Source organism: Lactuca sativa, chromosome 5 (genome assembly GCF_002870075.4).
Source record: "Lactuca sativa cultivar Salinas chromosome 5, Lsat_Salinas_v11, whole genome shotgun sequence".
NCBI lineage: Eukaryota > Viridiplantae > Streptophyta > Magnoliopsida > Asterales > Asteraceae > Lactuca > Lactuca sativa.
In genome coordinates, this window is record NC_056627.2 from 241182316 (window position 1) to 241254404 (window position 72089).

The 72089-nt window shown below is 35.5% G+C and overlaps 4 protein-coding genes across 13 annotated transcripts; all 4 read right to left on the minus strand.

Annotated features, from left to right (window-relative positions):
- Window positions 1-11693: 11693 nt before the first annotated feature.
- LOC111897959 (syntaxin-32) lies at window positions 11694-13988 on the minus strand. Its single transcript, XM_023893909.2, has 5 exons — window positions 13452-13988; window positions 12721-12971; window positions 12339-12511; window positions 11990-12190; window positions 11694-11906 (listed from the first exon to the last, which is right to left on the minus strand). Exons 1-5 carry the CDS (start codon window positions 13705-13707, stop codon window positions 11747-11749), a joined length of 1041 nt encoding a protein of 346 aa, XP_023749677.1. The 5' UTR covers window positions 13708-13988; the 3' UTR covers window positions 11694-11746.
- Window positions 13989-19135: 5147 nt separating this feature from the next.
- Window positions 19136-21209, minus strand: LOC111897896 (glucan endo-1,3-beta-glucosidase 8). The gene is made up of 2 exons (XM_023893844.2): window positions 20628-21209; window positions 19136-20417 (listed from the first exon to the last, which is right to left on the minus strand). The coding sequence occupies exons 1-2, from the start codon at window positions 21002-21004 to the stop codon at window positions 19298-19300; spliced, it is 1497 nt and encodes a 498-aa protein (XP_023749612.1). The 5' UTR covers window positions 21005-21209; the 3' UTR covers window positions 19136-19297.
- Window positions 21210-40198: 18989 nt separating this feature from the next.
- Window positions 40199-45023, minus strand: LOC111897920 (tRNA (guanine(37)-N1)-methyltransferase 2). Of its 5 annotated transcripts, XM_052771535.1 has the most exons (13): window positions 44709-45016; window positions 43785-44346; window positions 43134-43237; window positions 42623-42720; window positions 42285-42389; window positions 42133-42195; window positions 41909-41982; window positions 41325-41799; window positions 41187-41243; window positions 40958-41089; window positions 40764-40870; window positions 40592-40666; window positions 40199-40379 (listed from the first exon to the last, which is right to left on the minus strand). In XM_052771535.1, exons 2-13 carry the CDS (start codon window positions 43785-43787, stop codon window positions 40320-40322), a joined length of 1353 nt encoding a protein of 450 aa, XP_052627495.1. In that variant the 5' UTR covers window positions 43788-44346; window positions 44709-45016; the 3' UTR covers window positions 40199-40319. The 5 variants fall into 5 exon arrangements, with proteins under 5 accessions (XP_052627495.1, XP_023749645.1, XP_023749644.1 ...); XM_023893877.3 differs by lacking the exon at window positions 43785-44346 and having other exon boundaries at window positions 40958-41080; window positions 43134-43303; window positions 44709-45023; XM_023893876.3 differs by lacking the exon at window positions 43785-44346 and having other exon boundaries at window positions 43134-43303.
- Window positions 45024-46816: 1793 nt separating this feature from the next.
- LOC111897906 (GDP-mannose transporter GONST3) lies at window positions 46817-49100 on the minus strand. Of its 6 annotated transcripts, none has more exons than XM_042902776.2 (3): window positions 48992-49053; window positions 48502-48673; window positions 46817-48414 (listed from the first exon to the last, which is right to left on the minus strand). In XM_042902776.2, the coding sequence occupies exon 3, from the start codon at window positions 48220-48222 to the stop codon at window positions 47122-47124; it is 1101 nt and encodes a 366-aa protein (XP_042758710.1). In that variant the 5' UTR covers window positions 48223-48414; window positions 48502-48673; window positions 48992-49053; the 3' UTR covers window positions 46817-47121. The 6 variants fall into 6 exon arrangements, with proteins under 6 accessions (XP_042758710.1, XP_042758715.1, XP_042758714.1 ...); XM_042902781.2 differs by lacking the exon at window positions 48502-48673 and having other exon boundaries at window positions 46817-48050; window positions 48152-48228; window positions 48992-49019; XM_042902780.2 differs by lacking the exon at window positions 48992-49053 and having other exon boundaries at window positions 46817-48050; window positions 48152-48228; window positions 48502-48985.
- Window positions 49101-72089: the final 22989 nt, after the last annotated feature.

Below are 72089 nucleotides of genomic sequence, written 5' to 3' on the forward strand. Positions count from 1 at the left end.
TCCCCTAGTCCTTCACTTAACTCACCTTTGTATGCGAACAAGGAATTAATCCTAATTTCCCAAAGATGAAGGTCCTCATTCATCATACAATACAAGTTTTATGATCCCAAGTTTCTGTCCAATTGAAACTTGGGTGATAAGAATCTTTCTTTATTTGGTAAATTTAGACACTACCATAAACGAAAGAATCAAATCCATATTGCTAAAAATACAAACATCAATTTTCACATATGTCATTGCAAAGAAGTATAAAATAAGATAATTTTTTTTATTTATTTATATAATTGCGGAAAAACTTTTCCTTACAATGCAATTACAAATGAAAACTATGTTATTACAAATTTCTAAGCGATCTATCATAACTCCTAAGCAGCAGCTCAAAAATCCGATCATCAAACCATGCGATTGAAATCCATCTCTTCGCAATCAGACAAACTCTGCATGCATTTCCTTTAAGTTTCCTTTGATCCTACAAAACATCAAAATGTAATCTTATCACATCATGTATTAAGAATCTACAGATATGAACATAATAGAGTTAGATATTGGACTTACCTGAAGCAGAGTCAAACTTTTTGACCTTACCATCCTTATGAACCTTCAGGTAGATACGACAGATTTGCAACCAATGTCCATTCTCTTGGCAATAGAAACATATGGACTATTTGGGAATGGTACACGGGACAATCTCAGACTTATTCTTTCCCTTTCCCTTGGAAAGAGAAATCTTTTCTGGACTTCCAATGCTTCCATTTTCAATGTACATGGAAGTTTGGGTTGTATATCTTCTAATCAAATTTGCCTTTCCACTGCGTCAAATCATTGCAGACTCAGCAACAATAAGCAAATAGGTAAGATCAATAAGGCTCACATCGCGATCTGTCATATAGTAGTCTTTAACAAACTGACTATACGACTCGGGAAGTAACTGAAGAACTAAGTCAACAGCCAACTTCCTTGAGACATCGACTCCTAACATTCCTAGCCTGTCAATGTGTAACTTCATCTCCAAGACATGTGCACACACAGATCTTCCATCCTCATGTTGGCTAGCCAATAGGGCTTGAGTGACCTTGAACGTTTCAAGTATTTGAACTTGTGGGTCAGGGAGAATAATTGGAGGAGGCGGAGGAAGTGAAGTATGATATTGTGGAATATCATCTTCATGTGGAAAGCCTTTTCCAACAGATTCGGGAAGACCATAGTTTTGTTACCTAGACATCTATAAAGTGAGAAATTCAAGTTAGTTGATTTAAGTCCTTAATATAACACCCAAAACGAAATATTAAGGCTGGAACCCAACACAATATTTTACAATTGCGAAGAGGGATGTCGTAATCAAATTGTAAAATATTTGAAGGTAGGTAAATGACGATTTACCAATTTCCACCATGAAAAACGAAATAAATTATTAAGTTTTAATTGGATTGAAATTCCTAGATACTTTGAGATTCATTGAACTTTTAAATGACATGTTTAATTCTCGATTGTACCCTTCAAGTTTGTGACTGGGATGCCGAGGATCACAAACAAGGTGTAAATAACCATGCAAATTAGTTTGGTACACCCAATGTTACAAATCACCTAATCAATGTGCAGATTAACCACACACGCACCATTGATCTATAATTAACATCAAGTTACCCTTTGCCACACATTGTCAGTCCCAAATTAATGTGCCGATTAACCACACACGCTTCATTAACGGCTTAACAAGGCGCAAAGTGTAACTTCATGGAATAGCACCATTTTCACATTTTTCCTGACGTAACTAAGATTGAGAATTTAATAAAAGTTTGGTTACTTTATATCTGTCATTATACTTTTAATGAGGGAGAATTAATGTCCTATCCTATCCGTTCGGCTAACGACCATCCATCAGTCAAGGAAGCGGTGGGTGAGAGTGGACACCCATTAAACCGTCATTTTATAGGCAGTAACCTTATACCCCCCTTATAGATCGGCTTCGTGAATGAGACATACTAATGGTAAGATTGAATTGTCTTATATATATATATATATATATGTATATATATATATATATATATATATATATATATATATATATATATAGGGAAATGATCAAATGAGAACACCTAAAAGGTTGAGAACGCGAGAACAGTTCTGGACCAATCAATATATAAGGTCATATTAGTAATTGTATATTTTAATTAAATTAAAATAAAATAAAATCAATCAAATTCCCTTAAATTTAGGATCAGTTACCAAAAAAGAAGGATATATTATTTTTTATTTTTCTTATTAATAAATATAAAAAACATTTTTATAAAAAAAATTAACTAAAAACATTTAATTTTTTTTCTTAAAAAATAATTTTTTTCTCGTATTTCATGTTTTTTTTCGAAAAAATTAATAAAAATCCAACCCAAAATCAATACATTTGTATTCATAAACGATTTTTTTTCAAAAAAACTAATACTACTACAATCACAAATGAATACATATCAATTTACAAGTAATCCACCTTTCTTTTAATCAACCGACAATAGAAGAGGTGTAAAAATTATCATTTATTCATAAAACAATACATTTAATCATAAATAAATACACTTATTCACACAAATGAATACATTGTTATTAACAAATGAATACCTGGTATTCACAAATGAATCAAAGAATACATCTAATCATAAATAAATCCACTTATTCAAACATGATTACACTGCTATTTACAAATGAATACATTGTTATTAACAAATGAATACCCTGATATTCACAAATGAATACCTCTCTCACGCATTTCATAAAACAACCCAATCGTCGCAGATACAAAGCCAATGAACTCGATGTCAAATACGCCCTCCACAACCAAAGATAATCCTTATACAAAGCTGGAAGTAACACAAATCCAATGATGCCCCTCTTGCTCATTGGTAATTACTCTTTTCCCTTTTGACCCTTCCTTTTGTATGTGTAATGTAACATTGGCATAACACAAACTTTCCCATGCAACCTGTAGAATGGATCACTTGAAGATACAAAAACAATCAATGATGAACTCTAGAGTATCTGCCACAGTGAAGACCTGCAAACAAACCAATGATGCCCCTCTTGCTCATTGGTAATTACTCTTTTCCCTTTTGACCCTTCCTTTTGTATGTGTAATGTAACATTGGCATAACACAAACTTTCCCATGCAACCTGTAGAATGGATCACTTGAAGATACAAAAACAATCAATGATGAACTATAGAGTATCTGCCACAGTGAAGACCTGCAAACAAATCAATGATGTTTTGAGAAAATTGGCAATTCACAAAACTTTCCCAGCCACCCTGTCAAGAATGTGTTTTGTTTTTACTCTTCAAATTGCTTCTGCGATTCCGAAATCAAAACCCACCAAGAAAAAAGTATAATTAACTAACCTTAATATGCCATTTCTTGTTGAAAGGGAAAACCACTTCTTTTCCTTCTTTTCCTTCTTCGTGAACTATCAAAGACACCACCGGAGATGGAGTTTTCTTTCGGTGAATAATAGAGGCAACACCCTCCTAATTTCCTTCTTATTTTTCCTGTAAAAAAATCAAACAAACACCCTTTTGATCGATTTTTCTGCCTGTTTCATCATCCTTCGTGTTAGCTGCCAAATAACAAAGAAGAGGGTGCAAGGAGATTACCGGAGACCCTTTCCCTTCCTTCCAGTCGACCCTCGTTGCCAAACCACCCTCACCAAAGCTGTTATCGCTGATCGTTTCCCCCATCGCACCTCACACTTTCTACGGTCGAGCAATACCCACCAAAACCCCACCTGCGACCTTGCCACTGCTTATCAGACATCTTCTGGCCTCACCCCTCGCTCTTCCTTTTCTTCCTATTGACCAACGACCTAAGAAGATATTGTCTTCATCGTTGCTTCTTCCTATCTTCTTTCCCTTCGGCCTCGTCGACCCCCGTAGACGATCTCTTCTCGCGAATCAATCGACGAAAACTCGTTCCGCCTGCGAGCCTTCGTGCTTCCTTCTCACCGTCTTCGTTTGTCTTCCTTCGTTCATTTCCCTTTCCTTGATCGATTAGGGTTTAAAGGAAAAGAAGTGGTTTTCCCTTTTCTTTGACAGTTTACAAAGAAGTGGCTTCCATCGAGTTTAAAGGAAACAAGAGAGAGAGAGAGAGAGAGAGAGAGAGAGAGAGAGATTTTAGGAGTTGATAAAAATAAGATAAAACCTAATGACTATAGTACCCTTTTAGGCAATTAGGAAGTTGCAGTTTAATCCTATGACTTTTAGAATTTATATAAATGGTCCGTTAATATTAACCTTTGATTTTAAAATTTAGAAGGCTTAGATTTGTTCTCGCGTTCTCAACCTTTTAGTTGTTCTCATTTGATCCTACTCATATATATATATATATATATATATATATATATATATATATATATATATATATATATTAAACTTATAATATTATAAAGTATAAGAGTTGAATTTTAACTTTTAAAACTCTATGGTTTGGAATTAAAGTTTCATTAATGAGACTTTACAAATTCCAAAACTTGAGGGCAAATTTTTAAACTTGTTAAAACTCTTGGTTTCCATAAGTTATGAGTTAATGTTGGTTTTATGAAAAGACTCTTGATTTTCCATAACTTGAGGACAAGTTATGGAGTTTCTTAAAACATTTATGATAAGACTTTTCATGTTCCATAACTTGAGGACAAGTTATGAAACTCATTAAAGAACATTTAGATCAATTCTAACAAGGAAAATTATCATATATTTTTTAATCATTATCTAAACTAACTTATAAGGCAAAACAGTTTCAAATCAAATGGTACAAGTAATTGGCTTAACATATAAACTAACAGCTATCATAATAATTTTGACAACTATCTTTTGATGAATCTTGGAATTCATAACTTATGAGTTTAATGTTATTTTAATGGATGATACTTTTCATTTTCCATAAATTGGGGACAAGTTATTGAGGTCATTAAATTTCATTAAGATCAATTTCCAACAACTAAAATTGTCATATAATTCAAGACTGATCTAGCTAAACTCATAAACAAGATAATATAGTCAACAATTTGCAATCAACTTTGTTTATCATATAAAACAACAATTATCTTAAAACTTTGACAATTATCTTGTAATTAGATGAGGATAATCACTATCATATAAAAAACAGATTTAATGATGTAAAACAATTTGTAGTAATGATTCCAATCCAATCTAGGTCAAGAAAACTCGAAATTCTGCCAGCAAAGCCATGGACTCAACGAGTGCATGAACTGACTCGTCGAGTTGCCCTTGTTACTGAGTGGACTCGTAGAGTCAGCCAATGGACTTGGAGAGTTCATCAGTTAGAGGCCAAAAAATCGATTTTTTTCAACTTTGAAAATTAACAAGCATCAAGTGTAACAGAAAACAATCCTATGCTTTGATACCACTATTAGGTTTTGAGCACTATAACACTCCTATGGTGCACATGCAACCCTAAATGTTTTGGATCTATGTTTTCTCTAATTACACATGCATATTTTGAATTTTCCAAAGCATACATCCTAACTAGCATACAAATTGTCAAATGAACAATACAACTAGCTAGATGACTTACCTCTTAGAAGGACTTGTAGTTCTTGACCTTTGAAATCTTGAGCACCCCAAGTGTGATGCCTCTAATGGTTCACGAACACCAATATGCAAGAGGAGGCTTGAGAGAATAAGTTACTTAGCACAAAATCAATACACACTCTCCAAGAATGTTGTGGCAACCGATTTTGGCTCTAAAGGGGTTTATTTATAGTGTAGCAAATGCTAGGGTTACACCTTGTAAACCCTAATGACCTTTCATATTACTTAGGCTCCATGGGTTAACTAACCTTCATGGACTATCCATGGATTATTTTATTAGTTTAGCCCATCCTAAATAACCATGGATCATTAGCCCACACTATAAAAATCATTGATTTACACAATCAATCCCCATATATTTAATTACTCTCTTTTATTACAAAACTAATTCCAAATTAATTATTGATCAATACTAATTAAATAATATGATTTCATATTAATATATTATACTTGTAATATATTAGTAAATCATAAATAACCTTATTCTCAAAAGTCCATCCTATCAAATTACACTAGTGAAGGCAACCCAAAAAGACCATGCTACAATCGGGTCAAGTACATCCCAGTTATACTTATGGGCTTAAACACCAAATCCAACAACCTCTTCATCAGATCTACACCATCGTTGTCTCCGTCGCCATCGCCTTCATCTTTGTGACTGTTTCTTTTCTTGAAAACCTTCTTCGTCTCAGATCTACACCATCTCAAATCCACACATTCGTTGTCACTACCTGTTCGCCTGAAAACCTGTTCGTTGAAGCTTGCAAATCTCAAAAGTGGTGGTTCGATGGACTATCAAATCGGGAGACGAAGGTGGTAGTTCGTTAAAGATCACAAATCTGGAGGATGATGTGTACCATTTTTTTTCTTAGAGGTGAGTTGCTTCGAACCTTCATCGTCTCAGGGTTGAAACATCACTACCTTCACTGTATTTTGGATTCCAATTGAGGTTTCTTTAACACCATCGCATAAAGTTTCGAATGCCACCTAGGGTTTCAAGCTTGGTTTGGTTTGGTTAAGTGGTGGTAGATGGTCATTTCTAGTTGTAGTTGACTAGCGGTTGTTCATGAGGTGTTAGCGGTGATAGGTAGAGGCATTGGAGGTGGTTGGTGGCTAGAGGTGGATGGTAGTAGGAGATGGGAGAGAAATAGGAGTGACATATGGTGGTTTTTGGTGGTGGTTAATGGTGGTGACAAGTGGTGGTTTCTGGTGGTGATGGGCGGTGGTTAATGGTGGTGGTTTCTGGTGGTGATAAGTGGTGGTTGCCCAGAGTTGAGAGAGAAGAAGATAAGAAATATAATAATGGTGGTGGTAGTGTTTATATTTAATTAAATATTTTTAATAGATTACTAATTAATAATTAATAAACAAATCAAAAAATAAATAAACAAGGTCAAAATGGTTTTTTTTATGTGCGGAGGGACTACGCATGCAGGAAAAAACAACCCATGGGACGGTCCAAGTTAATTTTTGAAAATAGGGACTAAACTCGTTTTCTGACATGTGCACGATGATGACGATTGGTGTAATTTTTTTTTTGGAAAATATATATGTCGGTAATAAAATATTAGAATATTTTAACATATTTAACAATTCTAGTAAAATAATAGAATATTCTAACATTTTAAAAATTTAATTTGAATATTTACAGTGTAATATTCTATTAAAATATTATACGTATATTTAAAAAAAGGTAAATTATTTTATTTTATTTTAATTTTTTTTGGGTAAATAAAATGACGAAAATAATAACTAATTTTTTTGTTGGATTTTTCATTTTATTTTGCATTTTAGATTTATTTTTTGATTTTCAAGATAAGTGGCTAGGATTGCTTCCCCATATCTTATAAAATTAACATGGTCTCAAATATATATATATATATATATATATATATATATATATATATATATATATATATATATATATATATATATATATATATATATATATATATATATATATATATATATATATATATATATATTAGGGGTGAGCGCGGTGCGGTTATTAACCAAAACCTCACCACTAACCGCAAATACGGTTAATCCATTTCAAAACCGCTTGGTGTGGTTTTTTTTGCGGTGCGGTTAGGCGGTTATTTTTGCGGTGCGGTTTTGTTTTTTCTGTGTTGCGGTTATTAACCGCATGGATTTGGTGCGGTTATTTTGTATGGTTTTTAACCATAGTTTAGAGCTCAAATGGTTTTAAGAGTTCAAATATATTATTTGTAATAATAAAAAAACCATAATGTATAAGACAATTAACTTAAATCACAAACAATTAATATCTTAAAAATGTTAAATCGATAGAAATTAACAATAAATTTCTTAAAATTGTCTAATTTCACCATTTTTCAATGTTAAACATAATAAAAAACCATACTTTTGTCTTCTAGTATTTTGTTCATATTTCATTCATGAGACTTGTCTTATTTTTAATATTTAATATATTAATAATTAATAAAAAAAGTTGTATATAATATTTGCGGTGCAGTGCGGTTTTTGAAAACTAATAACCGCACCGCACCGCAAATTTGCGGTTTTTAAAAAGCAGAAAACATCACCATCGGTTTTTATTGCGGTTGCGGTTTATCGGTTGCAGTTTATGCGGATTTTGTGGTTAATTTTAGTTGCGGTGCGGTTTTTGCTCACCCCTAATATATATATATATATATATATATATATATATATATATATATATATATATATATATATATATATATATATATACACACACACACGGAGCTAACTGGGGCGTTGAAGGTACAGTTGTATCCCCAAAATAAAATTTATATATCATATTTTATATATTAATTTTCGATATGTAAATATGTTTAGAGGTATCTTGTACCCCTAGCTCGAAAACTTATACCTTGTTGCATGTATTTTTTTTTTTCTCAATAATCAAAGATGTTGCCTGACCAATTTATTGCACGGTGGAAAACCTACAAAAATAATAATCCAAATCCTGAAATAAATACTTAATAAATCTTATTCATTGTGACAAAAAAAGCTTTTCATTTTTTTGTCTCTTTGTTTTTTGAAATAGGAAATAAAACACGTCTTCTTCGTTTGATCATTAATTAATTTATTTTTAATAAATATTCATAATATTACAATTTTATTGACTTATTAATTTCTTTTATAGAATCAGTCTCGTGGATTGTTAATATTATACGTGTATTATGCTTTTAGACATAATTGTTTTAAAAAATTATTGATTTTGCTTTAGAAAAAGAATTCTGTCATTATCTTGAATATAGTATAATGAAAATTTAACAAAGAAACTCAAAAAGAATAATTCTAAGTTTTGATTTTCAATTTCGAGAGTTTAAAGACGAGAAAGAGATCAATATAGGTCTTCCACAACCAATTCTATAATTTTTGTTAAAAAATAAAGTTTCAAGTGGCTTTATCTTTTTCACCTAGATATTTTGATAGTTCGAATGTTATTCTTAATTTCGATTATGCTTGTACCCCATATTAAAATTCCTGGCTCCACTACTATATATATATATATATATATATATATATATATATATATATATATATATATATATATATATATATATATATATATATATATATAGAGAGAGAGAGAGAGAGAGAGAGAGAGAGAGATAGGTTCAAATGTTTTCACTATCTATTGTGTGCCCGTATGATTGATTCTGGACAAATCATTTTAGTTATTTTAAGAAAGTAATTAATGCATATTAAATGCTGTAGATCTAATTAATACCTATTATATCTTCAACATGTAATATGTATTAATTACTTTCTTAAGATAACTAAAATGATTGATCCAGAATCAGTCATACATGCACACAATAGATAGTGAAAACAAAATAACCTAACCATATATATATATATATATATATATATATATATATATATATATATATATATATATATATATATATAAATTTCATGTTAATATAATTTTAACATAGATATTTATTTCATGTTCACAATTCATTACGTTCCTCTCTGCAAGCTAATGAATTGAACTATATATGAACCCTAAACACTTTACAACTAAGTTATGCATTAAACTCACAACTTAATTTATTCACTTTTTAAATTAAATATACAAAGTGTGATGAAAACGTTTTCTGTACGATTACAAAATAAACTTATATAGTTATTTTTACGTAAGTTATAATTAATTTAAAACTATCTAACATACTATTTTAGTAATTATCTAAAAAAGAAATAATTATACGGTAAGAATCATAAAGTAGGAAAACTCAATTCATAATATTAAACAACGAATCAAACCGTACAAACCGCATCTAAACCGCACCGCATAATGCAATTTAAAATTTCCGCGGTACAGTTTGCAGGTTCTAAAATTCTCAATCTGTATAGACGGTGCGGTTTGCGGTTTTTACTCAAAACCACACTGCACCGCAACACACACACCCTTATGAAGATCCGTCCTTGTTTGTTGGTATGTGTATTACCAGGCACGAACGTTTCATGCAAGAAGACTTTAAAAAAATTACTATTATGAGTCAGATAAACCCTTGTTTAGGATTCAGCCTATTGCAAATGATGCAGACTATGCATGTTTTATTCTTTACGCTTACGAAACAAACAGTGAAATATCTTTTTATGTGGACCATGTTGGTGACTGAATAGAGGATTAGTTTGATTCCGATAAAGAAGATGATGACTATGCTTCATCTATTGTTAGTATGTATTGTTAGTGGGGAAAATAAAGAAGACATATGTAACCTTATAAATGTAGGAGTGAAGTATAACGAGGAAACAATCATTATAAACATAAAATCCCTAAGCCAATGCTCTACATTTACATTTGGTTTACCTATTTGAGAATCATCGTCTGACTTGTTTTCTCACCAATCGCCTTTTTCATTTTATATATATAAACATTGCAGCCCTAAGGCAATTCTGCATCTACATTTGGTTTACTTTTTTGACAATCATCGTCCCACCTAGTTTCTCATCACCAATCACCTTTTTCTTTATATATATATATATATATATATATATATATATATATATATATATATATATATATATATATATATATATATGTCAATACTTCAAAAATAGATTTGGCATTTCTACAACTTTTAATAGCAACATATACTAAATAGGATATATTACCACAAATTATTAAGGATAGCGATTTTGTCGTGTTTAGGATGGTGGGTCGTAAGTTAGTGGGTTAGAAAACTCAACTCAAACAAAACCCATATAAATAAATATGTCGTATTGTTCAAACCTAACCCATATAAGCCAACCCAACATAAAACCGCCAAAGCCGTTTTTAATTATACGGGGTTCACGAGTACAAGTTTGCAGCCTCACATGTCAAAATCATGTTCGTTGATCATAATCAGGTTTGCGGATAATGCTCATATAATTAGAGAAAATTCCAGAAAAAATAAACAAATTTACACATCCGAATTCCCAAAAAAATAAATTGATAAACACATCAAAATTCCATAAAACACACTGGAAGTCTGGAATTTTTAGTCAGGAATCATATTACATGCCTCGTTTATTTAGTATTTTATGATCTTTAGAATGTGAGAATTAATAGATTGAACACGAATCATAAACAAGTTTCTCAAACGAGAAATGTGATGCACATCAAAGTAAGGAACTCCTTTTAAAGAAGAAACATATGAATTTTCCATAGAAATATAAAATACTGAAAATGAAAAGTTGTTTTCTAAAAGTTAGACTTTAAACACAAAATGAGAAGATTTAGCAGGACTTTTTTAAATGAATTCAAATATGTTATAAAGACCACTTGTTGGGTCCTAGAGACATTAACAATATTGTAGATCACACAACTAAGTAAAAGCTTTATAATATTTTCAAACAAAAAAGCAAAATTTTCAAAGTATTTTTATATTTCAATAAGAACACACTTACAATAAATATAATACACAAGAAAAGTTGAGAACACACTTGATTCTTTACCCATATATTCAATACTTTAGGTTTTGTTATTAGTAGTTATGATTATGCTATCATGTAATAGGTACTTTGGCTACCTTATAATTTTATATTTTAATGGAAACAGTTGTATTTATTGTCATGAATTTTTGGAAAAAAAAAAAAGAAATAGGCTGATTAATTTGTTGTTATAGATGAAAACTGAGAGAGACATTGATATAGTTAGGCTACAAAAAATAGGAAAATCATAAGAAATACAATTAATACGAAGAATATCTTTATCATTAGCCACCTGTTTGATGATATACCATTCAAGTACCTCATTAATTGCCCTTGTGCCCCTTCTACATTTGCAAGTGTATCCTCCATGTTTTCATCAATCCTGTCACATTATTCAATTTTCATTTATTAATAATATGAAAGAGTAATTTGTTCAGACATTATTTAATGGAAAAAAAAAGGTACCTAATTGCAAGCTCCCCTTGTTGAGAAACCATGGTTGCCAATTGTGTAAAAATGTTGCCCAATTCATGAATTGTTGACTCAACATTGTGAAGAGCCTCAGCTCTACTCTGCATGTAACTATTATCCTGTAATGGAACCATTTCTTGACTTTGACTTTGTTGTTGTTGTAACAACGGTTGAGATTCTCCATCTCCCTGTTTCCTGAAATGTTAAAACAGAATCAAGGGTATGTTATTTATTAAATTATTAAATCCAACTTTTGACTTAATATAGAAAGAATGACTTAATAGAAAAAGTCAGGAAAATCAGGCTTTTTTCTCAAATATATATATTTTTTAAAATCATTTACCTAGGGAATAGTGGAGATGAAGTTGAGGAGTTGGTAACCCAAGGAGGAGGGGTATTTGAGGAATTAGTTGTTGATTTGTTAGCCAATGGACGTTGGCGTGCAAATGGATTTACAGGCTCTTTTGTAGCACTTGCAGAAAATAATTGTCTTCTATTTTCATGAACCTTCAAATTCTGCACTCAAAAAGATCACAAACATAACAAATATAAGCCACATAAAGAAAGATTCTTAAAAAAACATGGGTTGTTACTTGTTAGGCCAAGTTTGTTACAAGGGACAAGGGCATTTAAGTCTTTTGGGTGGAGCAAAAAAGTTGCAATTTTTTGTCGTATTAACAAATGGGACCTTAGATTCTTGGATGACCAATGAAACAAAATTATACCTCTGTCCTCATTGTAAGAACTTCCTTGAACTCCTTTGTGGCACCCATGAGACGATTCTTGAGATTATCAACAACAGTAGTTGAATGGGTAGTTGTGTCACTTGAAATGCTTTGGCTTTCATTTTGTGAATTGCAAACGAATTGCAAATCCACCACAGCTGCATTCAGTGCAGTTATGTCCTGCTTGATCACACCTGTTAATTCTTGAATTTCCATTGTTGGATCATCGAAGACAGAGGTCCTTTTTGCCACTAGAAAGAGAAAAGGATTTAGGGTTACATGTAAGAAATAGCAATGTAGTTTTATTAATTTAGATTTTATCAAGTCTGATTAATTACTTGAAAATATTTAAAAGGGGTGATCTAATTTGTTGATCTCAAACAATCAATGATGCATGTAGAAACTCCATCTCCTTACATAACACAAATGCCAATGCACATAGTATGGATTTGTGAGTGAGATAGGGTTTCCAGTTTCCAAAATCACTTTTCATTGCAAATTCAAAAGCAAATGCAACATCACAGCTTGTGATCAAATAAGGAGCAATATTAAGGCATCTGGGAAGCTTAATCTATGGACATGTCAAGCACCAATAGTAAATGCAAACTTTCTCTGTTGATATTTTTAGACATTAATATTTCCTTAAGAGTTCTAATCCGTATACTGCGTGTTCATACGAAGCTAAAGCACACGTGTATACAAATTTCCCAATATATTGATTAATAACTCACATTTTGCAAGTTTCGCTAGCTTCTGCGACGTCTGATGAATTCCATATCCAATTTTGGAAGCCCTCTTGTTGAATTCCGTCTGGATTGCAACCTTTGATCTCGGTCCCTCAGCTTTGGTAGAAACCCCAACACCCCCGTTATTCGCACTCGCCGACGCATTTAGAGATGGTAACGACTTTCTTAGCCTCTCAGCTATGCTAGAAAACTCCTGCGTCCGATCTCTATACGACGAACCTTGCGAGGATTTCACATTCATCGTATAATAATGTGTATTTATATTGGATCGAATAAAAGGGGGAATTTGATCCTAAAAATCCTAAACTAGCTGAGTGATTTCAGGGGGCATGATGAAATCATAGAGAACTCGAAACTTCTATATCCAATCGAAATTAAAATAAAACTAATATTAGAATATGCATCTTTTGGATGTTTGACTATGCATTGAATCGAATCAAAACTCTAGATGATCTGAATTGTTCAGATCTTCAAGAGAGAACAATGAATTTATGTGAACGTAGATCTATCGATATGGAAACCCAGAAGAAATTGTGTGTATTTGAATGTTGAGATGGATCGGGCGATCATGCGTTACGGGTCTCCTTTTCGACCCGAATAATTATCCAAAACCGGTGGTTCACAAACCGGATCGGTTTTGTAGATATCCGAAATTATATCCTCAAATCCGTTTATAAGATATCCGAATCAAGCGATATTTTATCAAGTCGGGTTTGGACAACAACCCCAGAAAACTGAAATCGGATTTTACTCCCGAACTTTTATCCGATTAAAATCCAGATTTGGAAGAATACCGTTGGAAGCTAAAAACGATTTAAAAAGTCACAATAGCTTTCTAACAAATTAAATATTCTTCTAGCTTTTAATCCTATCAATCCTCCTATCCATTTAAATGATAATATGTGTGATATTAGTATCCTAAAATATCATTAAATTTCATTAAATGAGGATTAAATGTTATACATGTCATCATTTCATTGGGTAGGAGAATATGTAGGAACAAAAAATATGAGAATATTTAATTTCTCTTCAACTATTGCATTATAATCGGGTAATGCAATTCCAGTTTCAATTCCGATTCCAATTTACTCGATAACAAAAAGTCAAAGGAATAAGAGTTGGAGTATGGCATGTTCCTTTTTTATACGATTAACCAAATGAAACACAATTTTAAAATATTTATTATGGAGTTACCTCTCGATTTTACATTTTAGTTATGATATCACTTTAAACCTTATTATAAATGTTGGCGCCATACAAACCTTAAATAAACAAATCCCAACAATTTATTTTCTTTTTTATATGATTAGCCAAATGAAACACAAATTTAAAATATTTATTACGGGAGTTAACTCCGGATTTTAGTTATGATATCACTTTAGAACTTACTATAAATGTTTACGGCACACAAAACATAGATAAACAAATCCCAACAATTTAGATTTAAGAAAAAAAGAATATAATTTTACCCAAAATCAAGTTGTTATTTCCAATGATATTTTTCAAAAGTTATTTCATATATATTCCATCAAAAATATGGTCAACAAAATAACAAATTGTGTAATTGTTATGGTGAACATAACAAATAATTGATCATATGTGGATTGCAGGAAACCAAAATTTAAAAATAAGGAGCTTATGGTCTGACGTCCCAATAATATATATAAATATAATGTTATATCCGAATAAAATAATATAATCTAAAATTTTATAAGAGACATTAAATTTATGGTTTTTTTATTATGATTATAAAAATCCCAATTACAAATCATAATAATAAAGTAATTAAAATTACAAAAAATATTAAGAATACACTTAAATTTTATATATACTTTATCTTATTAATAGAAACCTGAAAGAAGCACCGTAGCAGAAAGCTTTTATCATATTTTCTTTTAATTGTGGATCAATACGAATCATCGTTTTCTTTTAATTAAATATTAGTATTTAAGGTGGGGTCATAAGTGATCATGCACATAACATTATTTTAAGCTTATTAAAACATAGGGGGTCAACGGGCTTTTCTCACAACCTATATGGACTTACTTTGTTATATAATTTATAATCGGATGGGTATATTTGCACTTCAAGTAAAATGGTTGGAGGGGGCGCTGCATCCAGCAACCCCCCTACTAACTCCGCCGTTGTGTGTGGATGGAGATTTCATGGGAGTCATCTAGCGGTTTCCGTGACCGGGATACAAATATTCTACTATATAATATTTTACTAAATGATGCTAGTAAATGACAACGAACTTTCATCTCAAATAGCGAATTGAGGAATTACATGACCTTAATCTTTTTGGGCTGCATGAGTGTTGAAGAATTGTTTTTTTTAGCTTGGTGGAATGATAAGGAACATCAATTTCCAATTATAGCGACAATGCCCATGATTTAATAACCGTTTAAGCTTATATGGTACTTTTGGAATACGTTTTTTCTTTTAGTAGTATGTCAATATCGAAATGAAGGTCAAAACTCACCACCATATTTATAGAAGTGTGTTTGCTTGAAGGATGAAGGATTAATTGAAACATGTAGGAATGATATAACTTTGTGTTTTGCTTGAATGCAACCTTCTAGAATCATGCGAGCAATACATGCATAAAGAAGAAGTTGCACTCATCATTCCCCCAACGATTGAGATAGATAAGGATAAATCCGATCAATATGTTGAGAAAAACTAGGTTGTCCATTTTTGGATTTTATCTTAATCGGATAAGATATTATACGATGTGCAACTCTACTCCAATAAAAGTTATATAAGTTATGACTCTTTATCAACCAACTAAAATTATTTAATACCATTGGAATATATAACTTATTTTGTTATTATTCATCAATTTTTAATATTTTTTTAACTACTTAGTTATCTATTGTTGTACTTTTCAAAAAAAAAAAAAAAAAAAAAAAACAAATTAACGTTTTATATCCCTATATATTATTTGATTTCATATTATTTTTTTGAATAATAAATCTAAATTTTTAAATACTAAGTCATTTATTTTTTATAACTATATATTTTATAAAAATATTAGTAATCTCTAATATGGTGTTTGGTTACAAACAACAAATTAGATGAAATAGTTACAATGTTCCAAAAAGATGAGGAGAATTAATGAAAAATCTATCTTCAGACGAGAGGATTTATAAATATATGATTTTATACAAGGGGTTAACTATCGTAGATGCTTAAATCTCAAAACTAATATATATATATATATATATATATATATATATATATATATATATATATATATATATATATATATATATATATATATATAGAGAGAGAGAGAGAGAGAGAGGTTCAAACGTTTTTTACATTTATTGTGTGTTAGAATGCACCAATATGAATTTAATATTAATTATATGTATATTAAATGCTATCCATACTTATAACTCATTTTTATGAAAACTAATTAAATTTGTCATTAATGTCAACAATAATATTCTTTCAGAATAAATTCATATCTAGAATACTGAGAGTGTATTGCAGCAGAATGAGAGTGTATTGTAGTAAAATACACTCTCGTTTTTCATATTCCATACAACTTTATTGTATTTTAAGTGATTGAGTCTTGAAATAAAGTACGAACTCATATATAAAAACCTAGATGCAAATTCATTCTGAAAGAATGTTATTGCTGGCATTAACGTCGGATTTAATTAGTTTCCATAAAAAAAGAATTATAATTATGGATATCATTTAATATACATATAATTATGAAAGTCATTTAATATCTATAATTATTTAATTTACTAAATTTTTTATTGGTGCATTTTAGGACACAATAAATATAAAAAACAAAATAACCTAGTCATATATATATATATATATATATATATATATATATATATATATGTATATATATATATATATATATATATATATATTCTAATTTGACTAAAATCTTATAAAAGCAATTTTGGTTCAGATATTTTTTGAATTTTAAAATAACAATGCATAAATAACATATGATTTTTCTATGAATTATCGAGACTTTAAATTCTTTCAAAAGGAACAACTTTAACCAAGAAACCATTCTTCTTATGGTTATTTGCAATTATTGCCAGAAAACATTTATGGTGTTTTTATTAAAAACAAACTTTTAGTAGTTAAATAAACAAACATTATTTCAATGGTTAAGGATAAAGTATAATATGAAGCAGAGTTAGGTGATGTTTGTTTTGGAAAATTTAAAACTTATTATGTTTTTTTTTTCATGTCTATGAAATAAGATCTGAATCAAAGATTTTTTTTATGTCTTTAGTCTTCATAATTTTTTTAATTATTCTATAAAAAATGGTAGGTTGGTGTTGGTGTTGATTGTGGTGTAGGAGGTAGGAGTGGGGGTGGGTGGCAAAGGTGGCGGTGGTGGTGGCGATTATGGTAGTGGCGATAGTGATGGTTGTGATGACGAGTTGACGACAACGGTGATGGCCGTGACGATGACGATGGAGGCGGTGACGGTGACGATAACAACGATAGTGGGTGGCGTGGGGGAGGGGGGAGGGTGTAGTGATGATGGTGGAAAAAAGAAATATCATATTAGCGCTTAGAACTTAGAAAATGTATTATAAACTTGGAAATTATTTTTTCTCTTCCAGATTATGTTTTTTGTCTTCTAAAAATGTCTGAAGCTATTTTGATTCTTTGTAATTTTCTAGCCGTTAATGTATTTTTGATTAAAATCTTCCGGCATAATGAATTTAACAAATCTTACATGAATTTATGATACAAAACTTTTACAAAAATGCAAAGAGAAATTAAATATTTTCTTATTTTTTGTTTCCATTTTTCTTCCTACATAATTAAAATGATGACAAATGTACAAATTTAACATTCCAATCAAATTTAAATTAAATTACATAACATTTATCACCATTTAAAATAGGTAGAAAGATAATAGGTATAAAACCTAAAAAAATATTTAATTTCTCAAATGGAAAATACTGTCTTAATGGATTTAATAATTAATTTTCGATCGCTAATAATTGTTTCCATATCTACAAGGTTGTACTATAATTCAACGCAAATCAGTACATATAACTATATAAGCATTAACTGTAACCAAGTAACTACTACTTTTTGTGCAACTATCTTCCTACCTATTTTAAATGATGACAAATGTCATTTAATTTAATTTAAATTTGATTGAGATGTTAATTTTATACACGTGTCATCATCTTAAATAGATAAGAAAAAAAATATAAACAAAACGTAAAAGAATATTTAATTTCTCATCATCTTAAATAGATAAGAAAAAAAATATAAACAAAACGTAAAAGAATATTTAATTTTTCATCGTAAATTTACAATATAAATCATCAAAAGAAAAATCTCAATAGTATGTCCTACAACATATATAATTTAAGTATTTAACTAAATCTAGATAATACTTTTTGTGCAATTATGGTATCATTAGCCATTATCAATGGTTTTGTTTTCTTTCTAATTTCTTTTAAGTTTTCAAAATAGCATTAGCCAGATAGAAAACAATACTTTAAAAAAAGTACACAATTGCTTATATAGCTTTATTTGAAACTTTATTTGTTTTTTGTCCTCCATTCGCATGTATAATACCCTAAAAAAATGCCAAAAATAATATTTTCATCTTCTAACAAGAAATAAAACCAGTTAACAAAATTTTATAAATATCAATCACAAATTGCAAACTACCATTATATTAAATAATAATCAAATAACATCTAATAAAGTATCTTTCTTTTTCAGTTGTATTAGCCTGAAGATAAAAATGATGGATTACTCTTTCGTATTCGTTTCAGTTATATTACAATCTAAAAATCTATGATCCAAAAATGAAAATGCTAAGAAACAAGAAGCAAGAACACAATGCAAGCTTCAAGAACACCCAACAAAACCTTGAAAATTTTCCGGTGAACCACCACCGAAGACCCAAAAGCAATCATCACCGGAAACCGACACTCCCCCACCGATGGATCCTCCCCGGTAACAATCGACAACCCAGAAAAGTCACAATCCCAATCATTCTGACCTTGAAGTTGATAGTACATATTAAAAGCATAAGAAGCATTTCCCGCTAAATTCAACCGATTACACGAAGATCCATAACCTAAAGACGTACAATCCGATAAGCTACAAGCGTAATCAATCTCTTTAGCCAATCCATCCAGTTCCTTCACACGTGGATTCAACACGCACCACCTCCGGCTCATGTATTGAACTCCGACAACCGGAGCTAACCCTTTGTTCTTCTTCGATCCCGTTAAATCCAGTTCGTATTTGGGTTTTCCATCGTATTCGAAAATCCCCCAATGTGTTTCGAATGATCCTGGAGCTATGCTTTTCTTGTTCTCATCTAGCAAACTGAAGAGATAAATTTCGAGTGGTCCTTTTCGGACTGGTGTACCTTTTGAGCTTAACACATGTCTAATCACACCTTGGTTGAATCTTTTTGCGTTTTTTGCGTTTGCGTTGATGTCGCCGTCGGTGGGCCACCCGATTTCTCCGACGATGATTTTCATCTCCGGGTATCCGGCTTTTGTTAAGGAAGCGACTAATGTGTCGTAGTTTGCATCGAAGACATTGGTGTAGAGATAATTTCCGTCTTTCAGGGGCTTATTTGAGCCATCGAAGAACGCAAAATCCATGGGGAAATAAGCGTTGCCATAGAGACTAAGGAAGGGGTAAATATTGACTGTGAAAGGGGCGTCGTTGGAATAAAGAAATTGGATGATTTCAATGGTTTTGTCTTTGATTTCTAAACGGAAGTCGCCGGCCGACGGGACTGGGTTTGATGCCGGCGACTCGTAGATGTCGGCGTTCAATGGGACGGTGGCTTTGATTTGGTTACCGAAACCGGCCCGGGTAAGGGCATTTTGGACATTTTTTAACGCCGGTAATGTGATTTGGAGATATGTAGCATTGTATGCTTTGAGAAATGGCTCGTTTCCAACTGCAACATACCTGAAATTTACGAAAGAATCAACGTGAAATTACGTATATACCCTCGAATGATATGATCGGTGTTTGAAAAAACTAAACATTTACAGCAGCAAACAATCAGGAAGAAGTAGAGCGCGAAAAAACGAACTGTAATCATGAAATCGAAGGTGTTTCAATACGAAATTGGAATTATTTCAACAGGAGAAATCACAAAATTGTTTTATTGCTTACTTGATATCGACACCACCAGGATAAGCATAAGTAGTAATATTAGCATCAACCCAATAATCAGCGTAGCTTGGATCTTGACTCATATCCAACAGCATGAAATTAGGGATCGCTACCATCACCTCAATCTCTGATCCAATTAGGGCTTCCATGATCCTTTTTTCTGGTTCAAAGAGCTTCACCTTCTTGAACCCATTCTCTCTCATCATTTCCACCACCTTATCCGCCGGCAACTGGTGGCTGGTCATGGTACCCCAGTTGATTCCCACGCCGATATTCGAATTGGGATCAGAACCAGTGACAATCGCCATGAATGCTGTCGAGATACAGAGCATGATTGTGATGATCGATTGGCATGGATTTAACGGAATTCTGATCATTTCTTTGGGGGATTTCGGTGATGGATTGTTGATTTATTTGTCGATTCTTTTGGGTTTTGAGGAAATCGGAGGAAATTGGAGGAGATTGTGTGTGTGTGTGTGAAGGAGAGATGAAAATAGTAAAAGATTCGGTTCTTTTTTGAATCTGTTATTCAGTTATGTAGCAGGATCAGGATGCCATGCAATTTTGTGTGCAGTCACACTCCATAAGAGGATAATTGTCTTTTTCTCTTTATTTCAATATAAATGTAATAAACGTTATATCTATTTATTCATTTGTTATTTTTAAACAATATTTTTTATTTTTATTTTTTTTTCAAAAATCAAAAACTTATTAAAGCAATAATCGTTTTTTTTTGGTTGGAAAAAGTAATAATCAGATAATCGGGTTTGTTTGAATGAATATTTTGAAGACTCTAATGCTAAGATGTGAAAATATTGTTTGAAAATTTGAGAATCAGAGAATTAGTTGATTGAAGGTTTATAAGCTCTAACTAGTAAATATTATTAATAATAATAATAATAATAATAATAATAATAAATCTAGTGGAAAAAGGTTATTTAGTTTAATCGAATTGTTCCTTTTATGATTTGTTGTTTGACTAACAACTAGAAATATGTTTGATTATTGGGTTGGGTTTGATTTATGTAGTGACCGATAACCAATCGAGAAACAAGATATATAAGTTAAATTTGTTTAGGCTACGAGGATTTATCAAACTGTTATTTTTGGTTATATTTGGTTATCGTTTTGTAGTATTATCGACCATTATATATTTATATTTGGCTATTTTTTTGAAATATTATTGACAATTAAACTCTTATTTTATGTTTAAATTATATTCTTATTATATATATTTTTCAACCGGTTGTAGTAGGTTAAAGTCAAATTGGTATATATGTGACATCTACATGATATCTAATAATGAAAAAAATGAGTTAAGAGGGTAACCGATCATCAATTTTGTAAATATTTGAATTTTTTTTGTACACCATTGACCGTTAAGTTTTTATTTTGTGCCCAAATTATACTCTTATGACCGACAATAACCCATATTGCCGGTTTCACCTCGTCAAATGTAGAACACAACTGTTACAATAAAACCCCCAAACGTGACAATGGTCAATTTTTTTATAACTGGAGACTCATGTCGCGTTTTTAGATGACACGACACGACACGACAATTTTTATATAGCACACGACATGATATCGTATTTTGTTTTACTAAACACGAAAACGATCCGATTACAACACGATAAAAAACCGACAAGTCAAAAAGAAAAAATAAATAAAACAAACGTTTAACTTATTTAATTCATAATAATCTTACAAAACATGACAAATACGACAAACACGTGTTAATACCGTGTCAATTTTGTGTGAAATTTTGAATATGCACACGACACGACATGACCTCGTGCTTTTTACACTTGACAGGAACACGATACGAACATGAATTTCAATTTTAATTTCATCCTAATTATGTTTCGTATTGTGTATCTTTGTCATGTCATGTTATTGATTAACACCCGTGCTTTTAAGACCCAAAGTCCATTTTAAAGAATATTAGTGATGATTCAAACAATTTGTATGTAGCATAATTTGAAAACAAAATGAGAGTTTAATGGTTGTATAAAAATGGGATTAAGTGGTACTTTCTTAAGTCATTTCCCAATCGCATATGTCAGGTAGATGTTATGTATATGTCAATTGGGCGTTAATCTATTATAACTGACTGTAACAGTATAATTTGAATATAAAATAAGAGTGTAATGGTCAATAATGTATAAAAAATGACTAAATGTGAAAAAAAAAAGATTGTTTAAGTTATTTCGTTTTTTTATTAATTATGCCTACAAACAATATTTTATAACTAATTATTTGGTCATATCTATTTATAATATTAGAAGATTAAAATCGAATCTCAAAATTTGAAGACTATTGAAGTGAACGACATTTTCGGGTTTAATTGTTTTTAATTTTTTTTTTAATATATTCCAATGTACCATGTATACATTCGATGATCATTTTTTTTATGTCAATGTCTTCTCTTCATCATCTTTATTTGTAAGTATTTGATGATAATCCTTGGGATTTTCTAGTAACATAACATGTCGTGAACAGTGTAAAATGTAGTATTCTCTTCATCCATTTTATTATATGATGTCATCCCTTGTCCGAATTGAGAAATCACTTTCCACCTGAATATGAGCGACACGAGTTTCTGATGTATTTATGTGAGTTGGTAGCAATCTTAGGGTATGTTTTATTCATACTAGTGTAGTCGACGCACATCCTCCATGACCATTTATTTTTCTTTACTATTGGTGTATTTCCGATCTATACAAGAAAAACTTATTCATGGAGTATCCATGCCCTGACCAATTTCTCTACTTATAAATTAATCATTATGTTCCTATCTCAAGACTGACCCCTTCACTACTATCAGTTGTTACACGATGTATTGATGTTCAAGTTGTGTTGCCATGATTGTCGCCCCCCAAATGAAGACACGTTGATATCGTTTGGGGGTATTTTTAGCCCTCCCGTATGCCGACTAATACGTTAATCCCAATTGGGGATATAGGTTGTTAACTACTTCTTTCTCTTTTGAGCAGTCTTGGCTTGGACTTTTATCTCCTTATGTAATCTCATAGGGTTTTAGAATCTGGTTACAGAATGCATGGGCGCCTTGATGAATGTTGCTACTTTGTATGGTATGTAGAATTTGAGGAGTCTATGTGCTTTCAATGCAATTGATATTGCCATATTTATACACATCTTTAGGCAATATTTTAATATATTTTCATTAATATTTTTGTTATTTGCAAAGATATATGATACTTACGAAATCAAATTGAATTTTGCAGCAAAAAAAACAATCTTGAAGAATAAGGACTATAATTGACAAAAGGAGGAACTTTGGAGATTTAAAGAATTAAAAGAAGAAAAATCCTTGCGAAAAGCCTATATCACGATGTGGGCAAGACTTACACGACGTGGAGTGAGTGTTCTAGAAGATAAGTCCACAGGAAGTCAGAGTCCTTGCCCGATAAGGATTCATCTCAAATCACGACATGAAATTCATGTCCACGTCGTGGAGTGCGAATAGTCCCAAAATTATATATATTCATTCACTTTCACGATTGAAGAAGGCTCGGAGGGTTTTCAGAGAGACTTTCGGAGAAAAATTACTCAGAGAAACCTACGAAAAAGCATTCATTGAAGGAGGGTCAACTGAAGATCAAGAGATTGAAGAATACTTTCATCATCTTAGTTTGGTACAATATAACTATGTCGATTTTTATTGGATTTAAGTTCTTGATTTCAACCATGAGTAGCTGAATCTAGTACCTTCTGTTTAGCTAGATGAAGTTTTACTCTATGGTTTGGTTATTAATTTATGGATTTTAATTGTTGGTTATGAGCTTGTGTTTGATTATTACTACATAGCATATTAATATTTGATACTTCTGTTGCTTGAGTTCATAGCTTAGTGACCCCTAAATTACATGAACTTGACACCTAGTGATTTAGTGATTTAGTGACCATTGAATTGTTAGAGTTAGGATCGACCTAATATTAGATAAGTAATTACAGTAAATGATTTAGTTGTGCTGTAGAACGTAAATTGTGACCATAATTGTGTTTATTTAGATAAATCTTACATAGCTTGTCTACATCTTATATTTGATTATGTGTTTGCTAATGTATGATTATACATAGTTTTACATGAATCAAAGAAAAAATTAGTATATTTGGACTTGAATTGCTAATTACATAATAACATAATAACCAACATTAATAATCCATAATTAGTAGTTAACCATAGAGGAAAAGTGGATTCATTCGTTAGTTAAGTAGTTAAGTTTGTTTGAACTTGCAAAATCAGATAAAACCCAATTTATTTTTTGCTAATTTTAGGTTAATTTTTAGTAGTTAAATTAGTTAATTAAATATGTTCCCTGTGTTTTGTGTTTGATACCCGACAGTTAGTGCTATATTATTTGCGAAAATATACACTGCCTAAAAACGTAATAGTTAGTTAAATAGTTGGTGAAACTTACAAGTAGGTATAATAATTAGGCATCAACAATCACGCCAAATTTCAACACCCTCTTCCTTCCATAGTTATATTGGGAGGGAACCCATATGTGTGAGTTCAATCATAACATTCTTGCTTTTGGTTCCCGTATGGTTTTCCAGCATCAACGACAATACTAATGTCCCCGATATCTAAAGGTTATGGGCAATTGACGAGCTAGAATCATGGGCTCTTCAATCTGTCTTTTACAAACTCGTGAGTTGCTTCAAGAAATGCTTAAACTTGGTCTAGTGTGCAAAAAACAAAGAATATTATTATTATTTTTATATGAACCCATTTGATTCACACAAATAACACTAAACTAAGTAAACTAAATAATATATTTATAAGTGAGAAATTTAAACATGGTCTAGTGTGCCAATGTTACATTTTTCTACAAGTACTTGTTCGTGGTTATTGTGTTTGTGGGTGCGTTTTCCTTTACCAGAATTCGTGTAGTGGGATGGAGTCGTTTGTTTTCGTATGACAAACAAGTGTGGTTTGCCATAGTGTCGAAACTTTTCGGGATTTATATGGTTGTGCATGTGGCTAATCCGAACTTCGTGACTTGATCACTAGGTTCGTTCATCTATTTGGAGGACTTTGGGAGATCCACGACGCAATCAGGAATATAGCAGTTGGGAGTTGGGACTTAGCCCTCAGGCCAATGTGCTAGTGGTGGAGCACACCCGTAGGAAATAATAAAACATTATTAGAAATAAGTGGCAAATAAATAATTATTGTTGGAATAGATGCTGTTTTTGGAAAAGAAATCCTTATAAAATTAAGAGCATGGTGAAGAGAAAAAATATATATATTAAAGAATCAAATATCGAATTAATAAGTTCTTGCTTGGTTAAACAATTTCAAACAGAAAATCATATATGATTTATTGAACAAAACCATCAATCGGTTATATTTTTTTTAACGACAGATATATTAAATTATTCTTTTGAACAAAACCATAATTAGTTATACTTTTTAAACGGAAAAAATATACTAAATTACTTATAAATTATTTTATTTATGTTGATTACGTGACTTGAACCTACATGTCAAGAAAAATTGACAACACTCGACACCACTTTAGAGTTGGTTAACTTCAATAAGGTGCACACCTACATCACCTAATCTTTTTCTTTTACTGTGCTTTTCTATGTTTTCTTTTGGTTTTAGTTAATACGGAATTAAGTCTGCATTACATAGTTTTGACGTACACTTTTAAATGCATTTGTTGAATATTAATTGGACTAAAAAAAAAGGTCTGTGTGAAAACATATATGGACCCCAGCCCCCACACTATACTTTTGACACTTGAACTTTGAAAGCTAATATATATATATATATATATATATATATATATATATATATATATATATATATATATATATATATATATATATATATATATATATATATATATATATTCGTTCTATTATATAATGGATCAGCCCTCATCAAGAACTCTCGCCAAATCACAAGTCTTCCTATTACGTTACGTCTTTTATTTTGTTTTCACTATCTATTGTGTGCATGTATGATTAATTATGTTGTGTGCATGTATGATTAAATGCATTTGTTGAATATTAATTGGACTAAAAAAAAGGTCGGTGTGAAAACATATATGGACCCCAGCCCCCACACTATACTTTTGACACTTGAATTTTGAAAGCTTATATATATATATATATATATATATATATATATATATATATATATATATATATATATATATATATATATTCGTTCTATTATATAATGGATCAGCCCTCATCAAGAACTCTCGCCAAATCACAAGTCTTCCTATTACGTTACGCCTTTTATTTTGTTTTCACTATCTATTGTGTGCATGTATGATTAATTCTGGACCAATCATTTTAGTTATATTATTATATTAATAAAGTAATTAATGCATATTAAATGTTGAAAATATAATGGATATTAATTACATCTTCAGTATTTAATATGCATTAATTACTTTCTTAAAATAACTAAAATATTGGTCAAGAATCAATAATACATACACACAATAGATAGTGAAAACATTCGAACCTAACTCTATCTCTCTCTCTCTCTCTCTCTCTCTCTCTCTATATATATATATATATATATATATATATATATATATATATATATATATATATATATATATAGGACTCAAGCGAAAATACAAATAATTTACGAAAACGTAAAAACAAGAAAAACCTATAAGATTGTGTCACCTAAGGCCCCACTTAACCAAATTTTGAGCTCATGTATATCCTTAATCGGCTAAGCTAATCGCAACATCTAAAAAAATTAGACACTTACACTTCTGATCTTCTTCCTCTCCATTCTTCAATTATGCATACGGATTCTAGACTTCTTCTCTATTGTTGAACAACCTGAAGTCTGATTTTGTGAACCGTTGTTGAAATACATTGGATTATTGTGTTTCTTTGACCAATATAGAGAAAAATGATTTGAAAGGCTTTAGATTATGCAAAAGAATTGACTTTAGAAATGAAAGTAAAACCGAAATTTTCTGAAAAACGTATCATTCAAAGAAATAAACGATATGATGAAAATGTTACTAATGAAACTATTAAAACTCCTCTTCAATTATTTAAAATTGATTACTTTTTATATATAGTAGATAAAACTATTATTTCACTTAAAAGTAGATTTGAGCAATTTAATGAGTTCAAAAATATTTTTGGTTTTCTATTTTAGTATAAAAAAATTAAAACCATTTGATGAAAATACTTTAAAAAACATTATTTAAAGAGTAAATTACACGAATGGTCTGTAACGACCCAAAATTTCACGTCCAAGAATTTCGTTTATAAAACATTACATAGAAAACATTAACAATTAAAACATTGTTTAGTTGAACCACTTCACATCGAAAACCAAATTGAAATCCACAACATTTGATCAACCAAAATATCAGAGTGTCAATCTCAGAATAAACTCGTAACTGCGGAAACAAGAGAGTGTGTGTGACATGCTGCTACCGCACCGGCTCCTTTCCCCTAGCTGAGGAGGTACCTGAAACCAAAACTGAAAACCGTAAGCACGAAGCTTAGTGAGTTCCCCCATAATACTTCATACCATGCAAGCATATAACAAACAACGTTCAACTAGGAGTTACAGGCCTCGCCCACACTCGGGAAGATACGGGCCCTGCCCACACTTCGCTTGCCGGGAGATACGGGCCTCTCCCACACTTGTGAAGATACGGGCCCTGCCTACACTTCGCTAGCCGGGAGATACGAGCCTCGCCCACACTCTACTATCTGGGAGATACGGGCCTAGCCCACACTCCACTCTCGGAGAGATACGGGCCCTGCCTACACTCAACCGCTAACTCATAATATACAAGTATCACACAGACAACAAGTATAAGCAACTCTATCATACCAACACATATATCATACTTGACTAAACCCAGAGATACGGGCTCGGCCCACACTCTAGTACTAACATCTCGTCTACACGGGTCGGCCTTGGTGCCTTAGACATGTTCCTATTGGAAAGGAAACTCACCTCGAAATAACTGCTGGTCTGTGTGGGAATTGATCGCCTACTGCTGCTGCTGCTGCTTCGGAAATCCTCCGGCTGTAATTCCCACAACATACTCAATCAAACACTGCTAAATGTCCTTTGGGTAAAATGACCACTTTACCCCTGATCATGTCATAAGTCAAAGTCAGAGTCAACTTTCAGTTGACTCGACTCGCCGAGTTGGCTCCCCAACTCGCCGAGTCCCTATCCAAACGATTGCCCTGGATCCCGTTTCTACTCGTCGAGTTAGGCGTTGACTCGACGAGTTCTTCTTCTAAACTGAGGTTCAAGTCCTTTATCATACTCGCCGAGTTGTATGAACAACTCGCCGAGTTCGTCTTCATCCGAAGAACACTTATGCTGAGACTCGCCGAGTTGTATGAACAACTCGTCGAGTTCATCTTCATCCGATGAACACTTATACTGCGACTCACCGAGTTGTATGAACGACTCGCCGAGTCTGTTCTTGATCTAAGGAGATTGCCTTGAACTCGCCGAGTCAGGGCATTGACTCACCGAGTTCCTCCATGGATGAGTTTGGCTTCCAACTCACTGAGTCACACCCCGTGACTCACTACTCACACTCGACATAACAAAAAGGGGACAACTCGGAGACTCGCGAGCAGACTCGCCGAGTCAGATGAACGACTCGTCGAGTCGTCGCCATGCACTCACTATATACGCGATTTTGCTCGATTCCAGTCCATACCATTCACAGATCTGGGTTCCTAGAGCATGAATAACACGTAAAGTTTCAAACTTTATGTGTAGATACTCACCAATGAGGGATTTAGGGCTCAAAATGCCTCAAAAGGGTAGATCTAGGGTGAACAAGCAACATGGGTCCATAAAGGCAACGGATCTGAGCTCCTGGAGCTCAATCCTGCCTAGATCTAAAGGCCAATCAACTTATTACGAATTATATTGCACATACAAGCTTGGGGAAGGGCTCAAGAAAGACTTAATGGAGTAATAAGCATAGAATCAGAGGGAAAACGGGTTATACCTCAAAGGAACCACTGAGAGGACACTAAGATGCTTGGCTTCCTTCCCTTCCTCTTGATATACTCCACTTCTTTCTCAAATCCTTCAAAAACATACAAAAATGCTTCAAACTCTCAAGGAAATAAGCTTTAAACGAGGGTTAGGAGCTCTGAGGTGAATGGGGGCTGGCTTGGGGCGGACATGAGGTTTAAATAGGGTGCAAACCCCTGAAACTTAGGGTTTCATCCAACAACGGTGACTCGCCGAGTACAGGATATGGACTCGCCGAGTCGCCAACTTAAACATGTCCCGGGTCCCGTCTCTACTCGGCGAGTCGGACCTATGACTCGCCGAGTCCAAGGCTAAAAATGGATAATACTCAAGTGAGATTTACGTACCAGGAATGTAACGACCCAATTTTCATGACCAAAAATTTCGTTTTAAAAGAACATTACTTTTAGGAAATAAAAAAAGGCTAAAACATTGTCTGATCAAAATATCACACCAGTGAATCATGTCTAAAAGCCAATTCATACATTCAATTAAAATATCAGAGTACAAATCCCAGTGAAGCTCGTAAATGCGGAAACCGGAGAGTGTGTGCGTGACGTGCTGCTACCGCGCCGGCTCCTTTCCCCTAGCTGAGGAGGTACCTGAAACCAAAACTGAAAACTGTAAGCACAAAGCTTAGTGAGTTCCCCCATAATACCACATACCATGCAACATATAGCAACCATTATTCAGCTAGGAGTTACGGGCCTTGCCCACACTCGGGAAGATACGGGCCCTGCCCACACTTCGCTAGCCGGGAGATACGGGCCTCGCCCACACTCGTGAAGATACGGGCCCTGCCCACACTTCGCTATCTGGGAGATACGGGCCTAGCCCACACTCCGACCTCGGCGAGATACGGGCCCTGCCCACACTCAACCACTAACCCATACATACAAGTATCACGCAGACAACAAGTATAAGCAATTCTATCATATTAACACATATACCGTACTTAACTACAACAGAGATACGGGCTCGGCCCACACTCTAGTACTAGCATCTCGTCTACACGGGTCGGCCTTGGTGCCCTAGACCCGTTCCTACTGGGAAGGAAACTCACCTTGAAATAGCTGCTGGTCTGTGTGGGAACTGATCACCTACTACTGCTGTTGCTGCTCCGGAAACCCTCCGGCTGCAATTCCCACAATATACTCAATCAAACACTGCTCACTGACCTTTGGGTAAAATGACCATTTTACCCCTGACCTTGCCCTAAGTCAAAGTCAGAGTCAACTTTCAGTTGACCTTGACTCGCCGAGTTGGCTTTCCGACTCGCCGAGTCCCTACGCAAACGACTGTCCTGAATCCCGATCCTACCCGTCGAGTTAGGCGACGACTCGACGAGTTCGCCTTCATGACCAATATTCAAGTCCTTCATCCTACTCGCCGAGTTGTATGAACAACTCGTCGAGTCCATCTTCATCCGAAGAACACCCATGCTAAGACTCGCCGAGTTGTATGAACAACTCGTCGAGTCTGTTCTTGATCTAAGGAGATTGCCTTGAACTCGCCGAGTCAGGGCATTGACTCGCCGAGTACCTCCATAGATGGGTTAAGCTTCCGACTCACTGAGTCACACCCTGTGACTCACTGCTCACTCGACACTACAAAAAGGGGAACAAACTCGAAGACTCGCGAGCAGACTCGCCGAGTCACAGGAACGACTCGCCGAGTCGTTGCCATGCACTCCTTAAATATACCGATTTGCTCGATTCCAGTCCATGCCATTCATAGATCTGGACTTCTAGGACACGAATCACACGTAAAGTTTCCAACTTTACGTGTGGATATTCACCAATATGGATTTTAGGGCTCAAAATGTCTCAAAAGAGTAGATCTAGGGCCAACAAGCCACATGGGGCCAAAAAGCTAACAGATCTGAGCTCCTGGAGCTCAATCTTGCATAGATCCAAAGGCCAAACGCCTTATTACGACATATAATGCACATACAAACTTGGGGAATTGACCAAGAAGGACCCAAATGAAGTTTTAAGCATAGAATCAAGGGGAAAACGGGTTATACCTCAAAGGAACTGCTGGAAGGACACAAATAATGCTTGGATGGCTTCCCTTCTTCTGGATCTACTTCCTTCCTCTTTCAAAGCCTTCAAAAACACACCCACTAACCTCAAACTCTCAAAGAATAGCTTAGAACGAGAGATACAGGGCTTTAAGGGTCAATGGGGGCCGACTTGGGGCTGATAAGTCCTTTAAATAGGGTGCAAACCCCTGAAACTTAGGGTTTCATCCAACAGCTGTGACTCGCCGAGTCCAGGATATGGACTCGCCGAGTCACCAACTTAAACGTGTCCCGGGTCCCGCATCCACTCGGCGAGTCGGACCTATGACTCGCCGAGTCCAAGGCTAAAAGAAAGGAAATACTCAAATAACATTTACGTACCAGGAACCGGGTGCTACAAGGAACCAGGTGCTACATGGTCCCTATGGTTTGGGGTAATTTACGCGTTTGGTCCCTAACTTATTCTTTTAACTCGGAAAGTCCTTATTATTTGTTTTCGTTACGCAATTGGTCCCTACTGTTTGTATTTGTTACGCCCTTGGTCCCTATCTTACCTAAAAAGACTATTATTTAAATAGGGAAAATGATAAGGTAGGTAAGGTAAGGTGAGACGGATGAGATTGGTGGTGTATTTATTTAAATAAATTAAAATATCGATGGCAAAATAGTTTTTTAAGTAAGACATGGACCAAGCGTGTAACAAAAACAAACAATAGGGACTTTCCGAGTTAAAAAAATAAGTTAGGGACCAAACGCGCAAATTACCCTGAATCATAGGGACCATTCGTGAAATTTACTCTTATTTAAATCTTGAAAAATCATTAAAGCATGATGATAACTTAGATATTGATAGTTGACATTTATTTCATAAACTTAAACTTTTAAAACATATTTTACATTTAGAACGTGATACAATTATTAATATACTTATTACATTAAAAACTTTAGTTCTTTTCCAAATGCATATGTTGCCTATATGATTATGTTAATTATTCCTGATATTGTTGCCTCTACGGAAAAAAGTTTTTCTAAATTAAAATTGTTAAAAATTTATTTAAGATCTACAATGTCACAAGAAATATTAAATGAATTAGCTATTTTGTCAATTGAAAAATAGTTAGTAAAAGAAATTGATTATAAAAAATTTATTAAAGAATTTGCATCTAAAAAGGCTAGAAAAATTAATTTTATGTCTTAAATATATTCATAAAAAAAACACATACATAATAAAAAAATTAACTTCGTCGTTTATAAACTTTTTAGTTTATTATTGTTGGTCTCAAGCACAGATAAATGATGAGGGTTTATACCATGAACTATAGTAAATGTCAAAGGGTCCTAAATTTTTGGTTTGCTTCGAGCCCCCAAACTGGTTGAGCTGACCATGGTGCCACCTCAACCTTATATTTTGGACAACAATTCATCAAAATTTTTAACTACATGATGATAATCGATGATACATGAGAAATTATTTCATATTAGCAAAACATGTTTTTTTTTTTTACTTTTTTATTATGAGAACTTGAATTTAAAAGTGGTTAAGGACGTAAAAAAATGGTTGTTAAAATCACCTTTAAATCTATATTATCATAACACCCTTTCATGTAAACTTATTATCTTGATAATAACTTTAATTTCTAAAGTACATATGTTTGATTTTTATGAAATAAAATCTGTTTTCGTATTTTCATAAAATATTTTTGTTTTCGCATGAACCTACTTGTATATATATAAACTCTCTCTCTCTCTCTCTCTCTCTCTCTCTCTCTCTCTCTCTTACAATTATAATTTTTTTTTATTTAGATAATTTTTAATAATATGTTTAAAAAAGTCAAATTAAAATATTTTGTTTTTATTTTCCAAAAATAATTAAAAATACTTTTCTTATAACTTTATTTTAACTTTTTAAGATATCATGATATTTAATTTTTATTTTATTTATCCTTATTTTTTTATTGTTTGAAATACAACGTACATATTTAAACAACATGATATATGTGTATAGATTATTTATTTAAAGATATACCTTAATATGATTTATTTGATAAAATAACGCTTTTCTGTATTTATCAATTTAGTTTATACTAATTACATGTAAAAATAAGTTTATTTTATTTTATTTATTCAAACTAACCATTAGGGATGAGCAAAAGGACCAGACCGGGGAACCGGCTTCGGCCAAAATCAAGAACCGAACCGGCCTGGCGGTTCTACCGGTTCCCGGTTCCTACCGGTTCTTGTCATGTCTTCAAATGTTGGAACCGCTCCTTGAAAAATAACATCATACGGTTTCGGTTTTTGCCTGTTCTACCGGTTCCGGTTAAATCGGTTCCGGTTCCTACCGGTTCCCGGTTCCAAAAATCCACAAAAATAACGTCCCGGTCCCGGCCCGACCGGTTCCATCGGGTTCCGGTTACGGTGCCGGTTCCGGTTCCGGTACCGGTTCTGGCCGGTACCCCGGTCCATATGCTCATCCCTACTAACCATAGATACAATGAAATATAATTATTCATTATGTTACCTTTTTAATTCAATTAGGTTGTTCCTTCAAAATTTTATGATTTAATTCCATCATTCTAATATACCATGCTTTAAAACGGGAAGATTCTTGATGCGAATCAAAATAGATTGCCTGTCCTGTCGCCAAACATTTTTCTAATGTTATATGTAATTACAAAAAAGTATAATACTATGCTAACAATTTTTTTAATAAATTATTTAAATGACCATATGCTTTTATTAATTAACTAGTTTATAAAGTATGAAAACCACGGTTATAAAATTAATTAAACTTTCATAATAAAAAAATATAATTATTAATCAATTATTTTAAATAAATCATTTTAAATAAATTATTAATAAGGAGATATATCAAACTTTTAAAGTTATTATAAATTCAAATTTAACATATAATTAGAAAATGTAAATTTAAATTTTGAAAAGAGTTACCTAATATATCTACATGACACTTTGTATAATATTAATGAAGAGTTGTATTAGAGTCACACTTGACAATTAAAGATTAAAACTATTTATTTATTAGAATAGAGAAGATACACGTCCGCTGGTTTTATCCAAATTGCTCCGTTAAATCTCTAGTCAACTTCAATAGGTAAAAAGGTTGTTTCAAAAAGTTGCAATAATTAATTTTATTGTCCAATAAACTATTTTTTATTCTTTTTACAACCAAATAAACACATTTCACAAAATGTATAGTTAGTTAACAAAGATTCTAAAAATTTACCTAAATATCCTTATTTTTTAATTTGCAATCAATTTACTAAAAAACAAGGGCAATTTGATAGTTATTGATTGCATCAAATATGATTGACAACATATTGGAGTGAGTTTGATATGCCTCTTACTCATCTTGTTGGATCTGGTAAGAGTTGAGTCCGACTCAGTCAGATTCATATTGTTTGATATCATACTTAAAAGTCTTTGACTCGGTCTTTGGCTCCTCTGAAATGTCTGTTATCCGGTCAGATTTAGAGTTGAGTTACTGTCACACCCCGAAAACCGAAGGCGGAAACATTTCCGGGGTTGACTCCACGTTGAGTATCAAATCCAATGTACATAGTAAGTAAAGTAGAACAACCATTACATTACATATAAAAGTTTTACAATTGTTTTCAAAAGTAAAGTTGTACAGTTGTGTTACATAGTATATATTTATGAACAAAATGAAACAGGTCTTCTGAGCACTCCGACTTCGAGCAAAAAGGATCTCCAGTACCTGTTCTAACGTTGACCTGAGAACACAAGCGGTTTTGAAAATCAGCATAACGCTGGTGAGTTCATAAGTGGTTTTTGTTTTGTGAAAATGTCCATGTTTCCTTTCTGTTTCTGAAAATGTTACGCATGCCAAGAAAATCCCATATTTTCGTAAAATTGTTGGTTGTTGTTACACGATATGTAAAGTAAAGTTGTACACTGAAAACATGTTTACTCTTGTGAAAGTTGTACATTTAGGTTATCTGTTTGGTTATACTGTTCTAGTTATGTACCAATGGATCCCCAGGAAAGTCCTATACTTTCCTGATTGTATATTACCAATTGTAAAAGATGTAAGGTTATCCAGTTTGTTACACTTTTCTAGTTATGTAAATGTTCCCCAGGAAAACCCCATGCTTTCCTGAATGTTGGTTACCGTTTGTAAAGGATGTAAAAGATGTATTCTGATTAGACCTGGTTATCTACAAGGTTTCCCAGGAAAGTCCCATACTTTCCTGAATGTTGGTTATCAATGTAAAAGATGTATTCTGATTAGACCTGGTTATGTACAAGGTTTCCCAGGAAAGTCTCATACTTTCCTGAATGTTGGTTATCAATGTAAAAGATGTATTCCGAAACCTGGTTATCATGTGAAGTGTATAAAGTTGTTCATTATTACTATAAGTAAATCTCTGTTATCCTAATTGTGAGTTCCATAACCATACTATAGACTGAACCTGTGGCAATAAGTAGTCCACATCCTTATGACTTTCATCACCCTTGAACCATTTCGGTTCGGCTGTAGCTAGCAGCCAGGTGTGGGGTAGTCAGCCCCGTATAGATCTATACACTCAAGTCACGCTCTCTAAATCCCAGAGATTCTGGTTACGGGTGTAGTCCTCCACTCGCGTATCTCTGTGGAGTATTCGCCGAGGACGTGTCTCCAATCATACATGAATAACAAATTTACTAGTAATAATATGATAATCCTCCACTCGCGTATCTCTGTGGAGTGTTACCGAGGACAAGACAGTGTACAAATTATATTGTTCATGTGTTCTAATGTCATGCTTTTAACTGATAAAATATGGAAAACCATTTGTGAAATATATAAAACATAACAGTTTATAAAACCCATTTCACAAATAAATGTTTACGTGATCTGCATGTTCGAATGGTTATCAGTTGTATAAATCAGTATTAAAAGCATATAAAACGTGAAATACACACACGAAAACAAGTTTTTGAGTACAAGAAACCCTTGTACTTTGCTTGTGTTCCCCCCTGAAAACAGTGAAAAACAGTGAAAAAGGGTAGGGGTATGAACTCACCAGACTCGAAAATGCGACGGTTTCGGATACTAGACGTTGGTTCGGGGCTTGATTACTCGCGATGTCCCTATGTAAAATGTAATAATGTCCATATATAACTAATTAGATTTACAATTACTAATTATATGGAACATTACACTCCAACGAGGTTAAACACCTCAAAACGAGCGTTTGGAGTGACCCGGGTGACATCTTCGGACGTATAATGGCACTAGGGACTTAGGAATTGAGTTTACTCCCCAAGAGTAAACATATTAGGGAGTTTACGGCCACATATCACATACATACATGAGTTCACGACCGTGAACTCATGTGGGTGTGGTTTTGAGGATTTAATGGCTTGTTTGGACTTAGGGATTGTTGGAATGACTTACTAAAATGCCTTGGAATAATTTGAATGGATTAATACCATTTAAAAGGGAGTTCACAGCTGTAAACTTGGAGTTTACGGCCGTAAACTCTCCTAGGGTCAAGAAAAATTGATTTGAGGCACAAGGAGCAATCACATTTGATTCTAATTAATTTTCCAAGGTTTGGTATCAATTTTGGGCACCATATAACATCATTTTAGGAGTTTACGGCCCAGATGTATACACTCTGGCCGTAAACTCTCCTATGTTCATGAATAATTAATTTTTGACACTTAAAACAATCACATGTGATTCTAGAAATTTTTCCAAGCCTTTGGGGTGAATTAGGGGCATCATTTAGCAAGGTTTCATGAGTTTACGGCCAAAGGGTATGTGCCTAGGCCGTAAACTCCTATATGTGGTATTTTGATGTGTTATAAACCCCCAACTATTTTTAGATGGATCTAGGATTTACCACAAGGCTAATGGTTGAGTTACAAGGCATTTAGACATGGTTTAAGGTGTTTAATCCCCATTTTTGAGGAGTTTATGGCCCAAGAAGGAGCCTTGGCCGTAAACTCTCTCTTGTCCCACAACATTCATGTTTTAAGTGTTTCAAGTCCCGATTTGCAAGCCTTAAGGTCGTATCTAAGTCCCAACAATGATTTGGAAGAGTTAAATGGCTCTAAAACCCCATTTTTAGGTGTTTACGGCCCAAGAATATGCCTTGGCCGTAAACACTTGTTCCAGGCCCTAAATCCATATTTAAACAACAATTTGAAGGCTAAAGAGGTTAGATAACAAGTTAGGGATGTTACCTCTTTGATTTGGAGCCTTAAATCCTTGTTTTTGGACCTTTGATTATGGATGAGGAGAGAGGTTGGGTGTGTTTATGGAAGAATGGCCAAAAGCTTCAAATGAAAGCTTTGAATCATTTATATAGTGCTCGGGAATTGGACACGACGGAATTCTACCCGATACCGGCGTTAGGCGGGGGCTTTTGGTCGCACCCGACCAAGTTGCCGTAACCCGATATGGTCGATTCTAAAATTATTCCGATAACTATTATGGGGTGTTAAAATGATTTCAAATGACGTTAGGACACCCATTAAGTCATTTTAGGACAATACAAGATAATGACTTAATTAAACGGCGAAATCGGAAACGAATTTGAAAACGGCATTTGGTTGATCAAATTGGATTACAAGATGAGATACAAGAAGTGATATGGAATTTCGAGTTGTTACAGTTACTCAATCGGACATTCATTAATTCAATCAGATGAGACTCAAATACCAACTATCAAACAACTTCTTAGTAAGGCTTAACCATGAATCTGAAAGGGTAAAAGACATTTCAAACGAGCCAAGACCGAGTTAAATGCTTCTAAATGTGATATAAAACATTATAAATCTAACAGAGTCAGACTCAATCTCTTACAAGACAAAATAAGAAACATATCAAACAATACCTTCTATAAAACTACTAGAATATTAAGTATCCCTAATCATGTAACAAATTTTATACAAAAGTGAAAATAGCCAATACAATTATACATTCAACTTTATCGAAAACAAGAGTAAAGTATTTGACTTCGATTGATGAACTTTTATTGATTCTATGGATAGGGTTCATCCAGAACCAATATATATATTTTTTTCACCGTTGTATTTTTTAAAAGTAGGAAGATCGCATATCTAAAATATAAACTTACACATCATTTATTAAAAGTTTTACGTTGCCATGACACCATATATATGTATGGGTCCTAATGTTCACCAAAAAGGGTCAACACAAGAAAGTTGTGAAATGAAGATAGGAAGAAGAAAAGTTGACTCTATCTTTTTAACAAGGGGCAAAAAAGGGAAAAAAGAAGATTACCCCAAACATGTTTTCATTAAGCTTTCCAGCCTGAATCTACGTGTTTTATATTTTTCATTCCTGTCCTCTCATTTGTTTGCTTTTAACCTTTTCAACTTTATTTCAGGATAAGTTTATAAAAATCAATAACGTTTTTTAGATTTCTTCCATTTAAATCATCATTTTTTTTCTACATACCTAATTATTTTACTTTCCAAACGTGTCTTATTTACATCATTTTGTATCTATTTAAAAAATTTACAACTTGCAGCTAGTTGCCTAGTTTTACCAAATATATCCATAAATCAGAAAAATATGACTGCATGTTTAAATTTTTTTTTAGAGTAAATTACACGAATAGTCCCAATGGTTTTGGGTAATTTGCACGCTTAGTCCCTAACTTATTTTTTTAACTCAAAAGGTCCCTATTGTTTGTTTTGTTACGCGTTTGGTCTCTACTGTTTGTTTTTTTACGCGTTTGGTCCCTGTCTTACCTAAAAAAAACTATTATTTAAATACGAAAAAATGGTGGAGTAGGTAAGGTAAAGTGAGGGATTGGTTAGGGGGTGTGTTTATTTAATATAAATTAAAAAATCAATGCCAAAATAGTCTTTTTAGGTAAGATAGGGACCAAACGCGTAACAAAAACAAACAATATGGACCTTCCGAATTAAAAAAATAAGTTAGAGACCAAATGCACAAATTACACTAAATCATAGGGACCATTCATGTAATTTACTCTATTTTTTATTTTTTAGCAATATCTTGTGACCAATAGAAGATTTTAACATAAACTATGCACTAATGATCATGGCTTAGTTTTTGGTTATTTTTGTCTTTTTCTCATGGACTATGAATTAATGGAAATCTAAATGTTAATACATGACCATAATGAGACTTTCTTTTCCGGATTATAGGAGTAGATATGTACAAAAAACATAAACATGAAATATAATACAAATAAAGATAAAACACATGTTATTTTATGACTATTTGGTATATTTTCTAGGTGTGTGCTCCAATAAAAAAACGTCTTTATGAATTTTGTACCCACTAGAAGAAAAAGCATAAAGCAATACGTATATACTAATATGACTATATGATGCAATTCCAGTCAAGAGGATATGCTTTACCCCTAAAGTTTATGATTGCATCTTTCAATTTCAATGGTGGAATTCTAATTGTTCTTTTACATGTTTTTTGATCTTTGTTATCGTGTCGGTTTTTAAGGTTTTTAATAGACCATCGCGAAAAAGAAGAGTATTATACTTTATCGAAAACTCTTATCCTAAAACACACAAAAAAAATAAAAAAGTTAAAGATAACTAATTATCATCCAAATAATAATGTAAAAAAGTTACAATATTTAAATCAAGAAACTTCATTGATGCATGCTTCTTCGGGCAATCGAAAGCTCAAGCAATACATCGCCTGCAAGACATGACTTAATCTGGTAAGCTATATATCAGTGTTTTTTCTTTTTTTCTACTTAATGCAGAAAGAACGTCTTAATGGAGAGAGTGAAGATAAAAGATTGAGTTGTTACTCTTTTTAAACAAATTATTGAGATAGCACTTTATCTTTAAAGGAAAAAAAAAATAAAGTGTTGAAATTTTGTATTAGATTTTATATTTGGAATTTACCTTATTTGGAGCAACATCTCTGACTCGATGAAATAAGGGGTCGTGTATCTTAGCATTCAAGAGAGATTCTGCCTCCTGTAAAGTTTGGTAATTAGTCAAAATGGGTCAAACTATAATTAAAATTAGAAAAGAATGTTGTGATAGAAAGAAATGAATATATAATAAAGCTTACTGAAACCACTGATTCTTGAGTCTCATTTGATCGAATGAAGCAATAGCAATGAATCCATGGAAGAGATCCTTTCCAATATTTCATCTGTATAAGTCCTCTAAATACATCTGAGATAAATATAATTAAATTTTCATTTTTATTTATTATAAATTTACAAGAATGAAAAAGATAAAATTTACAAAATCCATATTTACCTAAAAACTGCAAAGCAGAAGCAGGAAGGTTCATTATCACATGATCAATATGTTCCCATGATTTATCAGAAAATGTCAACAAAGTTTTCATTCTTTTATTTTTGCTTCCTTTTGTCTTCACAGCTACATGAGCTTCAGCATGAAAGATTACAAGGGTATTTACGTCTTTTACACAAAAACAACAAATTCACTAGTGAAAAGTTTCAATGAAAACAAAACATCATCATACCTTGTATACAGCTTTCAGAAGTGGCTATATTTGATTCTTTGTTCATATCCCCCTCCTCTTTGTTTCCAATTCCAGGAATGAATATCAAATTAATAAATTATAAATTATAAATTTAAATTTAAGCAAAACAAAACATACCTCCATTCCTTTTCTCAGATTCTGGTTTTGGTTTTTTCACATCATCATCAACAGGCAACACTTGCATCAATTTAGACATGAAAATTCTTGCATCCAAATTATAAGCATGAAGATTGTGATTAACCTTGTTGATATCTGCATTAATTTTGAGATAACGAACACTGTCTGGATTCAGATCATTTGCATACACCAAGCATCCTTTTTGAGCAGAAGGAATAGCAAAAGGTCCAATTCCTGCAAACATGTCACATATGATTTCTCCTTTCTCAAACTTATTCACCAATCTTATGTGTTCATGCTCTAATCTTGAATTCCAATACACCAATCCGTAATCCATCTTGAAAGTTGCTCCATACTGTTTCACCTCTGTAGACATTTCCTGTTTTCCCGCCAAAATTTCAAATTGTGGGACCCGGAATTCGTTTGAAATGCTGCCAACTTTGTTGACAACTGTCTGGATTCTGGGATAGTTTTTCTGTTGTTAAGTTGGAAAAATAAATGATTAAAACAAATGCTCTGGTTTTTCTAATTTGTATAGAAAAACCCTAAAAATGTGATAGAAGTTTGAGACATGTCATACATACATCATAGATGACCTTTGCAATTACATCCTTGTATGGAAGGAGTTCATCTGGTATGTTCAGATGAGCAATGTGACCTGAAAATGAAGAATAAATTCAGCTCAATTCATTCATCCAATACAATTAACTCCAAATAATAGATCCAAGAAATAGCAATTTTGAATTCGAATTAGAGTTAGAGAGTAAGGCTAAATAGAAATTTAAAGACATAAAGAAAGAATACTTAACTATTGTTTCAAAAGATGAAGGGACCTCAAGTCCAGAAGGTAGAATCTGCTTCAGCACATGGTCTGTAATAGAACAACACTCATTTAATAAATATAATTTTTTTTTTGGCTAAAGATAACAGTTTTGAGTGTAAATTTGAAGATAAAGTCACCTGCACCCCAGTATGAATATCCAAGTGTCAATGAGTATGGAACTGTTTCAATCTTGCATAGTTTCTTTAACTCATCAAGATTCTTGGTTGGAATATCTGAAAGATCTGCTCCAAAAAGCCACAATTACAAAATATGAATCTCAATATATAACACGAAAAAACTCAAAACACAATAAAAACTTGCAAGATTATGCAAAAAGAAAGGACAAGATTCTCATTCATTAATGAGATGCATCATGCATGTCATCAACATTATTACAACTTACAAGGCAATGAGTGCAAACTAACATAACATGCAAAAACTACTACTTTAATAAGAGTAATATTGAATTTCTTACCTGGATTTTGAACCCTTTCAGATAATATAACATAACGTGTTTTTTCACTAGTTGGGTCTTCGGTGATGGGCTTGATACGTGGTCTATCAAGCATATGTCTACATATATAAAGAACAAAAAATGATAAATGATCTGATGTGAAAGTCTACATAATATTAAAGATCAAGATCAAATTTCAACACTTCATGAGAATTGACATAATACAACCAAATTCTTCCTCACAAGGACTCCTAGACTCAAAATTGCTTGTGAAATAACAAGAGTAGATCCAATTGGATCCTAAGAGTTCTGCAAATTACATGGACAAACTGTCTTCATGTGGTGATAAATATATATATATATATATATATATATATATATATATATGTATATGTAAGTATATAGCTACTCAAGTTCATGACTTTGACAACTGGAAATGCAAAAGATTTCTATGGAATTTGGGTGTAAAAACATGGGACATATGGGTAATCAAACGAAGCAAGATTCAAAAAAAATGAACAAAATATCATACCCATTAAGAAGCTTAGTTGCAACCTTGCAGAACTCTCTAGGGATTCGAAGTGCCCACAACTTCAAATGCACATCAAATTTGCTTTCATCCAACATTGCAGAATGCTTCAAAACCCCACAAAAACAGCAGCTAAAATCAATTCTCTTCACAGCAATAAACTTTATCATGTACTACAATAACACCTCAATTTAATCAGGACTAATTGCATGATTTATATGCAATACAAGCTGATAAGCAACCATGTTATTTGTGCATGGATTAAGTTGAGCTTAAATCATTGAAATGGAACTGCAAAGTTATGTAATCCACCAAAAACAAAAGAAAATGTAAACGTGTATATTAGAATCAATAATTAGTACCAAGCGAAGCTTAAAAACAATACACCGCTTTCTTATATGTATGAGAATCAAGAAGATTTGTATTTAGAAATACTTGGCAAAAAAGATGAAGAAAAATCCTTTTCTTTGTTTGAAAAACCTATTCTGACCTTTTTTTTTTCGATTATAATCGTATATCTTGGCTTGACAGAAAGAGAATAAGCGTTCATTTGATCTTGATCCTTGTGGATCGAACAAGGGCCTAGACTGTATCTCCAGGGCTCCCCTAATAATATCCATAAATGACTTGTTTTTGGTAAGAGATGAATATTACCATATGTAAATTCAGGTGCCTCTACGTGACATGAGCGTGAAAGGGGTTCAAGAATCAGTTTTCTTTTTATAAGGGCTAAAATCACTTATTTTGGCTTTTTCCACCCTACTCTCTCGAGCACAGGTTTAGGTTCGGCCTCAATGGAAAAATAAAATGGAGCACCTAACAACGCATCTTCACAGACCAAGAACTACGAGATCACCCCTTTCATTCTGGGGTGACGGAGGGATCATACCATTCAAGCCTTTTTTTTTCATGCTTTTCCCCGAGGTCTGGAGAAAGCTAAAATCAATAGGATTTCCCTAATCCTCCCTTACCGAAAGGAAGAGCGTGAAATTCTTTTTCCTTTCAGCAGGGACCAGGAGATTGGATCTAGTCGTAAGAAGAATGCTTGGTATAAATAACTCACTTCTTGGTCTTCGACCCCCACAGTCACTACGAACGCCCCCGATCAATGCAATGGGATGTGTCTATTTATCTATCTCTTGACTCGTCAGTGAAAACATGCATATCAAGAAAGTACTATATACATCCCTTTCAGGCATTTAATCAAACAGCTTGTCTGCAAGGGCAACCATCCCAACTCATATCACAAACTATTTGTCATTCTTGAATCTTGATAACCAGATGGTCATCACAATGTTGTAGGCTTGTAGCATACATGGGCATCAAACTAGTACATGTTCCTTCACATATACACTAACACAACCAAGATACTTCGCTTTTCATTAATCAAAACTCAATTTTAACCAAGAAATGTCGGTGGTCATATAGTAGAAGTAGGAACTGACGCAATAGGGAAAAAAAAAAAAAAGATTGGAACATAACAAATCATAAGGTAGAAGTAGAAGTACAAACTAAATATAGTAGCAAAAGGAATGGAAAAGAACTCGGAAGTCGGAACTACACACAGTAGAAAAAAACCTCTTGAAAGTCGAAATCCGTTGTGCACTGCTTGGTGCTTGCTTCTACGCTTCTTCCTCTTGGTCAAACAGAAATGGAGAATGGAAGGGACTGTTTTGAGCGGCGGAGACCAGCGAGTTGAGGTGCTGGAGTGTGGTGGACCGATGGCGATTAGGGATTTAAGGCGTGAGTAGTACGTGACGGCTTGGGTGGGAGATGATGGACGGGAAATATGAACGGTAAATGTTATTCTAACCCTACAAAAATTTCAAGGTTTTTTTAGAACGTTTATAAAATTTTAAGGGCTTAAAGTGACTTGTTGATAAGGTCACTTTACTTGCTATAACAAGTTTTAAGACCCCGTCCTTCCTTATTAGCCTTATACCACCGTCGATCACCCTCACCATTTATCCACCTTCATCATCTTCACCTTGCACCATCCACCGCTGTTACATTATAGCTATCCGCTTACAAGGCCATTCTCTAAAGACTTGGAATGCCTCCGGTGAGAAACCGTGCCCATCAATGGTGTCGGTTAGATCTGGAAAACGTGTCGTGTCGTGTTGTGTGAAGACATTAAACGGATTTAAAGTACTTGACCCTAACCCGATCCGTTTAATTATCGTGTCGTGTCGTGTCAACTCATTTATTTTCGTGTCGATTTCGTGTTAGGTTTCAGGTTAAGATTTAAACCTTGTAAATAGGTTGAAATATTTTAAAAGTTGGAAAGTAGAAGTTGTGGAGGCAAAAAGAAAAAAGTAAAACATTAGAGTTATGAAATGGAATGACAAAATTTATAGTAAGTTTAGAAGGAAAAATGAAAAGAGTTAAAGTTGGGAAGCAAAAGGGATAGACGGTAAGGATGATTAAAATTAAGTAACTTTTGAAATTTTGAATATTATTTCTAGTTATTGAGTTTGACCCACTACAAGTCTATAATAAATAATATATAATTAAACGGGTCATATTCGAGTTGAAAGTGTTGACCCTAACTATACCCGTTTAATTATCGTGTCGTGTCATGTCAATCCGTTTACATAAGCACGCCAAAATCTCTAACCCTAACCCGTTAATTTCGTGTCGTGTCATGTTTTGCCAGGTCTAGCGTCAGTTTGCAGAAGGTGTTTTGTTGAAGATATTATTGATGATGAAGAAGAAGAAGAAAAGAAAGTTTATGATTTACTCTTTAGTTGAGCTATAGAGTATAGATAAAGGAATACTTCGTATAAAGGGCAGTCTTGTAATTTTAATGTCTTTTTTGTCGCCTTACCAAATGCATCCGACAACTTGTTCTATTCTATATTTCTATAACGAGTTGTGAGAGTCATGTATTAAATGAGTTAACTTAAAAAAATAAATAAATATAAATGTCAAGATATTTAAAAACTTTAAATTTATAAGAAAATAAGAAAAATAATGAATTATTATAATATAAATGTTTTTTATCTTTTAAATTTAAACAAATCTCTATTCTAATAAAATGAATAGTTTGAATCTCCTTTTGCCAAGTGTCACTCTAATACAATTCCTCATTAATATTATGTCATGTGTCATGTAGATATATTAGGCAACTCATTTCAAAATTGAAATTTACATTTTCTAATTATATGTTAAATTTGAAGTTATAATAACTTTAAAAATTTGATATATTTTTTAATTAATAATTTATTTAAAATGACTTATTTAAAATAACTGATTAATAATTATAAATTTTTATTATAAAAGTTTAATTAGTTTTATAATTGTGGTTCTCACGGGTTATAAACTAGTAATTTAAATAAAGAAAGAAAAACTAATGAGCTTTAACTTTGAGAATTTTGAAATTAAAAGACAAATTTGTTAATGAAATCAATATTCATTTTTTGCTACATTTATTGTAATTATTACAATAAAATATTATGTAGAATTTAATAAAATCGAAAAAACTTATAAAATAACATGAACAAAAAAATTAATTTAAAATAACAAAAAAATAACATTTGGCAAATTAAATGGGAGCGAGACGTATGACAAAAAATATCCATTTATTAGAGAGAATATGTCCTAGTCTTACAAAATGCATAATCTTATTTCAAGAAATATTAATATAACTAAATTAAAGAATATAGCCAAGAAAGGAAGGCTACACAGAGGACAAAATTGCTTGTTTATTAATATTGGCACATTTGTAACTATTGCACAAAAAAGCATGTAGTAGGACTAGGTTTATAAAGCACAAAAATAGTGTACGAATGCAAATTATACAAGAAACAATGAACTATTTCTAACAAAACGATACCAAACATTTGGTACTTGATAAATCTTAATGTGCATAACCAAATACGATGTCCTCCTTTGATTTAAAAAAAAAATGAATCTTTGACCTATTCTACAATATTGTAAGTAAAGTAACAATTTCCCAGTATACAACACATGTGTAAAAGCAACATGTATCTCATTTTGCTTCCTCTGAATTCGTGACATTTTGCATTTCAAGCAGTTTTTGTTGCTCATCTTCTTCTTGTACAACAACTTGTTTAACATCAGAAGAAGTTTTGGAATTAGGGTTTTTGCTAGTAGACTGTTGATACATAACCCCACCAAACATACAAATCAAAAGCCCAATTGTCCCAATCAAACTCGAATGTTTATCCCAAATCATCAAATTAATCACCACAGTTAAAAGCTTATTCACAATCCCAAGAACTGTAAAACCCGTTGCCGAAATTGCCCTTCTACAAGAAAACCCAAAAAAAGAAATCGCCAAACCAAACAAACACGATAAACCCACTGGCAAAATCACCTCAAAAGAATACCAATCTGTCTCCTCTTTGATTTCATGTTTTATCTTCTTCAATTCCCCCATTATCAACAACTCCAATGGGAAAAGTAACAAAGCTTCAAGATTATTGTAAAGAACAAGACCCCATGTGTTCAATCCGATTGTCATCACCACATGTTTTATGTAGACAAAATCTATCGACATGCTTATAAGATATGCTAAAGCCCAGCTATACGCCATGAGGGTAAACTGGTAATCTGTGATGACATACAGTAGACTCCCTGCAAAAATGGTGGAAAGTGAAAGCCATGTCTTGAGTGAAGGCCATGGTTGGTGGAGGTAAAGGGTTTCTCCAATGGCAACAAAGATTGGAACTGCTGAACGAAATACAATGAAGGTGTCAACATTTGCATGAAGGAGGAGTTCACTGTTTGTGAAGAGGGAAAGATAGAATATAATGGCAGCTGGAAGGAAACGCCACATTGTTTGAAGGTCTAATCGGTCATGTTGGAGAAAGTTGAGGGACCCGAAAAGGAATACACCGGATGCACTTGTGAAGTATTGTAATGCAGTTAGGGCACCAGGGTAAGGGAATTTCATAACTGCCCATTTGTTGATGATGGAGAGTAAAGAAGCTGATAAGCAGTATCCAACAGCTATACCATATACTGAAACTTGATGGAGGAAAGTATCATAATCATACCAGTTTTTTGATTCAATGACAGGTGGAGGAGGGAGGGGATCTTTTTGTGGGTTTTCCACATCATTTGTCATCTAAATCTGCAATGAGAATATGAGATAAACAGTGAATCAAAAATGTTAAAAACCCACTGTTTATTTCTATATGAACACAATGTGTCTTTCCTGTTATGAGCAGTAGCAATTGAACAATTATCAACACCTAGGCAGCAAATGAACAGATACATATGATATCACAACCAAAATAAAATCAATTCACATGTAAACCTAAACAAAAATCAAAATCAAAATCAAACACCAAATCATTCACACCTAAACCCAAATAAAATTCAAATAAAAAAAAAAAGAACAAACCTAAAGGAAAAAGAGAGAAGATCGTTGCCGATGGAGAAGGAGAGGGGAGCAGGGAGAAGCAGCTGTTGGGACGTATTCAAGGCGATATCTCATCTGTGAGAGAACGCCGGAGACAGGGAAGAAAAGATCATTGGAACACCGGGAAAAGAAAGGAGCGTCGGAGATCAGGTAGCTAAGAATAGATGAGGAGCGAGACTAATAAGTATAAGATGTCAAATTACAGTCCTAATTCAATCACTAACAACATCTCTTATGCTGCAAAAGTAAAACCCTAGAAAGCTTGAGTAGTGAGTGAAATACACGAACAAAATCTATGGAAATGCGTAACTCAGAGTACTGCCGACAAAATTAAACAAACTTGCTATTGCAAACACAACCAATATGATATGCTAGATTCCACATCTCTACGCAGCATTATAGTCGTGTGATCTGTAACGAGAGTTTAAACAGATCTGTGAATTTCAAGAGATATTCAAAGTGACGTAGGTACCTGTATTTCTGGCGGAGAGTGTGCGTGAATTTGGAGAGTGAAGAAAGCAAGGGATTTGGAAATGGAAGAAAACGACCGGTTTAATTATACTAATGTGACTTTTAGCTTTAGAAGAAAGAACACAAAATTACAATAATGGTCCTATAGATTATCGAAAATTATCATTTTGATACAAAATATTTTTATTTGATCCAAAGTATTTTTATATCCAAAATATTTTTACTACACCATTGATTCAAAATAGAAATTCCATTACATTTTTTATCTATTAAAAAAATACTTAAAAAGACTCATTTATCTTTTTTTTTATTTTGTTTTTCAGTTTTTTTATTGCATAAATTATAAAAAAAAACCACCCACCCCTCCCCCTTCTCTTTCTTATAATGTTCATCTTTAAGGTAGCGTTTAATACACGGAACAGAACTGAAGAACTGAACTTGACTGAAGTGCTTATTTATATAGCATTTGACAAAACTAAGATAAGATGGAACAAAAACATAAATTTACCGGATTATCCTTTAGTTTATGGATATGTTTATAAAAGTGTATCTAATTTGTTTTAGGGTATATAATATTTATAATATGATTATATATATATATATATATATATATATATATATATATATATATATATATATATATATATATATATATATATATATATATATATATACTAGGTACGTCTTAAGGCCGTTCTAAGGACGATCCTGTGTAGTCTTAGATGAAGAACTTTTGGTATAAGATTATTGTATATACTCTTTTGTTTCAAGCATGTGTGATTTTTACAATAATAGATGGTGCTGTAAGTTCTCGATATAAAAATCAATAAGAATATCAGCACGTCAAGTTATTTGGATGAGTTCACTAAAAAATCGCAAGAATAAGTCTTGATTGAGTTTTCAAAATGATTAAATTTTTGCTGATCCAAAAGATGTCCGTATTTTCGCCTGCACCATGAAGCTTGTGACGCACCAACTCTATTGGGTTTTTTCCACCGACCTTTACTTAAAGATGCTGCCTAAAAAACATAGCACATTGGTACTGTAAGACTTTTTTCATTTGTCTTTCTCAATTTTAATTTAAAGTCTAAAGTTTTATAGTACAATGTTTGAACATGTTAAAATGAAAGTAGATGGATATTATTGATGAATGTATTAAAGTACATTGTGATTTGGGTTTTTATTTGTAAGAATGAAAATTTTACTTGGTGCCATGAAAGCATTGCATTCTTTGCCCTGTATACAAAAAAAAGACCCCAAATTAGATACACAGGAACAATAGTACACAAACATAAAATTATCAATTTTAGAGAGAAATCATAAAACAGTACCCAACCTTGGGAAGCAAAATAACTTGCATGGACTTTTGTTAAGAAAAATAATTAAGTGACCATAAAAAAGTAATTAGTAATTACTTCAAATACATGGAACAATGGAAGATAGCATGAAAAATCAGTTAATCATTAGACGGTTAGAAAGAATTAAATGGAAATTAAAAGATTAAAAAAAAAAGGTTTAGATGTTATTACAATGGTATGAAAAAAAAAAGGATTATAACTGTTTTCAAAAGCAAATGTATGAAAAATGTATAAGTAAGAAATCATCAATCTTCATAAAGTACATATTCAAGAACATCCAAACAACAAACTCAAAACAAAAATTTACTCATGATGCGGCGAAGAAGGTGGGATTTGATCGGCAAGCTTGTCTATGTACTTACTGTTGAGGCTGACCTAACAAATCTATACCGATCTTATGATTCTTATCCCTGAACTAATCTTGTTAACACTGAGATTTTCTTTTTGATGGTATGATTTTAATATCAACTGATCCAATGAATATTGATAACCATGATTCCGAACAATCTTTTTGTCTTGAAATCACAGTTTATTTCATGCTTCTAGTAATTAGTCTTAATTATCGAAAACCAATATAGCATCTCAAAGATATACCTTCCTTATGTTGAAAACTTACACTACAATAGTACAAACCTCATGAGCCTTGATTGTCTCAAATCTTCATATATAACCTCATCAGTTTGCTCTCTATCAATAAGACCAATTATGGAAGAAGGCTTGCATCTATTAATCTCCAATATGTGATATTAAATCAATAAGGAAGATCTAAGTATAATGCATGGTTAAGTTCTCAGAGCATATAAGAAAATACATAACATATATCTACAAAAATGGTCACTCACATAGCTACTTCAAGTAATGGAAGCTAAAGGAGTTTCCTAAGCTGATTTGTTATAAAATCCAAGGCCTGAGAACTTAAAAAAATCATTTTTCCTTTATAGAAAAATTAAACCCGAAAATAACAATTAAATAGGATATTTTGGATTGAAAGCTAATACTTTTGAATTTAAAATGGAAAACGTGAATATCTCTTTGTGTTGCACTCCTACCTTGGCCTGCTTTTGCTTTAATGGAAAAATAAAGATCCAAGCTTGTTAAAATGTTGACGATCTTCAAGAAGACCAACAGGGGAGACGTGAGATAAACTACAATCATCAAAAATCTTGATATAGGAAAAAGTTAAGATGAAATATGTAAACTCGTTTAAATCAACTTCATTGGCTTCTTCCCCTGCCCTTGACCACGACCAGAAATCCAAGAATATACAGGAGGAGATAACGGAACTAAAACAGACAAAACAAAACAAAACAAAACAAAACAAAAATACAAACCTGATGCTCAGCCCTCAGCTTCCTCTTCAATGGTTGACTCCCGAGGTTCGCTTATATTTCACATCCGGTTGAAAGAGTAAATAAAAGAGAGTAGAAGACGAAGGGTGATGTAGCACCTGGTTCCTGATACGTAATCCTTGTAATTAATATTTCTTAATTATGCATTTTGCCTTGGACTCGGCGAGTTGAAGGACCAACTCACCGAGTAGAAGCGGGATGAGACGCGGGGTCTAAGCTTTGGACTCGGCGAGTCGGCCCCCGGACTCGGCGAGTAGACCCTGTTTGGGCAAAAACCCTAATCCGGGTGTTTGCACCCTATTTAAACGCTCTAACTTGGCCTCGTTTGTCCCTAACACTTCCAGAGAGCTATAGAGCGAAACCCTAGCCCCCATATTGTTCTTGAGAGTGATTTTGGATTTGTAAAGAAGGTTTGGAGCTTAGAAGAAGAAGGAAGAGGTTGAAGTGTGCAAGGAGGGGAGGTAGATCCATAATCTACACTGTGAGAAGCTTCCATCCAGGTAGAAAAGTTCTTACCTTGATCACTAGTTCATTAGATCCCCTTTTTGTCCCAAATTAGTGGTTTTCAAGCCCTAAAACCTCAAGCTCCATGTGTTATGCTCTATGTTCTGAAAGGACTTTAGATTTGGACCTTATGGACATCTTGGAAGTGTAAAGTCTCTGTGGTTGGGGTTATTGAGGTCCCTATTGAGTGTATGACCTCTTAAAGAGCTTGGATTTGCTTTTTTGAGCTTATGGGGCCATGCATGCACATAAAGTTTGCAACTTTACGTGATAAGCATGCCCTAGGATGAGAGATCTATGGTTTAGAAGTGTTGCATGTCTCAATTTTGGTCTGTATGGGAAATGGGTCGAAGGGACTCGGCGAGTACCAAAGTGGAACTCGGCGAGTTCTATGAAGATGGTCTTAAACTCGGCGAGTTGGGAGAACAACTCGGCGAGTCCCTATTGAGTGTATGACCTCTTAAAGAGCTTGGATTTGCTTTTTTGAGCTTATGGGGCCATGCATGCACATAAAGTTTGCAACTTTACGTGATAAGCATGCCCTAGGATGAGAGATCTATGGTTTAGAAGTGTTGCATGTCTCGGTTTTGGTCTGTATGGGAAATGGGTCGAAGGGACTCGGCGAGTACCAAAGTGGAACTCGGCGAGTTCTATGAAGATGGTCTTAAACTCGGCGAGTTGGGAGAACAACTCGGCGAGTCCTATGAAGATTGCCTGGAACTCGACGAGTTGTTCTTCAAACTCGGCGAGTCGTATGAACTGTTACTGAGTAAGAGGGGTTTAAGTGTTGAAGGTCTGGTGAAGATTTGGTGAAACCCAAATCCTCATAAGGGATGCTCTGGTGAAGATTTGGAAGCGAGTAGGAGATCTGCTCGTGGGGGACTCGGCGAGCTGTTCTTGGACTCGGTTAGTCGGATCACGAGTCAGTTCTATAGTCCCAAGTAGTGAGTTAAGGGTGACTCAGTGAGTGGGAAGAGGGACTTGGCGAGTAGGACCGGGTTAGTAGGAGAAGGACTCGGCGAGTCTGTGCCATGACTCGACGAGTCCAGTCAACTGCTTGACCAAGGAGTTGACCTTGGACCAGGGGTGGGTCAATCAATTGACCTAAGGGTATTTATGAGTGGCTAATCTATGTTCATGGATTTTTAGCCTGAGGATTACCGGTGCAGCAGTCAGACGTCTAGCAGTCAGACTTTCGGTAGCTACTTTTCGAGGTGAGTTTCCTTCTAGTAGGAACGGGTCTAAGGCACCAAGGCTGGCCCGTATAGACGATATGTTAGTATCAGAGTGTGGGCAGAGCTCGTATCTCATAGTTGAGTTTGATTATGTTATATGTTGTATGATAGAATTGCTTATACTCGTTGTCTGTGTGATACTTGTATGTTATGGTTTAGTAGCTGAGTGTGGGCGAGGCCCGTATCTCTCAGATAGCGGAGTGTGGGTGAGGCCCATATCTCTCAGATAGCGGAGTGTGGGCGAGGCCCGTATCTCCCAGATAGCAGAGTGTGGGCGAGGCCCGTATCTCCCAGATAGCGGAGTGTGGGCGAGGCCCGTATCTCCATGAGTGTGGGCGAGGCCCGTATCTCCTAGATGTTCATTGTATGATTGTATGGTATGAGGTATTATGGGGGAACTCACTAAGCTTCGTGCTTACAGTTTATAGTTTTGGTTTCAAGTACCTCCTCAGCGAAGGGGAAGGAGCTGGCACGATAGTGGCACATCATACACACCTCTTGTTTTCCGCACTAAGAAATTGTTCTGGGATTTGTACTCTGACACTATGGTTGATTCCATGTTTTGGTTTTCAGACACGTAACATGTTTTAGGAAATGATATGATCGAATGTTGGTTATTCTCAAATGTTTTGCAAAGTGAAATTTTTGGACTTGAAAATTGGGTCGTTACAGGTGAGGTTCTTCTTCAACACTAATCCATCGGTGAAATTAACCCAATGTTAAGAGGAGAGCGATCGAAATAGAAATTGAAGGACCCTTCATGAACCCTAAATTGTAATCACAAACTATCAAGGAGAGGGAGTAGGTATGAAGGTGTGCAAGGAAGTAGAAATCAGGCGTCCATGTAGCACGCAGATTACTAAACAAATACTACTTCAAAATCAAATAAAGAAGAGGCAAGGCATAGGAAAAAAGTGAAAAAAAAATAAGTAGAACCAATGGGTTGCATCGTTCAAATTCAAAGTGAGCGTATGAACCCATGACCTTTAATCTTGATTAAACCGAGGGAAATAAACTTGATTAGTCAAAAGAAAGAAAGGGAATAAGAGGGTATGTGATTTCAGGAATTGGCGATAATAAGTGGAGATGGCATGAACAAATGTGCTGCTGGTGGTCAGAAATGGTGGTTCCATAGGTTTTTAAGAGAGATTGATTGAGAGAGTAAAGAAGAAAACAAAAGAGGGTAAGCTAGGTATAGTGAGTCGGTTGGTGATATCTTAGGGAAGAAGCCAAGTAGTGGTGTCTTAGCTAGAATAGGGGCAGCTGGCAAAGCTAGAATAGGGTGTCACGTGTTTCTCTATCCATGCTTAATTCTTAGAAAATCAAAGAAAATCGGTTAAAATTCAAAAAAAAATATTTGTTAAATTCTCAGCCCTCCACTTATCTCAAATCTTAAGACATAGGGTGAATTTATATAATATATATATATATATATATATATATATATATATATATATATATATATCAATGAATTAAAATTATATAGACTAAAAGAAAATATAAAAAAAAGTTAAAATTGGTCTTGAAAATGATTACAAGTATCACCACTAAGATTTAATGTTATGTTTAGGTCATTTTTGATCACTTAATTTTTGCTTTTGTGCTTATTTAGTCATTTAACTCATTTTAAGTTTTAAAGCATCACCGGACTTCTGGCTTTGTGCTCATTTAACCACCTAACTTTTAGTTTAGTCGCTTACCTTTTGGCTTTGTGCTCATTTAGTCACCTAAATTTTAAAATTGTGCTCATCTAGTCAATAAACTTTTAAAATAAAGTTATATATATATATATATATATATATATATATATATAGAGAGAGAGAGAGAGAGAGTCGGGTGAATACTCAAAAAATGATGGGGACTGCGAGGATAAATCCGGACCTTCAATATTGAAAAACAAGTGGCTGAAATTAATTGTATTTTCCATTTTTTTTTTCAAAAGCACGGTGGCATATTTGAAATTAAGTAGATATTTTGATACTTTTCCTGCCAGGGGTAAAATATGTTAGGGTAAACTTGTAAATATGCAGGAGAAATCCCTTCACATTTTGATTGATGCATTCATGTCTGAAAACCCTTCATCCTCCATTCTTCTGCTTCCTTCTTTGCTATAATCGTCCTTCTAGCATCAACTTTGCGTACTCTTCTGAAATCAATATATATTATGAGAATCAATTTCGAGTCGTCGTTTTCAGATCTGTTTGTTTATTTCCATGTTAGTGGAAGGAGGTAATTTTGTATCTCTGGCTATTCAAATTGTTTGATTATTTGTTTATTGTTGTTGATCCATTTCTTCTTCTATTTTATCTACAATCCATCAAATTCTAAACATCAAATCATTATAGATTGTGAAAATCAGGTTGCATCTTTATACTTTTGTTGTCATTAGTTCTATTTCTTCTAATCTCTACATCGATTGAACATTTTCTTTGTTATTTAAAGTTAATGGTATTAGTTAAAATCCATTTGTAGTACTCATTGATTTGAAACTCTAGTTTTACAATCTCTGGTTTGTCATCACATCCCAAAAATACGGTCCCAAAAGTTTCGTTATGAAAATTTATATAAAACCACAATTCAACCATAGTCATAAAGAAAATCGTGTATCGTGTATCTCAAAACATCATATCAAATACTATGTCAAAATCATGTGAGATAAATATCATAGTCTAAGACATCCCATACCAAAAATGTGGTGTGTGCCATGTGATCATCCCGCCCTTCCCCTTGCTAGTGGAAGTACTTGAAACCAAAACTGAAAATTATAAGCACGAAGCTTAATGAGTTCTCCAAACTACCACATACCATACAAATATCATGCAACTAGGAGATACGGGCCCACCCACTCTCATGGAGATTCGGGCCCCACCCACACTTTGTTGTCTAAGAGATTCAGGCCCCACCCACACTCTGTTGTCTAGGAGATTCGGGCCCGCCCACACTCCGTTGTTTAGGAGATTCGGGGTTGTCTAGGAGATTCGAGCCCCGCCCACACTCTGTTACTAACATGCATACAAGTATCACACAGACAACAAATATATCTACCAAATAATCACATAACTATTCTCAATTAACACTATGAGATCCGGGCCCCACCAACACTAGACTGCTATGAGATTCGGGCCCCGCCACACTCAACTATTAACATATCACATATACGAGCCGACCTTGGTGCCTATGACCCGTTCCTACTGAAAGGAAACTCACCTCTCAAATTGAATGTTGAACTTGTGCGTGAGGAATCTCTGTTGGCTGCTCCCACAACTCCTCGGCTACCACTATATAATAATACTTAAGTCAGAAATCTGGCAATTTTGCTTAGGGTAAAATGACCATTTTACCCGTGGTCAAAGTCAACGTTTGGTCAAATTTAACCTTCTAGGTTGACCTAACTCGCTGATTCAGCCTATTGACTCGTCGAGTTCTAGAACTCAGAAACCCTAAAATCGTGACTCAGCTCGCCGAGTCACCCTATGACTCGTCGAGTTTATAGGGTACCCATTATCACGACTGGACGAACTAACTCGTCGAGTCATCCTCATACTCGCCGAGTCTTAGCATAGTCAGAAAAGGGACAAGATGAGCCAACTCGTTGAGTTCCTTGACAACTCGCCGAGTTTCATGAACATCATCGAGGATCCTTGATCGGACTCGTCGAGTTCCCATATGAACTCGTCGAGTCCCTTGCAGATCTAACCTAAGCAGCTGATTTCACACTTCTAAGGCTCTAAAAATACAAATCCAGATCGTTTCCATGGTCCATTTCTATAAAGTTGGAGACTTGATGGATTTGCACACCTCAAATGGACCCAAACTCAAGTTATAGCAACCTACTTCCATGAACATGACCATTGCTTGGACAAAAACGGGTTGAAGACCTCTTTTATGGTTCTAAAGACTAAATATCACAGGAAAAATGGATTTCTTGGCATACAACCCATATAGAGTGACTTATCCTTCTCAAAGGGATCAAAAAGACCCATAAATCAACACTAAAAGAGATCTAAGCTGTGGGTTATCAATCTAAGAGCTTTTTACCTTAGAAGGTTGCCAATGATGGATGAAATCCTGGATCTTGATCTTCTCCACAAGCTTGATGGCTCCAAGCTCTTCCAACTCTCTTCTATATCACAAAAACACACTCAAAACCTCAATAATCTCTCAAGGATGAAGCTCACAACGAATTAGGGTTTTGGAGGACATGGAGCTAGTAAGGGAGGCCTGAAAAGGGGTTAAGTGGCTTAAATAGGGTGCAAAACCTCGAAAGTAGGGTTTCCTCCAGACAGATCTGCTCGTCGAGTCAGGGCTTCGACTCGCCGAGTTGACCATTTAAATTCCCACGTCCAATCCGCATCTACTCGACGAGTCAGGGCTACCAACTCGTCAAGTCGCTTTTACAAAAATTAATATTAAATGAACTGATGCGTACCAGGAACGGGGCGTTACAATTCTCCCCCACTTGTTTTAGACTTTGTCCTCGAAGTCTGCTGCATCTGAAAACATCTCTAGGTAATGCTCCCTTATATCCTCCTTGGGCTCCCATGTTTACTCCGAACCCTTACGATGCTGCCACTGCACCTTCACCAGTTCGACCCTCTTGTTCCTCAACTCCTTCGTCTTGCGATCCAGAATCACCATTGGTCTCCCAATGTAATTCAGGTTGTCATCAACCTGAATATCATATAGGGGTACCACTAATGAATCATCCACGAAGCACTTTCGTAGCTGGGAAACATGGAAAGTGCTATGGATCTAGCTGAGCTCGGCGGGAAGATCCAGTATGTACACCACCTTGCCCACCCGAGCTATGACTCGGAAGGGGCTGATATACTTGAGGCCCAGCTTGCCATGTTTTTGGAACCGTATGACTCCCTTCCAGGGCGACATCTTCAGGAGAACCATATCGCCCTCCCGAAACTCCAAGTTTGAACACCGTTTGTCACGTGTAGCTCTTTTGCCGACTCTGAGCAGTCTGGATCCTGCTCTGAACCTGCTGGATCCTCTCGGCGGTCTTGAGTACTACCTCTGTACTCCCCATGACCCTCTGACCGACCTCACTCCAACATATTGGGGTCCTACACTTCCTCCCGTAGAGCATCTCGAAGGGAGGCCGGTCTATATTGGCGTAGTAACTATTGTTATACGAAAATTCCGTTAATAGAAGATACGTATCCCAACTACCACCGAAATCTAAAACACATGCACGAAGCATGTCCTCGACAGTTTGAATCGTCCTCTCGCTCTGTCCGTCCGTATGGGGTGGAAAGTGGTGCTGAAATGGAGACAAGTACCCATCTCTTCGTGAGACCGCTTCCAAAATCTGGAAGTGAAACGTACATCTCGGTTTGACACCACCAAGACAGGCACTCCATGACGTGCCACTACCTTTCTCACATAAATCTCGGTCAGCTTCTCAGTCGAGATGCTCTCCTGGATCGGTATAAAATGGGCCCTCTTGGTCAATCAATCCACGATGACCCATATCGAATCGACCCTACGTGCGGTCCTGGGAAGCTTAGTGATAAAATCCATAGTAATATCCTGTCATTTCCACACAGGGATGTCTAGCGGCTGCATCTTTCCGTGAGGCCTCTGGTGCTCTGCCTTGACCTTCCTACAGGTCAGACATCTCTCCACGTACCAAGCTATGTCCCGCTTCATGTAGGGCCACCAGTAATTGGGTCGAAGATCTCTGTACATCTTCGTTGCTCCTGGATGGATGGAGAACCTAGACTTGTGGGCCTCATCCATCAATACCCGTTGTACTCCGCCCTAGTACGGTACCCAGACCCTCCCATGCAGGGTCAACAACCCACGATTGTCATAATCTAAGGAGGCCACCTAGCTTATAATCCGCTCGCACTTTCGGCGCTCCTCCTTTAGGCCCTCAACCTGCACCTCTCGGATCTGCTCCAGTAATGGACTAATCGTTGTCATCCTCAGACAGATGTCTCGGATCGGGGCCACTACCTAAAATGAAATTCATATTATCAACTATAAATTAAAAACTGGAATTAGATTTAATGATGTAAAATAGGAAGCAAAAATCAAATAAAAGTGGTCTGATGGATCTAAAGGAAATAAAGACAATAGGGCTTGAAAATATAAAATTTAAAGGGATTTTCATGAGGATTTAGCGTTAATAATAAGAATTAAGGTTGAAATAAGTTCTTATATAACTATTATGGTCATCAAGTTTTTTTTGTTAATTCAATAATAGATAGAAAATCTATAAGATCACATAATCAAACTTGTCACATTTTAACAACATATCATTGTTTTTTTTTCCTTATTAACACTATCATTTAGTTATTTCAATCAAAACATCAAATACAAAGCTTCAAATATGGAAGTAAAAGTCAAGTAAATATAATTGATATCAAGAAGATTAATATGAACTTCAAAAATTACAAACCTTGAAATAACCAGAACACTAGTCAATTGAATCTTCATATTACATATAAAACACATACTAAACACAAATCAATGTAAATAATACACAAAATTAAATTTCACATATTATTTTCCAGAATAGAAAAAGCATCATAATACTTTATACATGAATGTGTAGAAACCTTGCACATGATTGAGTAGAGTAAAGCTTTCATTGAATCGATAGGTAAAAAGCCAAAACCAAATCGTATATTACTAACCTTGTGCACTTCTTTGAGCCTTTTATTAATTTTTTTTATGAGACGAGAATAAAATGGAGAAAAATGGAGGTATATATGAACCATCGAATTTAAATTTGAAATTGATCGCGACATCTGATTTAATAGAATTCAAACTATTTTAATGATTTTTTGGGATAGCTACAATCGGTAATTTAGGAATTCCTGATTTTTGCTAATCATCATACATAATGTAATTAATTAGCTGAAAATAACAAGTTATGAGGACCTTAATTTTCATTTGTAATTGTATATTCAATTTCCAAATGCAGGTTATGAGTGGCAGAAAGGAAGAAGGGTATATCGGTAATTTGACTTTTTTTAAAAAAATGGTTGCATAATGGACACGTGGTTTAAAATGTCTCTTTTATTAGATAGGATTAGATAGGATGATTTAGAAATAGTATGATCCAGAAAATTTATGATCTTTGATTTGTTATTATGCAAAAAAGTCTAATAATTCAAAAATATTATTTCTTTAAAATCCACACAAAAAAGAAGATAAGAACAAGATAAGAAAATATGTTTTGAAAATATTAGTCGACCACGTCATGGTTGTAACTTTTCCTCAAAATAAAACTAAAAATGTAATCACGAGATTTATTTTACCAGGGGGAAATAATTTATTTTCTACTTTCATAATATCAAAACAATATAATATTGTAATAAAATTAGCCACCACCATATATATCTGTTTCTATATCTATATCTGTTTCTATATCTGTTTCTTGCAAAATATTTACCAAAAACAATCCGGCCCACCACCGAAATATATAATTAAAATTTAAAAAAAAAATTAGTTCATTAATGGCCCACCAAACAAATATATATTTAAAATTAAAAAAAAAAAGAATTAAGAAAATAGTTCACCGATGGGCTCAATGAAAATCACGGAGCGAATAGTTGGAGGGTATCCACTTGTACAGGACTTGCCGGCGCACCAAGCCCAGCTCATGTTTGTTACTTTGACAAAATTACCCTTAATGAATACATATGTTTAATTATATATATATATATATATATATATATATATATATATATATATATATATATATATATATATATATATATATATATATATATATATATATAGAGAGAGAGAGAGAGAGAGAGAGAGAGAGAAAGAGAGTTAGGTTTAAATGTTTTCACTATCTATTGTGTGCATTTTTGCTTGGTTCTGGACCAATCATTTTAGTTATTTTAATAAAGTAATTAATGCATATTAAATGCAGAAGATGTAATTAATATTCATTATATATTCAACATGTAATATGCATTAATTATTTTCTTAAAATAACTAAAATGATTGGTCCAAAATCAATCATACATATACACAATAGATAGTGAAAACAAAATAACCTAACCATATATATATATATATATATATATATATATATATATATATATATATATATATATATATATATATATAGTAGTTGCGTACCCGTGCAAAGCAGCGGGAGGACATTAACTCATTTCGGTTATTAGGTTCTTTTCGGCTTTAACTTTTATTTCAAATTCACGTGATTGTTGCGGAGATTTGGATATATAGTTTTCTTTTGACGGATGGTAAATAGTTTTTTAAATTTTTTTTTTTCAAAATAAATTGCATATTATACAAAACACGTATTGTGGTGGAATCAAATACTTTCTGTTCAACGAATAGTTTCGTTTGGCGAATTGTTTTCAGTGGCAATAAGTTTTCTTTTGATATGCTATTACGAGATAAATATCAAAGATGACAAGTTAGCTTAAAAAGAAAAATACGTTGTATTTTTGGGTTAAATATAATACTATGTTAATTTGCTTACAAATAAAAATAAGTTGTTATTATATTTTAAATATGAAAGTATGTTGCTATTACATGTTAAATTTTAAAGTACGTTGCTATTTTAGTTTAAAAACAAAATAGGTTTTAGTTTTAGGTTAAATAATATTTGCTAATGTTTTAGCTTAAATAATTAAAAAATAATATAGTTATTATTGTTTACATTAGAACTTATCCATATATTATATTAACATATATGAGTTCAAAATCAAATCAATAATTGAATATATAATCTTGTTTCGTTTTCATAATGTGAATGGGCATAGATAAATCCAACACAAAACCAAACCACAAGAATAACATATTTTCTCATATAATGCCAAAGATATAAAAAAGAGTGGAGTGGTTGCATACCGACAAGTAAAAAAGATACACTTTTAATTATCTTATACATGCCTAATAATAGAATTTGACTTCCACCTCAAACTTTCCTGGAAATCCACCAAAAAACAAAAATGGTTACAATAAATAGTTAGATGAAATTAATCTTTTATAAGAAGATATAAAACTAAAATGGATATTATTATAAAACCTTTATATAGTAAGGATGCAAGCAAATAAACACCTCTTAAAGTTTGCTGGTGAAATTTTGTTTCCTACCAAAACTAAGCAAGGAAATTAAGCTCTAGGTTCCTTTATTTTAGTTTTACTATTAAACAGGCACACACATTATGAAACACATATAATAAATATATCCAATACACAACTTAAAATAAAGCATATACCTGCAAATAAAAACCATATATTCCATCCAGTAACCAGCATTTGAAACCTCACGAAATGAAAAGAATTAATAACATTATTGTGCATGTAGGAGTATCTCTATATAAGATATATGAAACTAACCCCAATTTCCTTTATGTTACTCCTAGTGTAACACTGAAAATTTTAAAATTTATTTTAAACAATTTATAAAAGCATTTCTCTCTTAATTTCATAAAACATCAAATTTCAAATTCCAATATGTATCATACGAATCCCAAGATCACATAATTATATCAAATTCCTCTACGTGTGTACAGATCAAGCCGGCGCCTTCCCACGGTCATCGCTAGTACCTGAAACAACAACACTAACACTGTAAGCACAAAGCTTAGTGAGTTCCCCAAAATACCACACATAAACGCATATTAGCCACTCGAGGCTATAACTCTATGGGTCCGTGCACCCAAACTCTGTGAACCCTCAGGTTCTAACTCTAGGAACCTTCCGGTTCCAACTCTATAAGCGTGCACAACATAAATCACATAGACATCATGCAGTACAACACATAGCATACACATAACATACACATACTCTATCACATGACTCTGGTTACCTACTCGAGGTAAAGTATAGTGAGAAGACTCACCTCGCGTGTCTCAGTATCTCACGATCTCTGGAAATCCCTCGTACTCGATCCTCCGAGCTCTACTCCTCCTATAACATCACAAGACTCTAATTAACACTTTTATCTCTAAGGTTGACTATCCCTAAGAAGTCAACACAGGTCAACGGTCAACGGTCAACGGTCAACTTTGACCGGACTCGGCGAGTGCCCGCGGCAACTCGGCGAGTCTAGACGTTCTCACCAACCTTCTAGGATTCCCTTTCTACACGTCGAGTACTCCCCCTGACTCGACGAGTTCCACCTGGAAGAATCGCGGGACCACCCCGACTCAACTCGCCGAGTCTCAAGAACGACTCGGCGAGTCCCAGCTCGACTCAGATCACATGACAATCCTCTCTAACTCGCCCTGACTCACTGGGTCAACTCCTGACTCGTCTGGACCACTCTCTGGCCGGTCCAAGGCAATCTTCAAGCTACTCGCCGAGTCTGCTCATCGGACTCGGCGAGTCCATTCCATGCAATCACTCAAACTTGCTTCTAAGGTTAGATCTACTCCAACAATTCATAGATCTGGCCCTCCTAGACTGATTCATCACGTAAAGTCCTAGCCTTGATGCATTAACAACCTCTATATGACTAATTATGAAGAATCTTCAACAAATCTCACTACACAAGGTCATGACCTCCATTGTTCTCTAAAAAGCTTGAGGAATGAGACTTTCTGGACCTCTATGGATCCAGATCCGAAGTCTCATCACTAGCATGGGACTATTTGGCCATCAAATCAACTCAACAAGGCCACAAGAAACCCTAAAATTGGTTATACTTCACAAAACAGGAGATGAGTCGAAATTATACCTTTAGATTGAAGGGTCAAGCTTCCAATCCACCAAATAGCAGCCCCCTTTGCCTCCTCTTGGCTAGAGCCTCCTTCTTCTTTGCTAAACAACCCACAAATGTCAAGAAATGCCTCCTTTCACTCTCAAATCGCTAAAGCACTTTTAGGGTTTCTCTCTATGGACTGATGGATGCGAATGACGGCCATAAGGCCATTTAAATAGGTCCCAAACCCGAGAAATTAGGGTTTCATTAAACAGCGTGGACTCGCCGAGTCCATATCCTGGACTCGCCGAGTCCGAACGAATCCCGCGTCCAGAATCGCGACCCTACTCGGCGAGTCTGAGCTCCAACTCGCCGAGTCCCTTCTCAAAACTCAAAATATTAAAACAATAAAATACCTGGTGATCCGGGCTGTTACAATTCTCCCCCACTAGGATTAGACTTCGCCCTCGAAGTCTCGCTCTAAAATAGCTCCGGATGCTGAGCCCGCATCTCGCGCTCCGGCTCCCAGGTCATCTCTGATCCCTTCCGGTGTTGCCACTGAACCAACACCAAAGGTACCTCCTTGTTTCTCAGAACCTTGATCTTCCGATCCCTGATGGCTACTGGTCTCTCGACGTAATTCAGGCTCGCATCTACCTGAATATCCTCTAGTGGAACTACTGTCGACTCATCGGCAATACATTTCCTTAATTGCGACACATGAAAAGTGTCGTGGATTTGCCCCAACTCTGCTGGCAATTCCAAACGATAGGCTACCCGGCCTACCCTCGCAATCACGCGAAATGGTCCAATATATCGGGGCCCCAACTTGCCCCTCTTCCTGAATCGAATCACCCCTTTCCAAGGAGAGACCTTCAGGAGAACGAAGTCACCGACCTGAAACTCAAGCTCGGACCGGCGTCTGTCTGCATAACTCTTCTGTCGACTCTGGGCTGTCAACAACCTCTGTCTGACTTGCTGAATCTGCTCTGTCGTCTGAAGCACGATCTCGGTACCGCCCATCACTCTCTGCCCGACCTCTCCCCAGCAAATGGGGGTCCGACACCTCCTACCATACAACAGCTCAAAGGGTGGCATACCAATGCTCGAATGATGGCTGTTGTTGTAGGAAAACTCTGCCAAGGGTAGATACGCATCCCAGCTACCCCCAAAATCCAACACACACGCTCGAAGCATGTCCTCAAGCGTCTGAATTGTCCGCTCACTCTGACCGTCTGTCTGGGGATGATATGCGGTACTAAAATGCAATCTAGTACCCAACTCCTCATGAAATTTCTTCCAGAATCTGGAAGTAAAGCGCACATCACGGTCTGAAACAATCGAGATCGGCACCCCATGCCGAGATACCACTTCTCTCACATATAACTCTGCCAACTTCTCTGCTGAAGAACTCTCACTGATGGCAAGGAAGTGAGCGCTCTTCGTCAACCTATCCACAATCACCCAAATTGCATCAACTCCCCTGGCAGTTCTCGGCAATTTGGTGATGAAATCCATAGTGATCTGTTCCCATTTCCATTCGGGAACCTCCAATGGCTGCAACTTGCCATGTGGTCTCTGGTGCTCGGCCTTAACTCTACGGCAGGTCAAGCACCTCTCAACGAACCACGCGACGTCCCTCTTCATACAGGGCCACCAATACTCTCTCCTCAAATCCAAATACATCTTCGTAGCCCCCGGATGGATCGAAAATTTCGACCGATGAGCCTCCTCCATCAAGGAAGTGCGCGTACCACCCACGAACGGTACCCAAATCCGACCCTGAAAAGTCATAAGCCCTCGCCCATCCGTAACGAATTCTGAAACCAAACCAACGACTCGTTCCCTCTTCTGCATCTCCGGCTGCACAGCCTCGGCCTGTGCCCCACGAATGGCATCCAATACCGGGGCTATCATGGTCAATCTCAAACATACATCTCGCAATGGAGTGCTCTCCGCCCTGCGGCTCAACGCATCGGCCACCACGTTGGCCTTGCCCGGGTGGTACAGGATCTCACAATCATAATCCTTGACCACATCTAACCACCTCCTCTGACGCATGTTTAGATTGGGCTGATCCATCAAGTACTTCAAGCTCTTATGATCCGTATATATCGTACATCGAACCCCATATAAGTAGTGGCGCCAAATCTTGAGGGCGAACACTACTGCCCCCAACTCTAGATCATGCGTGGGATATCTTGTCTCATGAGGCTTCAGCTGCCTCGATGCATAAGCTATCACATGACCCCTCTGCATCAACACCGCACCCAACCCCAAAATCGATGCATCACAATATACTACAAAATCCTCCATCCCTTCCGGAAGAGCTAATACCGGGGCTTCGCACAATCTCTGGCGAAGTGTCTCAAAGGAGGTCTGCTGCTCGGGACCCCATGAGAATGCAACACCCTTTCGGGTCAATCTGGTGAGCGGCACTGCGATCCTGGAGAAATCCTTGATAAATCTCCGATAATACCCTGCTAATCCAAGGAAGCTCCTGATCTCAGAGGGTGACTTTGGCACCTCCCAACCCATCACCGCCTCAACCTTGGCCGGATCGACCAGAATCCCTTCCTGGTTAACGAGATGTCCTAGGAACTGGACCTCCCGTAACCAGAAATCACACTTGGAGAACTTTGCATAAAGCTTCTCCGATCTCAGTACCCCAAGGACCTCCCTCAAATGTTCCTCATGCTGCTCCCTAGATCTCGAATACACCAGAATATCATCGATAAATACAATCACCGACCGATCCAACATCGGCCTACATACCCTGTTCATGAGATCCATGAACACCGCCGGGGCATTGGTGAGCCCAAAAGGCATCACCACAAACTCATAATGCCCATAACGCGTCCTGAAAGCCGTCTTCTGGACGTCCCCGTCTCGTACCCTCACCTGATGATATCCCGACCTCAAATCGATCTTGGAAAACCAAGATGCTCCCTGCAACTGATCAAATAAATCGTCGATCCTTGGCAACGGGTAACGGTTCTTGACCGTCAGCTTGTTCAACTCCCGGTAATCAATACACATCCGGTGTGAACCATCCTTCTTCTTGACAAACAGAATAGGTGCTCCCCACGGCGAGCTGCTCGGCCGAATAAATCCCTTCCCCAACAACTCCTGAAGCTGCGAGGATAACTCTTGCATCTCTGGAGGTGCGAGGCGATAAGGCACCTTAGCTATGGGCGCAGCCCCCGGGACCAAATCAATACCAAACTCTACTTGCCTCACAGGAGGTACTCCCGGCAGCTCCTCGGGAAAGACATCTGGAAACTCACATACCACCGGTACCTCCCCAACTGAACTCGGTCTCTCGGAAGTCACTCGCATATCCATCACATACGCCACAAAACCCTTACAGCCCTGCTGTAGACACTGCCTCGCCCTGGCGGCCGAACAAAAGGCTGATCCCGAACGTGTACCCTCACCGTACACCGAAAGAACTCCCCCACTAGGGTCTCGTATGGTCACCAGCTGACGCTCACAGTCGATAATCGCGCCGAATCGGCTCAACCAGTCCATGCCCACAATGACACAAACATCACCCATCGCAATAGGAATCAGATCAATCGGAAACTCAATCCCAAAGATCTCTAACACACATCCCCGGAAAACCTCTGTGGCACAAATCACTCTATCATCAGCTATGGAGACTCTCAGAGGCCGACTCAGTGCCTCACGACTAGCACTGATATGCTGGCTAAAGGCCAAAGATACAAAAGACCGACTCGCACCCGAGTCAAATAACACTAAAGCAGGTACGGAATTCACAAGAAAAGTACCTACACATAACATAATATAAGCATAACATCATATGCCAAAATAAATACACGAAAGGAAACATACCAGCCACAACATCGGGCGCAGCGCGGACCTCCTCCGCAGTCAGCTGGAAGGCTCTCCCTCGAGCTCTCGGCGTCTCAGCCTTCACAGGCCGACTCTCTGTAACTCTGGTGGCGGCAGGAGCAGACCCCTGAGATGCTCCGCGCAACTGCGGACACTCGGCCTTCCGGTGTCCGGTCTGGTTGCAGTGAAAGCAAACTGCAAACCCCTTGGGGCAGTCCTTGGCCATGTGCCCCTCCTTACCACATTTGTAGCAAGACCCTGCTCGGCAGACGCCGTCATGACCCTTGCCGCACTTTCCGCAAGTGCGGCCCTTCTGGCTCCCTGGTCTGGGATCAGCAGGCTTGGCCCGCTTGGCGGCCGGCTGCGACAACGCCGGTCGCCGATCCCTCCCCTGAGACTCTGCCTCCTCCCGGGCCTGGGTCTCAAGCTCAATCTCCCTCTTCCGGGCATTTGCCTGAAGCTCGGCAAATGTCCGGTACGAGGAGTTCGCAGCGAACTCCCGAATATCCCTCCTCAAAATGCTCAAGTAGCGGCTCATACGTGCCTGCTCAGTGGACACGTGCTCAGGACAGAACATCGCCCTCTCGTGGAACATCCTCGTGATTGCTGTAACAGACTCAGTACCCTGCTTGAGGGTCAGAAACTCCTGTGCTAAACGCTCCCTCTCCACCTGGGGAACGTACTCATCCCGAAACATAGTGGTGAACCTCTCCCAGGTCACCGCAGAAAGCTCAGCAGGCGAATAATGCGCTGTCACAAACTTCCACCAGTCCTTCGCTCCCAAGCGAAGCTGGTTCAGCGCGAACCGTACCTTCAAATGCTCAGGAGACGAGCAAGTGAAGAAACACCCCTCAATATCAGATATCCACCTCATAGCTGCCACCGGATCCTGAGTGCCATCAAACTCTGGTGGTTTTGTGTTGCTGAACTCACGGAACAGCAACGCATCCCCACCCTGCGGCCTCGCAGCAGCAATCGCCGCGGTAGCCGCTGCAGCAGCAGCCTCAGAAAGAGCAGCATAACGCTCATCAAACGTCTCAATCAAGGTGGTCTTTATAGACCCAAACATCTCCGGTATCTCTGCCCTGATGGCCGCAGCCACCTCCTCCTGAATGATCCGGCGGATCTCCTCCTCACTGGTACCACTGCTCTCGGGCATCAAACGTGTCCTCACCATGATCTACCTCTGAAATACGACATACGATAAATTAGAATCCACACGAGTATGCTCATACTCGACAACTCTTTTCTCCTTGATTCTTGGCATTCCAAAGATTCTAACTTAGGCTGCACACTGCTCCGGTGCTTCCAGTAGTACGGGCCCAATACTACTGTCCGCACCGCACCAGAATACACTCCAAGTCCTTCTCTTTGGATCCCAGGGCTCAAGTACTCTATCATGCATAGACTACTCTCTAATAGATTTCTCATAAGTCCCTTGCTGATACCTACTCACTCTCAAGCATCTCATAGCAGCTCACCTCTCTCTAGGCTAAGGCATCACACATCAGGCCACTCTAGTCCTAATAGCAATACCTAGCCTACTCTAGCATGCGGATACATCATATCAATATCAATATCACATAATATATAAGGTATTTTGGGAAATCACCGTTCGGGCGCTGACTGATCGTACACACATCTCTTGCTCTGCGTTTTTCGAAAATCTTTTACCCTTTTTGAAATTACATCTCAATTCCTCAGTTTGAGTTCAAATACGCCCGAAGGTGTACTCGAATCCCTCAAACCAAGGCTCTGATACCAACTTGTAACACTGAAAATTTTAAAATTTATTTTAAACAATTTATAAAAGCATTTCTCTCTTAATTTCATAAAACATCAAATTTCAAATTCCAATATGTATCATACGAATCCCAAGATCACATAATTATATCAAATTCCTCTACGTGTGTACAGATCAAGCCGGCGCCTTCCCACGGTCATCGCTAGTACCTGAAACAACAACACTAACACTGTAAGCACAAAGCTTAGTGAGTTCCCCAAAATACCACACATAAACGCATATTAGCCACTCGAGGCTATAACTCTATGGGTCCGTGCACCCAAACTCTGTGAACCCTCAGGTTCTAACTCTAGGAACCTTCCGGTTCCAACTCTATAAGCGTGCACAACATAAATCACATAGACATCATGCAGTACAACACATAGCATACACATAACATACACATACTCTATCACATGACTCTGGTTACCTACTCGAGGTAAAGTATAGTGAGAAGACTCACCTCGCGTGTCTCAGTATCTCACGATCTCTGGAAATCCCTCGTACTCGATCCTCCGAGCTCTACTCCTCCTATAACATCACAAGACTCTAATTAACACTTTTATCTCTAAGGTTGACTATCCCTAAGAAGTCAACACAGGTCAACGGTCAACGGTCAACGGTCAACTTTGACCGGACTCGGCGAGTGCCCGCGGCAACTCGGCGAGTCTAGACGTTCTCACCAACCTTCTAGGATTCCCTTTCTACACGTCGAGTACTCCCCCTGACTCGACGAGTTCCACCTGGAAGAATCGCGGGACCACCCCGACTCAACTCGCCGAGTCTCAAGAACGACTCGGCGAGTCCCAGCTCGACTCAGATCACATGACAATCCTCTCTAACTCGCCCTGACTCACTGGGTCAACTCCTGACTCGTCTGGACCACTCTCTGGCCGGTCCAAGGCAATCTTCAAGCTACTCGCCGAGTCTGCTCATCGGACTCGGCGAGTCCATTCCATGCAATCACTCAAACTTGCTTCTAAGGTTAGATCTACTCCAACAATTCATAGATCTGGCCCTCCTAGACTGATTCATCACGTAAAGTCCTAGCCTTGATGCATTAACAACCTCTATATGACTAATTATGAAGAATCTTCAACAAATCTCACTACACAAGGTCATGACCTCCATTGTTCTCTAAAAAGCTTGAGGAATGAGACTTTCTGGACCTCTATGGATCCAGATCCGAAGTCTCATCACTAGCATGGGACTATTTGGCCATCAAATCAACTCAACAAGGCCACAAGAAACCCTAAAATTGGTTATACTTCACAAAACAGGAGATGAGTCGAAATTATACCTTTAGATTGAAGGGTCAAGCTTCCAATCCACCAAATAGCAGCCCCCTTTGCCTCCTCTTGGCTAGAGCCTCCTTCTTCTTTGCTAAACAACCCACAAATGTCAAGAAATGCCTCCTTTCACTCTCAAATCGCTAAAGCACTTTTAGGGTTTCTCTCTATGGACTGATGGATGCGAATGACGGCCATAAGGCCATTTAAATAGGTCCCAAACCCGAGAAATTAGGGTTTCATTAAACAGCGTGGACTCGCCGAGTCCATATCCTGGACTCGTCGAGTCCGAACGAATCCCGCGTCCAGAATCGCGACCCTACTCGGCGAGTCTGAGCTCCAACTCGCCGAGTCCCTTCTCAAAACTCAAAATATTAAAACAATAAAATACCTGGTGATCCGGGCTGTTACACCTAGATTTTCAAATATCCTGCACAAAAAAAAATCAATAAAACTGTCAAACCTTCGATGGTCTCTTTAAACAATGTCGATGATGAGAAATGTTAGAGATTATTTACAAAACCTTCTGAGGCTTTCTTGGTACACATCCACCAGGCGTTTCCGTTTAGCGATAAACAGAGAGAAGGTTGAAGAGCCCACAGCCAAAACCCTAAATCAACGATTAAGAGACAACTAAGAGAGAAAATTAAGTGTAAACTTTAATGTCCATAAGGTAAAGTACCGGGGAGAAGGGAGCAGGTGGTGGCTGCTCGCTGGTTGTGAATGTTGTGCCGTCTTCCACGGATGTTGGTGACGACATTGTAGGAGTGGCGACAATATAGCGTTGATGGTGGTCACGTAGGAGTAGGGTAGTGTGTGGTGCTGAACGACGACATCAAGGATGTTCTAGTGAAGGAAGTTGAATATTTTTAGGCGGTAACAAATAGTTTCTTTTGATAAATAGTTCAATTCGGCAAACATAGAGTTTCTTCATTTGAATATTTTTACGCGGCAATTTTTTTTTCTGTTAGCACACTATTTCATCTTAGCAGTTTCATTTCAAATAATATTTTTCATTTTAAGAAACATGTCATCGGTTTTTTAATTTCATTCGGAAATCAAACGTTTAAATTCT

Excerpts from the sequence above, each read along its gene's own strand:
- LOC111897920 (XM_023893876.3), bottom strand. The coding sequence starts at position 43,300 with ATGATAAAGTTTATTGCTGTGAAGAGAATTGATTTTAGCTGCTGTTTT. Across the intron at positions 41,983-42,132 it reads TTCATCTTTTGAAACAATAG|GTCACATTGCTCATCTGAAC; the intron begins TTAAGTATTCTT and ends CTTCATTTTCAG. Across the intron at positions 41,800-41,908 it reads TTGCAAAGGTCATCTATGAT|AAAAACTATCCCAGAATCCA; the intron begins GTATGTATGACA and ends ACTTAACAACAG.
- LOC111897906 (XM_023893859.3), bottom strand. The coding sequence starts at position 48,222 with ATGACAAATGATGTGGAAAACCCACAAAAAGATCCCCTCCCTCCTCCA.
- LOC111897959 (XM_023893909.2), bottom strand. The coding sequence starts at position 13,707 with ATGAATGTGAAATCCTCGCAAGGTTCGTCGTATAGAGATCGGACGCAG. Across the intron at positions 12,972-13,451 it reads GCTAGCGAAACTTGCAAAAT|TGGCAAAAAGGACCTCTGTC; the intron begins GTGAGTTATTAA and ends TTCTCTTTCTAG. Across the intron at positions 12,512-12,720 it reads TTCTTACAATGAGGACAGAG|AATTTGAAGGTTCATGAAAA; the intron begins GTATAATTTTGT and ends TTTTGAGTGCAG.
- LOC111897896 (XM_023893844.2), bottom strand. The coding sequence starts at position 21,004 with ATGATCAGAATTCCGTTAAATCCATGCCAATCGATCATCACAATCATG. Across the intron at positions 20,418-20,627 it reads CCTGGTGGTGTCGATATCAA|GTATGTTGCAGTTGGAAACG; the intron begins GTAAGCAATAAA and ends CGTAAATTTCAG.